The 60,268-nt window shown below is 41.2% G+C and overlaps 2 protein-coding genes across 3 annotated transcripts; one reads left to right on the top strand and one right to left on the bottom strand.

The window, feature by feature from the left end:
• The first annotated feature begins 11,781 nt into the window (after positions 1-11,781).
• On the top strand, positions 11,782-22,951 carry rida.S (reactive intermediate imine deaminase A homolog S homeolog). Its single transcript, XM_018223876.2, has 6 exons — positions 11,782-11,958; positions 16,558-16,663; positions 17,862-17,916; positions 20,760-20,828; positions 21,404-21,459; positions 22,696-22,951. The coding sequence occupies exons 1-6, from the start codon at positions 11,894-11,896 to the stop codon at positions 22,762-22,764; spliced, it is 420 nt and encodes a 139-aa protein (XP_018079365.1). The 5' UTR covers positions 11,782-11,893; the 3' UTR covers positions 22,765-22,951.
• Positions 22,952-24,555: 1,604 nt separating this feature from the next.
• On the bottom strand, positions 24,556-45,849 carry grp5l.S (glutamate-rich protein 5-like [provisional] S homeolog). Of its 2 annotated transcripts, none has more exons than XM_018223877.2 (4): positions 45,505-45,849; positions 29,636-29,911; positions 27,141-27,254; positions 24,556-25,634 (listed from the first exon to the last, which is right to left on the bottom strand). In XM_018223877.2, the coding sequence occupies exons 1-4, from the start codon at positions 45,593-45,595 to the stop codon at positions 25,612-25,614; spliced, it is 504 nt and encodes a 167-aa protein (XP_018079366.1). In that variant the 5' UTR covers positions 45,596-45,849; the 3' UTR covers positions 24,556-25,611. The 2 variants fall into 2 exon arrangements, with proteins under 2 accessions (XP_018079366.1, XP_018079367.1); XM_018223878.2 differs by having other exon boundaries at positions 27,098-27,254.
• Between the last annotated feature and the right edge of the window lie 14,419 nt (positions 45,850-60,268).

Below are 60,268 nucleotides of genomic sequence, written 5' to 3' on the forward strand. Positions count from 1 at the left end.
AACACTGCCAATGTAGGACCTGTACCCACGACTATATGCACTTTGAGTGCCTCTGGTTCCAAAGCGGAATATTCAGATGCAGAGAGTGAAGGGTTGGACTGGGACACCCGGGAAAAAACACTGTGGGACTCTCCAACCCAGACCGCTAATGGCGGTATTCCGCCGAATCTTTCATCCCTTTTTATTCCCATCTAAAAGTAATTACTGCAGAAAGCAGGATCTGTTCGTGCCCTGCTATTCCCTACAAGGCTGGTTCTGACTGCAAGCACCATTGAAACAATAGAATAGTCAGCTCCAATTCCAAAATTTAACTCAAGATAAACATTTTTTTTTTTTGGATATTTATGACTATCACTTGCTTTTTCTTTTTTGAGCCGCAGCAATCGAGTTATTTGGCACAAAGGCCCAGCAGTTTAATACATATATGCCAAGTAAGGTGGCAGGTGATGTTGAGAGTTGTAATTAGGGATGCACTGAATCCAGGATTCGGTTCGGGATTCGGCCTTTTTCAGCAGGATTCGGATTCGGCCGAATCCGTCTGCCTGGCCGAACCGAATCCGAATTTGTATATGCAAATTAGGGGTGGGGAGGGAAATTAACTGCATTTTTGTCACAAAACAAAGTAAAAAATATTTTCCCCTTCCCACCCCTAATTTATTAGGATTTGGATTAGGTTCAGTATTTGGCCAAATCTTTTGCGAAGGATTCGGGGGTTCGGCCGAATCCAAAATAGTGTATTTGGTGCATCCCTAGTTGTAATTAAGGGCATCCACTTGCATATTCTTATAAAACTACAATATACCCGTCTGTATAATTTATAAATAACTGTAGGAACAAATTGAGTTACTGTTTGTGCAACATTGTAGACAGTCATTAGAGTTACACAAGCTAATCCATAACAGAATATACGGCTATATCAGAAGAATACACAAACTGAGTGGGGATCTATTTATTATAGTGAGAGAAAACTGTGGAACAGTCACTTTGCTTATGCAAGTCTGGGAAGGAATATAATGTGTGTGCAAAGGATTCCCTTGTTTTTCCTATATATACTGTTCAGCACAATTTAGCTTCACCCAGGTCTAATGTACAGGGTACAAATCCCTCCCTGTAGCAGAGTAAATGCTACACACAGACCACCCAGGCCTGATTAGCCTCAGCTGCTCAATTAACAAGCCTTAAAGGAGAAACAAACCCCTTATTAAAAAAAAAACCATACCCCCTACCCAACATAGACCACCTCCCTCCTCCCCCAGCTTAGCTGCTCCACCGGGCAAATGTCCCTAACTTTTTACTTACCCCATGGTGCAGATTCAGGCATCGGCAGCCATATTCTGGGTCTTTGTGTCTTCTTCCGGTGCTTCGGAAATTTCCTTAAATTTCAGCACATGAACAGTTGTCGCGAGGCGGGAAATTGCTCCAACTGTGCATGAGCTGCCACGCCAGTCTCATTCTCAGATTACTGAAAACCCGGAAGATGGGAGGGGGTCTATGTGGGGTAGGGTTTTTTTAATAAGGGGTTTGTTTCTACTTTGAAGCCTGGCTGGTCAGTCTAAGGGCTCTTACACATGAGCGTTCTGACCTGCGCTCCCCTGCGTTCCGTTTTTTGGCGTTCAGCCGCAGGGGAGCGCAGGAATAGACGCAAGTCATTATTTGAAATGGGGCTGTACTCACTCAGGCGCGTGTAGGCGCCGAACGCAGGTTTCATACGCAACATGCTGCATTTTTCCTGCGTTCGGCGCCTACATGCGCCTGAGTGGGTACAGCCCCATTTCAAATAATGACTTGCGTCTATTCCTGCGCTCCCCTGCGGCTGAACGCCAAAAAACGGAACGCAGGGGAGCGCAGGTCAGAACTCTCATGTGTGAGAGAGGTGTCTTTAAACCCAACATACAGAAGTCTATGAGCCTGTACACACACAGTTGCCTGTATAGAGGTCGGTAATGTTGCTGCCATTGGTGTTACCAGAGAACTGTTATTGCTGCTGAAAGCTATTTTTGTTGTGCTGATCTGTTCTGACACTTACTCTGTGGGAGCTGCCATACTACAGCAACAGGAATGTTGCTGCGGTGCGTTATTAATTTTGATATTCCTAGTTATAAGCAAATGAGTTTTCAAAGATATAAGAAATCCTGCAATAGACAAAATAAAAGAAAGAAAAGTTTGAAGGAGAACTAACCCTCCACTTGCTCCATACCAGAGACTGTAGCATATTTCATGCAATTCTAACACCTCCTAAAAGCTTGGGACAGGTTAAAGGAGAACTAAACCCCCTGAGATGCCACAGCCCCCCTTCAACTGCCCTCTGCACCTAACTACATCTCATCCCTTGTTTCTCTATATGTTCCTGCCCGAAACCTCCGCTCCTCTCAGAGCAACCGCTTGGTTGTACCCCCCACTACTACTGCTGTTTCCCATATCAAACCCTTCTCTCTTGTGACTCCTTACATTTGGAATGTCATTCCTGAATCTCTCAGGAGAGAATCCTCCTTCAGTGTTTTTAAAACAAAACTCAAAGACTCCCTCTGGGAGCACCTGGATAACACCTGAACTGGCACTTATATAACAGTGTAACAAACTGTAACCCACAGCACCTTAATACCCCTCTGAATTGTGTCTGTATGTTACCCTCCCATTTAGACTGTAAGCCCTATGGGGTAGGGTCCTCTAGCCTTTTGTTTCCTTGACACTGATCACTTAATCTGTATTGTAATTATATTTTTTATATTTATGTGAATTGTATTTTAAAGGAGAAGGAAAGCTATGAAGGCATTTTATTGCCAATAGATTAGCTGCAATAGCGCAAGCTAGAATGCTATATTTATTATGTAGAATGTTTTACCATACCTGAGTAAAAAGCTCTAGAAACTCTCTGTATGTTTAGGATAGGAGCTGCAGTATTAACATGGTGTGACATCACTTCCTGCCTGAGTCTCTCCCTGCTCTGGGCTCAGATTACAGTAGAGAAGGGAGGGGGGTAGAGGAGCAAACTGAGCATGCTCTTGCCCAGGGCAATGAGGTTTAAGCTGAAAGAAGGAAGTCAGATACAGAAGCCCATGTGTACACAATAGAATGAAAGAAATGCTGTGTTTCTTTTGACAGGGGACTCAGAGCAGCACTACTTTGGGGGTTTACTGGTATATTTAGATGGACCTTTCTGATAAGGCTTACTTACAGTAGTTTTAAACTTTCCTTCTCCTTTAATTTCAATGACCCCTTGTTTGTTACTACTAATTTATTGTTTTGCTGTACAGTGTTTTGCCCTCGAGGAGCGCTTTACAAATAAAAATATACATACATACATGCATACATGCATTCATACAATATAATAAACATGCATGAACTAAATGAACATCTGCAAATTCAGTTGATCAAATTACCATCATATCACCTGCCATGTAATGTGCTGTCGTTTAACAAGAGCTAGAAAGTTAGGTAACCCTATCACATACATATATGAATAATAAGAAATTCTAAGCTTGCCTTATGAAGAGGAGCAGCATGCAAAGCTTCAGTCAGTACACAGTGAGAGAGAGGGCCATCAGCCAATATTGAACAAGTTCCAACGTCAGATCGCTAGGAGGAGAGAAGAAAGCTGATGTTATGTAAGGAATAGGATATACTCAAATACATATCATGCATTATGTGCTATAAAAAGACCCTGCTGCAATCAATATAGAACGCCTGATTCAGTGTTGTCTGGTTTCCCTGCGTCTGTTATCAAATTGTTGGAAATGCTTGTTTACAACCACCTGGTTCAGCATCTCACTCTTAACTTTACTCTTGATTCCCTGCAATCTGGCTTCCGTCCAACACACTAATCAGAAACTGCACTCACCATAGTAACCAATGATGTTCTGGTAAAGTGGTAAAGTCTAAAGGCCATTATTCCATCCTTACTCTTCTAGATCTCTTTGCAGCCTTTGACATAGTTCTTCAATTTGCATTCATGACTCTGCACTTTCTTTAACTCTACCTCCACCTCATTCCTGCTCTCTGTTGGAGATGTTCAAAGCTCTGCTGGCCTCACTCTGTACTACTTCACTAGAAAACACATGCAGACATCTGGACTTCAGTATCACTTTTATGCTGAGGACACTCAAATCTGCCTACTCCTGATCTTTCCCAATTTACAGACCGTCTTTCTGCTACATCCTCCAAAATGTCACAGTGCCACCTGAAATGGATTTATGGATTTTCTTTAAAACAGAATTCACTCAAAGCCAATAACATCACCTTTCAATCAACCACACTCTGCCTAGGAATTTAAGACTCCCAAATGAAGCCTTTCCCTATATCTCAGTTCTGATGTCAATGCACAACCATTCATACAACCTATGTTCTGGTCTCATCAAATCATCCATTCCCAACTCCTGGGCTTTTCTCTTGAACTCTCTGCCTCAACCTTCAGGCTCCCATCTTACTTATAAACACTACCTAAAGACCCACCTGTTTAGTGAACCATATACAATGTATCCTGACATCCACTTATCATAAATCCCTAATTGCTTTTATTGTTTTCACAAAAGTGTTATGGTTGATGATCTGCCAATTCACCGGTAATGCTCAAGTAAATAACTCTGCTTTAGGGCTTATTTCCTTCATGTGCCACTGCCAATTCAGACCAGCAGAGATAATGGAATGTGCTACAGGTGTAATGCATACTTTATTCTGATGGCTGTATGCTTTGATATCCATTAATATGGATCCAAGGAATCCCTAGTCCCATCAACAATAATTTTTTTCACTGCCTTCTCTCGATTCTTATCTTGTAGTTTCCTCTTTTTGGTGGTAGTTTTTAGAGCAGTTTGTAGTTTCTCCGGTTGTGGGATGAGAATGGAATCTGGCTTGCACACAGCATTGTCGGGAGTTTCCTCACACGGACAAACGTGTCTTAATTCTCGCAGTATGTCCTATTAAAGACGGATGGATATGAAGTTTGTTCCACTTTTGTAACAGACATTGCACGCTTACACAAATAAACAAAAAAAAGCTGCACAATAATAAAAAACTTAAATCAATACTAGTAACTCAGCCTTAGCCAAAGTCCAGATCTGTACTGCAGCAGAAAAAACTACCGCTGTAATTTAAACAACTAAATTTAATTTTTATTTGGGCAAAGTCTAGATGCAAGGAAAAAAGGAAATTAAGCACAGTATCTTTGATGTGACTCAATGTATATATATAGTGAATAAAGTACCCCCTTTTGTAAAATATAGGGATATTATAAGTCACCAAGGAGTTTCATGACCATATAAAAACACGAGGCCGAAGGCCGAGTGTTTTTATACAGGTCATGGAACTCCGAGGTAACTTCTAATATCCTCATATTTTACAACTGGGGGTACTTTATTTATTATAATACACATATTTCAATGAGTCATGTGACAGAAATGACATCAAAACTCACCGTTTATAACTGATGACATCAGAACTCACCGTTTATAAGGATATAATTTACAGGATATTCATGGCTTTTGTGTATTATATAAAAATCACTTTATTTAACTTTTAAAAACATGAAAAGGTGTGGAGTTACTTTAAAGTTATGAATTGTTAATCACTTACCTGTTTGAGTGAAGGGCGACACCAAATCCACAACTTTTATCAGATGGAGAAACTAGGACACAAACTGGTTTCCAGACAAATGTAACAGGACCGAGTGCTTCTTTGGGGTATTTATCAGCTCTATAAAGGACCAATGATCCTTGACATTTACCAGAGAGACAGAAGTCAGCAGCCAAAGATGGGCCTGAAGATAAAAATTATGGTCCACATCTGGGCTACAGAGAGAAAAATCATATACTTGCCCCCCTAGTCGGGCAAAGCGTTTTATTTGCTGGGAGACTGCCACAGTTTAGTTTCCTAGTGGTCCTTGGGTGCTTGGATTTGTACTTAAATTACTGCAGATTGATAAGAAGTATTACTATCAGTATGCATTTTTACGGGCACATATTAACCCATATCCACAATCCTTTTTGAAGCTCACTCTGCAATAGTTGTCATCTAACAGTCAGGAATTAGCCCCATTGTTATCGGTGTATGAGCACCATCTTTTCCTACTGTACCGGTTATCCTGCAGTCAAATTCTCTTCCCAGAGACTATTACCCCACTGCTACCATAGGCACCATCTCTCCCTACTATACCTGCTATCCCACAGTCACACTCCCTTCCCAGAGACTATTATCCCACTGTTTACTACTATGAGCACATCTCTCTACTATACCTGCTATCCCACACCTGCTATCCCACAGCCTACTCCCTTCCCAGAGACTCCAACCCTATACGCACTGTCTCATCCCTGTTACTATAGGCACATCAATCACGCATACTCGTTGACTATCCACTACTATTATCCCACACACCCTGTATTATCAAACTGTTTCCACCTCCATAAGATGCATCTCCCTCTGCTACTTTATCCAGAGACCTATTATCCGCCCCTGTTACAATACTTACTACCTTGCGCCAGAGACTATTCACTAACACCTGTTCTATAGGCTACATACTCTTAACCTACTTACCCTCGGGCTATTGCCGACAGCCACACTCCCTTTCCAGCAGATCTATTATCCCAATGTTACATACCTGGTTAGCGTCAATCATTACTCACCTCTACTATTCCCTCTGCCTAACTACAGCCATACTCCCCTTCCCGAGTAAGATTCATATATCCCAGTTCTTACTATTAGCGAACCATCTCTCCCTACTATACCTGCCTATCCATGAGTCACACTCCCTTCCCAGAGATTATTATCCCACTGTTACTATAGGCACCATCTCTCCCTACTATACCTGCTATCCCACAGTCACACTCCATTCCCAGAGACTATTATCCCACTGTTACTATAGGCACCATCTCTCCCTACTATACCTGCTATCCCACAGTCACACTCCCTTCCCAGAGACTATTATCCCCACAGCTACTATAGGAACCATCTCTCCCTAGTATATCTGCTATCCCACAGCCACAGTCCCTTCCCTGAGACTATTATCCCACTGCTACTATAGGCACCATCTCTCCCTACTATACCTGCTATCCCACAACCACAGTCCTTTCACAGAGACTATTATCCCACAGCTACTATAGGCACCATCTCTCCCTACTATACCTGCTGTCCCACGGCCACAGTCCCTTCCCAGAGATAATTATCCCACTGCTACTATAGGCACCATCTCTCCCACAGCCACAGACCCTTCCAAGAGAGTATTATCTCTAAGAGGCTATTAACCAAATCCTGTTCTTTATTCAGAACAACATACCACCCAGGTAGCATAGGTACAACTTGCTGCCCCTCACTTCCCCTCTTTTGACTCTACTATCTAGCATCACAAATACATTATTTACACTGGTGCTTTGGCCCTTATGCCTACAACCTTAATAACCCTTTACAGGTGTCATTGTGGCATCCTTAGAGGGTCTATGCAATTTAACTTACTGACACATCAAAGATTCCCCGCCACTTTCGACCACACGCTCTGTTTTGGGAAAAATAATAAAGAGTAGTACTTCACACCTACAACTAGCACTCACAGTATTCCATGAAAGTCACCACTGCTTGCCCACCAAATCCATCTCTAATAACATGCCTTCAGCAATTCAATACAGGACTTGTTACCAGTGTCTGTGCTTGTGAGTCTTGATAGAGCTTTCAGCAGAGCAGTGGGGTATGATACATTACTGCAAGTGATTAATTGTTTTAATGTATTTAATAAAATAACGATTTTATGACCCAAGCTGCCTGGTGCTCCGTGAAATCTGCAGTTTTGACATCACATAATCATGGCAGCGCAGTACTTACTGACTAGCACCCTGGGTCAGAGCACTTTTCAGGTTAGCAATTATATTCAATATAAAATTATATTCACTGGGGCAGGGGTATTTGGCACCCCCCTAGTGAATATATAATTTTACTTGTCCTTTAACATATATTGGAACATTAAAGCATTAAAATGACTCTAACTTAAGGAAGTCTGGGTTGGCAAATGACCTGACACACTGGATTGGCCCTGCTTCCAATATGGATGATTAACCTTGATATGATTAAGGCAAAGGTCAATTATACACACAGAATTATTCCAGAATCTGCACACGCAGACGATCACACAGTCCAGATGAAAACTGTTTGAACTATACACAAAAATCTGTGCCCAGCAAAACATGGAACGGAATCAGAATTGATAAGATTCATTAGGATAAGGATTTTTTATATGCAATTCATTTTAGACAATCTGTACCCGATTTATTTTGCGCTGATTTAAACACAAGTAATAGCAACAGGATGCCCTTCTAGGCTGGTCATACACAAACTTTGGCATTGTTTCACCGAGTTGCTAAGAGAGATGATGGTGGGGGTTAATTTTAAGTGACATTCAGACTAAGATTTGGGGAGAATGTCCATTTGTAACCCAAGATAAAGCTGAAAGTTCAGGTTGAAGGATGGTTAGAGCTGTTCTTATTTGTTAAGCTAAGGGGGCCCCTGACCAAAGGTTGGACCTTTGAGGAAGCCTTGATAAGTAAGGCAGGAAGAGGAAACGATTTGTCGCTGAGTGACTAATCTCCCGAAATAGCAGGGTGTGTCTCTGCCATAAAGGTCCAACAATCACTGCTTAAAGCTCACCATAGAAGCGCAGATATAAGTGTACATGGTTTTGTATGACTTTCAGAACATGTGGCGATGTATAATTGTCCTGGTAATTTTCATACCGTGGCGATCGGATGTTTAGTCAAATGGACAGTCTGACATTAATCCTGCAGTTTGAAACGGAATGTTTTCGATAGTGGCATTAAAATGTACGAACAATATCAGAACTTTCGCCACACAACGCATAAAATCTGAACATGTATGGGCAGCTTTAGGATTAGTAACTACTAGGGATGCACCGAATCCAGTATTCGGTACGGGATTCGGCGAGGATTCAGCCTTTTTCAGCAGGATTCGGCCGAACTGAATCCGAATTCTAATTTGCATATGCAAATTAGTGGCGGGGAGGGAAATCACGTGACTTTTTGTCACAAAACAAGGAAGTAAAAAATGTTTTCCCCTTCCAACCCCTAATTTGCAAATTAGGATTCGGATTTGGTTCGGTATTCGGCCGAATCTTTTGCGAAGGATTCGGGGGCTCGGCCGAATCCAAAATTGTGGATTTGGTGCATCCCTAGTAAGAACTCCTTCACCAGGGGTTCTGCTGCAGCATGCAACCTTTGTCTGCCTTCAGCATGGATTTAATGGCTGTTTGGGAGCATGCACTCAATATAAAATACTCCCATGGAATTATCATCTAGTGCAGTGGTCCCCAACCAGTAGTAGCTCGCGAGCAACATGTTACTCCCCAACCCCTTGGATGTTGCTCTCAGTGGCCTCAAAGCAGGTGCTTATTTTTGAATTCCAGGCTTGGAGACAAGTGTTGGTTGCATAAAAACCAGGTGTACTGCCAAACAGAGACTCCTGCTACCAGTTCCGGTAGGTGCTACCAAACAGCTAATAACATCCCTTAGTTGACATCCCCATGGACTTTTTGATGCTTGTGCTGTTCCCCAACTCTTTTTTACATTTTAATGTGGATCACGAGTAAAAAAAGGTTGGGGACCCCTGATCTAGTGCATGGATGTAATGGCTGTTTGTGAGCATGTGCTCGATATAAAATACTACCATGTAATTATTATCATCTAGTGTGTGTGTCCCTTTTTGAGGCAGGGGCCACAAATGCAACCCTGAAACCTTGCATGATACCCATCCCTGCAGTAAATGTGGACCTGTCACCAATAAAAAATGTATAATAAAAGTCCTTTTCAAATTAAGCATGAAATCCAAATTTTATTTTCTATTCATAGCTGTTGTAAACTCATTTAAAAATCTCAGCTGTCAATCAAATATTGCCTGTCCCTCCTCTATACCTTAGGCATAGAGGCGGGGCAGGCAATTACTTTCACTTTCCATTCAGCACTTCCTAGATGTCACTGCTCTCCCCACATTCCCCCTTTCTCTTCACAGTTTAATTGTGTAGCCAGAGCATGGGGATGGACATCAGGTCTCCCATTCTGGTGAACAAACAAGATTCTGAGATGATACAAGACTTGTCTTAATAAGTGTCCACAAAATGGCTCCTGCCTGCTTGCTATATAATAGGACATCCCAGACTGAAGGAAACAAAATTTAGATAATTTATACAGCGCAATTGAAGTTCATTTTGCTTGACTAACGTGATAAAATAGGATTTGGAATATTTTGGGTGACGGGTCCCCTTTAAAGGAAAGCTCAATGGTGGCTACAGCAAACGAGAATATACAGCTGAATATTTGAGTCTGCAACTCTAAATTAAAAAAAAAATCACTTGTTAGTAGGGTTGCCACCTTTTACTAGATTTTTTACTGGCTGGTGGGGGCGGTATCAAAAGGGGTGGAGTGTGATGTCAAAAGGGGCAGGATATGACACAAAAGGGGACGGGTCGTGACATAAAAGGGGGCTGGCCACGACACGGAGAGCTTAAGACGGAGGACAAAAGCTAAATTGACGGGATTGGGGGCAGGCCGAGGGGTCTTTTTGAAGGGTATTACAAATTTACCGGCAGCTACATTGCCGGTAAATTCGTAATACCGGCCCCGGCCTTGGCAGGTGTTTTACCAGCTAGGCCGGTAAAATACCGGCTGGGTGGCAACCCTACTTGTTAGCCGCAGTTTCATACCTACCAACTGTCCTGTTTTTAGAGGAACAGTCCCAACTTTTGGCAGCTCAACCTGCAGTCCCTCATTTGTACTGGAAAGTCCCGATTTTCTCTGTAATGAACAGCCAGAAAAAGAAACAAAGTTTCTAACTTAATTGGCTTTTGGCAGAGTCCAGAACAGCCACAACAGAAGATAAGATACTTTTGTAACAATTTCAAGATAAGCAAATAAGTAATTGTAACAATATAGAAAAGTTAGACTCACAGCTTAAAGGGAAATTCACCTTCCTTAGCAAAACTGTAACCATACCTCCCAACTGTCCCTTTTTCGAAGGGACAGTCCCTCTTTCAACAGCTCAACCTGCAGTCCCTCGTTTGTACTGGAAAGTCCCTATTTTCTCTGCACTGAACAGCCAGAAAAAGAAACAAAGTTTCTCACTTAATTGGCTTTTAGCAGAAAGACCAGAACATCTAACAGGTGCAAATAAGATACTTTGTAACAATTTTGAGACACAAAAAAAAAACAGTTTAGATAAGGAGAAATATTTTCAAAATTTCATAACCTGCCGAATTTTGTAAAATGAACATGGTAATCAGGGGGTGTGGCCACAGAAAGGGGCGTGGTAAAAATGTCGCTGTTCTACGTGCAAAAAATGTTTCCGTCCCTCTTTTTTACTTCCAAAATGTTGGGGGGTATGCTATAATAACTGAAAAAAATTAAAAAAAAACAAATATGTTCAAACTTTCATAACCTGCCAAATTTTGTAAAAGGAACATGGTAATTACGGGGTGTGGTCACAAAAATGGGCGTGGTCAAATAAATTCACCCTGTGCGCCAACTTTTTGTTGGGAGGTATGGCTTACATTTCTCATTAACAGGTTGTGTTCATGAGACAGGGGTATCTTACAGCATTTTACCTATAGAAACTGAGAGATGAACACACGACACCTGAATGAAATAGTTAGCCGATACTTCTCATGTATTGTAAACCTGCGCCTGTTCCCGGGCATTACACGCGGGCAGGAAATGCGTCTCAAGCCTCGGTCTGGGGTTATAATACACCCACTCTGATTGGTAAGAGTGATACGTTTATTTCGGGGCGTGTCCAGCTTGACAGCGCTTGTGAGTTTTGCGCATGCGTTAATGAGTCCACCCATGTGGAGCTTGGTGTTTAGCTGGAGGAGCCTTTAGTTGTGTCAGTCAAGCGCTAGGGCTGTAGGATCATCATGGCTTCAATCGTCAGGAGGATCATCAGCACTGCCAGAGCTCCTGCCGCTATCGGACCTTACAGGTAGCCTCATGCTGATGCTCATTCCCAGTCTACAAGACTAGATTTGCCAAATGATACTTCTCTCCGGGAACAGCTTCTTTCCTTTAATGATTTGTATGAAAGTATCTGTAGCCACGGAATACACAAGAGCAATTCATTTTTGAGAGAGAGCGTGAGAGTTGTAGTTCAGTAGCATAGACTGACAGCCATTTAAAGGGGTGGTTCGCCTTTAAGTTCACTTTTAGTATGTTTTAGATTTGTTCTAGATATAATTCTAAGCAACTTTTTAATTGGTCTTCATTATTTATTTTGTGTAGTTTTTAATGATTTTCTTTCAGCTTTCTTTCAGCTTTCAAATGGGGGGTCACTGACCCTCTTCTAAAAACAAATGCTCTTTAAGGCTAAACTTTTATTGTTATTGCTACTTTTTATTAACCGTCTTTCTATTCAGGCCTCTCCTACTCATATTCCAGTCTCTCATTCTAATCAATGCATGGTTGCTAGGGTAATTTGGACCCTAGCAACCAGATTGCTGAACTAACAGACTGCAAAATAAAAAGCTAAATATCTCAAAAACCACACATAATAAAAATGTAAACCAAATTCAAATTGTCTCACAATATCACTCTCTTCATCTTACTAAAAATTAACTCAAAGGTGAACAACCTCTTTAATATCAGCTTCATCATACTGAAATAAGACATTTTCTAAATTTAAAGGGGTGGTTCACCTGTAAGTTAACTTTTGGTATGTTATAGAGTGGCTAATTCTAAGCAACTTTTCATTTGGTCTTCATTATTTATTTTGTGTAGTTTTTAAATGATCTGCCTTTTCCTCTGAACTCTTTCTAGCTTTTAAATGGGGGTCGCTGACCCTTATCTAAAAATGAATGCTCTGTAACTTTTATTGCTACTTTTTATTAATCGTCTTTCTATTCAGGCCTCTCCTACTCAATATACTACTGATACAGTCTCTTATTCAAATCAATGCATGGTTGCTAGGGTAAATTGGACCCTAGCAACCGGATTGCTGAACTGGCAGTCTGCAAAATTAAAAACTAAATATCTCAAAAGCCACACATAATAAAAAATGTAAACCAATTGCAAATTGTTTAAGAATATCACGCTCTACATAAGGGCTGCCATCAGGGGGGGACGGGGGGACAAGTGTCCCGGGCATGAAGGGGGGCCCGGCAGTGCTGCATTTTTGAAAGAGCTGGGCCCCCCTTACGAGCGCCGAAGCCTGCATCCATCTGCGAAGTCCCGAACAGCCGAGATGCGGAAGTGCCGAACAGCAGAAGGACCCGAAGCCACAAAAACAGCCAAACTCTCGAAGCGGCGAAAAGACCCAAAGTTACGAAAATAGCCGAAGTCCCGAAGCTGCGAAAAGACCTGAAGTCACGAAAACAGCCGAAATTGAAGACCTGAAGCGTCGAAAAACCCAAAGTCACGAAAACAGCCGAAATTTAAGTCCTACAGCAGTGAAAAGACCCAAAGTCACGAAAGGAGGTGAAGTCCTGAAGCCACGAGTTCAATTCTACTGAACACAAATTTGTGTTTATTTTTTTTTTTTTTAATCCCCTGGCCACCAATGTATTATTTTAATATTCTATAGGCCCTGCCACCAATGTTTTTATAAAAAATATTTTTTTGGGTCCCCAATTTTTTTTAACTCCTAAGGGGGGCCCTGACGCCAATGTTGTTTTAAAAAAAATTTTTTGGGGCACCAATTTTTTTTAACTTGTAAGGGGGACCCTGGCGCCAATGTTGTTTTAAAAAATATTTTTTGGGGCCCCAATTTTTTTTTTAACTTGTAAGGGGGGCCCTGGCGGCAATGTTTTTTTTTTTTAACTTATAAGGGGGCCCTGACCATCAATAGCTTTTTATAACTTGTGTGTGTGGGGGGGGTTACTTTTTTAGCGCTGATGTCTGTGTGGTCTTTTAACTGTGATGTGGAGTGGGTAAGATCTGAGGTGGCGCTTTGGCGACAGTGTGGGTGGGGCCCAGGGGGAACCAAAAATTTTGTTGTACGGATCCCGTTATTTCTAATGGCGGCCCTGTCTACATCATATTAACAGTTAACTCAAAGGTGAACAACCCCTTTAATATAGTAAATATTCTGAACTGTTTTTGAAATAAACAAGTTACTCTGCACTCTCCTCCTCTGATCATTTGTTTCTTTTCATTCTGTCTTCATGCTGGAGTTGGTTGTCAGATTTTGAATGACAGTTGAATCCAATAAATCTTTTAGGGGGGCGGGAATCCTTTAGCCAAAAAGACTGGTTAGACATCAGTCTATCAAAATACACATAAATCCTGTTTATATGCAGGATTTGTACCAAAGTAAGTTATTTTGTTTGTGCTGAAGTCAGTTATCTGAGTGAGCTCTAATATATCTGATAGGAAATGAAGCCCCCCCTAAATGATACATTGGATCTGTCAATGAAAATCTGACACTGAACTGCTGCATGAAGACAGAATGAAGAGAAACAGATGTTGAGAGAGGAATAGTGAAGACAAACTTGATTATTTAAAAAATGATACAGAATTTTTAATTGATTATATTTAGAAAGTTTTTTATTTCAGTATGACGAAGCTTTTATAAAATTAAAATTTTTGCGATAGTTCCCCTCTAAGTAAATCCAACAGGATTGTTTTGGCACCGGTATGGATTCATGAAGCTTCGTTATCATCAAGTACTGTTTTATTATTACAGAGGGAAAAGGGAATAATGTTAAAAAGAAAAAAAAATTGAATTTGCTTAAAATGCACTCTGTGGGAGATGGGCTTCTGGATAAAAGGCTTCTGGATAAGGAATCCTATATTATGTCAGCGTTTTATGCATGTGTTCTGTGAATGCATTATTGTTGTTGTAGTTCCATAATTGCTCTTGGAATGGGTTAGTGAAACCTAGTTCTCAGTGGCCCCCATTAAAGCACACGCTTCAGCACTCGTTTAATGTTCAGAGATGTTTCTGTGGGTTGCAGTTCTGCTGGAGCTCTAACTGCTGTTATAGCGCTAGGTAGCTGGTGTCTTTATATTAACTAGGAGTTGTGTAATCACATATTCCATGCAGTGGTGTAACTAGATGTTACTGGGCCCCACAGCAAATTATTTTTCAGGCCCCCAAAATGTCTAGAGATTGACCTGTTTTACCAACATTTATTGAAATTGTGTTGAATTAGGGCCTCATGGGGCCCCTATACCTTTTGGGCCCCCCAGCAGCCGCATGATCTGCTTCCTCTGTAGTTACGACCCCTTATTCTGTGCATGATCAAAATGCCCAATGGCATTTCAGTTGGGTAACACTAAAGTCTTCTGACTGAATATATAAAAACACAGGGGGTGTTGTCCTCTTCATCCAATCAGATCTGAGCCTGACTGGGCCCTCCCGCTGGTATTCTATAGATGTGTTTGCTGGCATGTTTTAAAAACTGCCAAAATATATAACTGCAGGGTTATTGAATTCTAAAAATAACAATCCCTGCATTTTCATCTACCAGAAATGCCATGAATCTGATTTATGTTAATATCGAATAGTTGAATAGTCGAACGATTTTTAGTTCGAATCCTTCGATTCGAAGGTCGAACTAGCCCATTCGATAGCCCAAAAAACACTTTGAAATTCGAAGTTTTTTTACTTCGAATCCTTCATTTGAAGCTAGTGAATCGGCCCCTAAATGTTGCAAAATTGTAACAGTTTAGAATCTGCACCTGAATTACTGAGCTGCCAGACTCGAACACCAGAGACAGGGACTTTCAACTTTAAACTTGGATTTTGTAAAAATGGTAAAAAATAAAGAATGAAAAGTAATTGAAAAAAGTATTTATTTCTGGGGAACAATCTGAAAACTGAACTGAAAAAGTGTTTGGAAGGTGAACAACCCCATTAAATGTGCTTGTTCAACACACACTCCTTGCTCTTCCAACTTGGTACCAGGTCTGCACTGGGGCTCAAAATAGGCCCTGGCATTTCAAGAAACGGGGGCCCAACCAGTTCCCCAGCAGCCCAATAAATAGTGACTGTCTATGGCATCTTACAGCAGCCCCTCTGGCATTTGTCAGAACTCCCAGTCCGGCCCTGCTTTATACTGCTGCCTGCCTTCTGTCCCAAATTGTGCGCTGTCCATTGGTCTTGGAAAATTGAGTGAAATGGCACTATGCATCAATCATTTTGTATGGTAAGTAAATGACCCCTGTTATCCCCAATGAGGCTGGAAACCGTTAGTGCAGTTTTCTCTTTGCGGGGAGAAACAAAATGTTACTTGTTCCGTTGTCCTAAATCATCTTTTCACAGCAGACCTATGAATGCCATCTGCAGCTTGGCAGTGGAGAAAATGCCTTTCTGCTTCCTTCCACCCTGTCTTCAGTAGGCAGCATTCACATGTCCGTGTACACATGGGGCAGATTTTGGTGTGAAAATATAGGCTTTTGTGTTTTTATGCCAAAATCAGACAGTAAATCGCACACACCGATAAGAGAAGACACGACATGTGCCACTAGCTAAGATTTCTCCAAGTTTCCATGTTTCTGTATTTCACAAGTTTATTTTGCCTTAGGGTAACTTATTTCACTGTGTTTTTCACTAGAGCAATTACCTGGATTTTATTCTGTTTTTCAGCCAAGCTGTGGTGGTGGATAAGACCGTGTATGTGTCTGGGCAGTTGGGCATGGACCTGTCAAGTGGGCAGCTTGTTGCAGGAGGAGTCAAGAATGAAGCCAAACAAGTAAGGGAAAGGCAGACAACTGCTAACTTACTTACCAGTGAGCACTGAAAATGATTAATAATACAATACAGTAGAACCCCCATTTTACGTTTTTCAGGGGACCAGAAAAAAAAAGGTGTAAAATCAGGGAAATGTATTATGCATAATATATAGGTGGGACCATAAAACAACAATGTAAAATGAGCGGGAAACTTCAAATCAGGGGATGTAAAATGGGGGTTTAACTGTATATCAAATCCAGTTCTGTTAAATGATAAAGTTGCTAGAGAAGTGAGTAACGAAGGAGCAGCATGTAGTATAGGACAATGTATATCCCCCAATCGCTTCTAATATATGCATGGCTGACAACTGAAGCAATACTGCATACACAGAGACAGGCCTTCGGGTACAAATCCAGGGCCCATGGTGCATTCTGGGCAAAAAAAGGTGACACTTTGCACTTTTGTACAGTTTTGCAAGTTAAAAAGACACAGCACAGTGTAACCTTCACCAGTGTAGTCTGTTAAACATGTCGACTGGTGGGGAAGAGGTTGCTGGAATAAAAATGTGCAGAATAAATAAACATTTGATTTTACAGTATAACTATTTCATGGCATAATCATTGCATTGTGATTTTATTAAATGCAAAGGGAGTGAATAATTCGTATGTGCAAAAGTGTTACTAAAAGTATGGATTTAGTACAGGGCAACTCAGGCCTGGACTGGGAGTCAAAATAGGCCCTGCCATTCCAAGTACGCAGAGGCCCAAACAGCCTCCTACCAGCCCAAACAGCCCTCAACCAGCCCACTCTATGGTAACTTTCTATGGAACCATACAGCAGCCCTTCTGGCATTTGCCAGAACCCACAGATTGCCAGTCCGGGCTTGGGGCAACGTGTAGGTTCTTATGAAATGTTAGTGAATTCTCAGACAACCTTTGGGTCTGGTTACCAGTAGCTTTGCTAGGGAAAACTTATCATGCAGGGTACGGAAATACTACAAAGGGTTATCGCATGTGTCTGTCTCTAATATAATCTCTAATTTATCACTTATATATAATAATAATAATAATGTAAAATATAATATGATCTCTTATCTAATCTGATATAAAACTAAGGCTGAGGTTGGAAATTCATCATTGTGACCTTTGGAATGGTTCTTCTGATTTCTACATCAGCTATTAACTGTGATTTCCCTTCCCTCGTACATGTTTTTTCAGGCCTTGGTGAATATGGGAGAGATTCTGAAAGCTTCAGGGTGTGATTACAGCAATGGTAAACTGCTTTAGCTTTCCATTCAATTCAAATACTAACCAATAGATTCTTGTTATGCGCGTGGCCTCAGTATGGCAGCTTCCGCGTCACTTCGTAGCTCACACCCCTGGGAGTGGCGTATATACAGGTGCGTTTTTTTGTCTGTTTGATTGAAATATCATTATCATGTTTTAGGCAACTAAAACTTATTGATATCACTCAGACCTGGCTTTATTCTAAAGGTGGCCATACATGTAGAGATACGCTCGTTTGGTGATTTTGCCAAACAAACGGATCTCTCCCTATGTGTTCACATTGAGGTGGGCGATATCGGGCTAATCAGGTCATGGGCCCTAGGGCCCAACGATCGGACCATAATGCTGCCAATACAGGCGGTCAGATTGCGAGGCCGCATCTACGAACAGATGCGGCTGCGTTCCGACGGGATTTTTAACCCAACCTGATCAGCCAGATATCGATCGCGGAAGCCCGCCGGAGGGCCCCACACACGGGCCAATAAGTTGCCGAATCGGTCTGTCGTCCGCTTTTATCGGCCCGTGTATGGCCACCTTAAGGCTTGTGCCAGACTTTGTGGATCTCTGTCTGTGGAGAAATGCAGGCCGAGAATCCCCTCCTTCGCTGCTGCTCCATGTGCCAAAACACTTTATCTGCCTGAACCCAAGCCGAGGTAATGTATTTAGGTGCAGACACGGAGGATTTTGGCGCAAAATCTCTTGTTTCACCACAGAAAGCCATTGTGTCTGTCTGCACCTGAGGCAGTGTATTTGGGGGCAGGCACATCGAGCAGCAGCGGAGGAGGTCTTCAGACCAAGATCCACAACGTCTGGCACTAGACTATGGGGCTGACCTCCATTAAAGGAGAAGGAAATTCCCTGGGCGCAAAAACCCTCCCCTGTGTTGCCCCCCCCTCCTCCCCCCTGGCCTACCTGTCAAGCCGGGCAAATGCCCCTAACTTGTTACTCACCCCTCTGCGCAGGTCCTGTCCACGGAGTACACAGGCGCCATCTTTTCCCAAGCGGTCTTCTTCCTGCTTTGACCGGCGTTTTTGGCGCATGCGCAGAAGGAGCACTTACCTGTACGGATCTACTGCGCATGCGCCAAAAGTCACAAAGTTTTCCGATTTCACTTCGTGACATTCAGCGCATGCGCAGTAGATCCGTACCGGTAAATGCTCCTACTGCGCATGCGGAGAAGATGGCGCCTGTGAACTCCGTGGACATACCTGCGCAGAGAGGTGAGTAACAAGTTAGGGGCATTTGCCCGGGGGGACAGGTAGGCCAGGGTGGAGGAGGGAGGGGGGCAACACAGGGGAGGGGGGAGGGATTTTTGCGCCCAGGGGGTTTCCTTCTCCTTTAAGGACAGCGAGTATGTGCTTCTATTGGTACTTTTGTGCGCACCTTACTTGAAATGGAGGATAAAGCACCAAGGGAAACCATGGGGTAAATCGTGGGGGTTCTATATGAATATTTTAGACCAAGTTGTCCGATTATCTTCCCATGTATGAGGCCCTCCGACAGGGCTACCCAACCGATGTCTGGCCAAAAATTGGTTAGATTTCAATCAGGCAGGTTTGATTTTCACTTCGAATCGAGGACTGAATATTGATGCTGTCCTCCCTTATTCCGGTCCTTAGAGCTCAACGATTGGATTAGCCCAATACTGCCCACCTTTGATGGACATATCGGGGGAAAGATCCCTTCATTTGTCGACCTTGCCAAAGATTGGATCTTATAATGTATGGCCACCTTAATTTAAACTGCATAAAAGATGACATACACTGGGTAATACTATGCATTATCTTTCTGATAAGCCCTCAGGCCAAACAGATATTTACTAGGGATGCACTGAATCCATGATACGGTTCAGGGGTTCTGCCTTTTTCAGCAGGATTCGGCCGAATCCTTCAGTCCGGGCAATCCGAATCCTAATTTGCATATACAAATTAGGGACGGGGAGGGAAATCGCGTGACTTTGTGTCACAAAACAAGGAAGTAAAAAATGTTTTCCCCTTCCCATCCCTAATTTGCATATGCAAATTAGGACTCGGTTTGGTATTCATCCGAATCTCTGGCGAAGGATTCGGGGTTCGGCCGAATCCTAAATAGTGGATTCGGTGTATCCCTAATATTTACATTGCAAGTGGCCATAAATGGTATGACTGCCTTCTTGTTCTGTCCAGTTGGGCTGCCAGCTCATAAAATTGGAACCACAGGGAGCAAAGAGATGCAGCTGCTATTCTACAATTGCTTATCTTTCATTGCATTAGGACAGGGATCCCCAACCTTTTGAACCCATGAGCAACATTCAGAAGTAAAAGGAGTTGGGGAGCAACGCTAGTATGAAAAATGTTCTTGGGGTGCCATATAAGTACTGTGATTGGTCATTTGGTAGAACTTATGTGGATTGTCAACCTATATTGAGGCTCTGTATGGTTTTTATAGAACCAAACTTGCCTCCAAGCCTGGAATTCAAAAATAAGCTCCTACTTTGAGGCCACTGGGAGCAACATCCATGGGGTTGGAGAGCAACATGTTGCTCGCGAGCTACTGGTTGGGGATCACTGCATTAGGAGATGAACTTTTGAAATGTCTGATCGACCGATATCCATAGTACAAAGCTATTGGTCAGGATGTTGCACCAATATGCACACGTATAGTTGCTCTTGAAGTTGGATTGTCATTGTGATTAAAAATCCACCAGAATATGAAGTTCAATAAACCATTTCTGGGCATTTAATACTCCATGTAATGTTCCAACATCTGTGAAGCTGGATCAGTGTATTTAATGTGATGTATTTTATTGGCTGCAATTATTCTTCATTGATTCAAACTCTTTAATTTCAGTCGTGAAAACAACCGTTTTACTGGCTGACATCAATGACTTTAATGATGTTAATGATGTTTACAAGCAATGTAAGTACTGACAAGGGTTGCACTGTATTTTAAATATTGCTGGGCCTACACACTGCTATGCATACAACCCACAATCCTGCTTGCATACATAACCCCCATACATATTCGTGTGGGTATGAGCAACCTGATTGGTTCTGCCTGTGGAAATTAAGATATATGAGGATTATTTACTAATATAGGGGTCTAATTGTACCAGTGCAATTGTTGGACTGCGGCACCGGGGAAAAAAACCTTGTGGGCACTGCCCTTTACCAGCCCTGGTGACCCAGCCCACCTGGAGCAAAGTCTCTCCCCCGTTCGGACACGGTAGTGGCAAATTAAGGGGGACTCGGGTGCCAATATCATCCCATGTCATTTGCTTTGATCAGTCTACTACAAGTTAAAAAAAAATGAAAGCACCGATCTAATTGTAGCGACTGTGTTGGTAAATCAGCTCTTTGTGTATTTAAAAGTTGATCACACCTTGTACTGTCATAATATTTTATACAGATACAGAAATTGTTCTTCATTATGAATTTTAACTGAAACGAAAAACATTTCTCTAAAAGTTCTAATTTGATGTATTTTGGTTTCAGTTTTCCAATGTAATTACCCAGCAAGAGCAGCGTTTCAGGTTGCTGCATTGCCAAGGGTAAGTACTTTTTTTATTTATTTTTTTTTTGGATGAAATGAAAAGTTAGAGTCACACGCTGCTTGCATTTACTGGTTTTTTTTTTTTGGTGGGGGGGCCATGCTTAAATAAATTGTAAGTATACCTCACAAATATGTCACCAGTGGAAGTGGAATATCTGGAAGTTACTGGGCCCCACAGCAGTATCATTTTATCTGTGGATTCTGGCAAATGCCACCGGTGTTGCTGTAAAATGCCATAGGCAGTGACTATTTGTTGGGCTGTTTGGGGGCTCTTTGGGCCTCTCTGCTCTTGAAATGCCGGGTCCTATTTTAAATGCCCAGTCCAGGTGAGGGCAGGACAGTATGCCAACAGCGTAGTATTTACATTTAGAGGTTTAAGCTTGTAGTACAGAGAAAAGCATGTTGCTTAGCAATGAACTGTTCCTGAACAAACTCAAGGCAGGGAAAGAGTTTAAAGGAACAGTTCAGTATAAAAATAAAATAAGTAAATACTGTAGATAGGCTGTGCATAATAAAAAATGTTTCTAATATGGTTAGTTAGCCAAAAATGTAATGTATAAAGGCTGGAGTGACTGGATGTAGAACAGAACAGAACACTACTTCCTGCTTTGCAACTCTCTTGGTTTCCATTGATTGGTTACCAGGCAGTAACCAATCAGTTACTTGAGGGGGGCCACATGGGACATAACTGTTGCTTTTGAATCTGAGCTGAATGCTGAGGAACAATTGCAAACTCACTGACCCGTTATGTCCCTTGTGGCCCCCTTCAAGTCACTGACTAACTCGGATTTAGAGAGCTGAAAAGCAGGAAGTAGGATTCTGTCTATTATGTTAGACATCCAGTCACTCCAGCCTTAATATATTACAGTTGTGGCTAACTAACTTTTTTTATTTGCACTGCCTATCTATTTACCCAGTTTTTATTTTTATACTGAACTGTTCCTTTAAGGCTGCTGTTAATAAGGGACATTTAGACAAATGATTTAGGTATTCTTACCATACCAGATTAAATAAGCTTTCCCCAAACTGCACTTGGCACTTGCTACACAAGACTCCCCTAGCAGAATATAACAGTGGGATGGGTGTGCTGCCAGTTTCAGTTGCATAAACCTAATTGCATGCACATATAATATTTACTTTATTTTTCGCTTGTATGTGTGTACATGTCTGGGCGCAGAAACTTTTTTTTTAAGGTTAGTTTTTCTTTACTTATTTTGTTCCTGTCTTTTAATAGGGTGGAAGAGTAGAGATTGAAGCCATCGCAGTCCTGGGACCGATAACAGAAATTTCCCCGGCATTATAAGTGACTCCCGCGGCTTTCATCTAGTTATTCCATAGCATTTAGTAGAAACCTATTTTTCCCTCTACATTTTCTAATGGTACACTGTACAGGCCTTAAACTACCTGTGAGATGTTTTCTGATTCTGTAGGGCACCACTAAGGGCATTTTGCTACTACTGTATTTATAATAAAATAAAATAAAAGAGTAATCTATGTTCTTACATGCCTCTTTGCGCTGACTAGGTTTCCTTCCCCTTTAAAAGAAAATGCTTTACACATTTATCTTTATTGCTAATTTTTATTACTCATCTTTCTATTCGGGCCCTCTCCTATTTATATTCCAGTGTATTATTCAGATTGATGCATGGTTGCTAGGGTACCTTGGACCCAAGCAACCAGATTGCTTAAAATGCAAATTAAAGAACTGCTGAATAAAAAGCTAAATAACTCAAAAACCACAAATAATAAAAATTGCAAATTTCCTCAGAATATCACTCTCTACACCATACTAAAAGTTAACTCGAAAGTGAACCACCCTTCAAATGAATGGAATAAATATGCACTTGGTGAATGGGGTCAGCAACACAACGTCCTGGTTCCTAGATTTTCCATTTAGTGGAGGTGTCAAATTCCAATCTTGGGTTGTGATACAGAATTCATGCCATTACAAAATCGGAAAAAAAAAATGTAAAAAGAAAATGTTGATACAGAGTTTGCACTTCTGCGCAGCAATCTTATAATAGAGAGATTAATCATACAGCACTGGAAAGGCCTGTGCCAGAAAATTAAACCTATTTGTACAGTCCCTCTAGTGATCAAAAGCCACAATTGCAGACATAAAAAAAAAAGTTCGTTGCATTTTAAGGACATTTTAAGCAAAACTGAATACATGTAATTTATATAGGCATTGTGTATTATACACATTTACTGGCCATACATGGGCTGACATTTGCTGCTACTCAACCTGTTCTGTATGAGACCAAAACAACTGCAACTCCTGATTGGGCAGATATCGTTCGGAAATACTGGAAAATCCAATGGTGTGAGGACGACACGCAGCACTTTCCTAGTGGTCTGCAGAGGACTGTTATATATTATGTTTTTTGGCTAATTGGCAAAATGATTAGATCAGTCAAATTTGAACAACCACATGGGTGGTCAAGCAGAGATCCCAACATGTCATACCAGGGTTAATGAAACCCTAATTAACATTTTTATGATTATTACATTCTTCCAGCATCCTCTGGAAAACGCATCTCATGTGACTTGGTATTCTGTAGGTATAATTAATGCTTAGTTAATATGTATAACGTCAAGATAACTGAAGCTTGTGCACTAAGATGGTCCAACCACTGCAGGAAGTTGTAGTTTAACTCCAGCTGCTGTGGGCTGAACCGGATGTTCATATAAAAACACACATAAGAATCAGTTATTCCTGGTGAGATAAACTGTCTATATGGGGGTCATAAACACTATGCAACTTTGCTACTGGGTAGCAACCCATGGCAACCAATTAGAAATTTGCTTTCAGTGTTCAAAATGAAGTTAGCTGCAAAAAAAAGCTAATCACTTATTAGTTGCTATGAAGTACTGCCCAGGTGCTAATTTGCCCAGTGTTGATAAATAGACTCCAGTGAATTCAGACCTTGTCTAAAAATCCAAAAAACGTTCGTCAATTAATGACCAGATGACTTTATCTCTGCCGAGTAACTTTATTCTAAGCTGAGTACCATCACAAGATGTTCCCTTTCCTACTAAATTTGTTTTCAGCAGACTGCAGCTAAATGACTGAAATGAACAGCAGGTGGCAAAGTTGTTTCAAATGTATTATATTCTCCATTATCCGAAAGCTAGAAAAAAATAGCAATTGTGCTTAGAAGGGTTCTCAGAGCAGTTTTACATTAATTTGTTTTGAAGGTTTACATTTTCTTTTAAACGTTAATTAAAAAAAACACACTTTTGTAAATCATAATCATTGGCATAGTGGGGAAGGGAATTAGAAGAGTAATTAATTAGTAATGATAATGAGCCACAACCCATGTACCAGGCCTCCAGAAAAATATTCATTAGGCCCACCAACAAAACAAATTTAAGGAAAAGAAATTTAAGGAAAGTAAGAGAAAATGGGAAACCGAGAACTAAGACAAAAGGATGAAGTATATTCACTAAAGTGGGGGCAGTGGTGTAAGTCTGTCTACAGCCTCATTTTACATTGCAGGCCATTAATACTCAGTGATTAGTGGTAACTGGGGGTAAATTGGTGCAAGGGGTCCTATTAATCTATTGCCTCTTTCACTGGCTGTTAATAGTTCTAGGATTTTATGACGCCAATAATCTCTACACAATGCCATAAAAACTATTCAGCTTTTTTTCCATGTAACAATAAGGAGCGAGAGATTGACCTCCATCAACCATGGACACACCATGTAATGATGTATAGAAAAGAAAAGCACAAAAAGGGCCCTATTTATTTACGAAGTGAAGCGCCATTCTGTTATATGCAGGCTGAATATATTGGGGCCCTGAAAGACAATCCATTTATTTACAACCACACAGATTACAAACTAGGCCCAACCCGTTAAATCATTTTTTGTGTTACCAAGCAAGAAATACAGAGAAGCAGGCATCACACATGATTGTTCCATATGTTCAAAAAAAGATACCCCGTATACAGTTCACAGATAAGGCACAACATTGTAGTGCAGCAGCAGCAGTTCACTTGCTGAAGTCTTGGCAATGTGGCTTTGAAAGGACAGTTGAGACTTGCCATGTCACCCAATGCATCCATTTCTCCAGTGCGAACCAACCCGAAGCAAAAGTAGAGTCCTCTGTCCCATCATCTGCTGGGTGTCTCAAATTTGCAAAAGCTTCACTCTTCTACATTGCTCTCAGCTAGGATATGGAGAAGAACGGGAGGTTAATCATAAATATATACATATTGCAAACAACATCGTTCCAGAACTTTGTGTCCCTCTCTCAAAGTATCAGGCAACAGACATTAAACAGTATGATGAGTGCGTGGGATATCATCAATTGACTTTGTCTGTAGGCAACAAACATTAGTGTCATACTTTACGTTATGCCAGAGGATTCTCGTCACTTATCCTGGGTTAAGGTATCTTCCTGGCACTAAGTTGCACTCAAACTTAATTTAATTTAAACGTGCATAGAGGTTTTTTTTAAAAAAAATATATATATTTGCCTTTTTCTTATGCCTCTTTTTAGGTTTCAAATAGTGGTCAAAAAACAAATGCTCTGTAAGCTACACATTTATTGCTATTGCTACTTTTTATTACTCATCTTTCTATTCAGGTTCTCTTCTAATAATATTCCAGTCTCTTATTCAAATCATTGCATGGTTGCTTGGGTAATTTGGACCCTAGCAACCAGATTGCTGAAACTGCAAATTGAGGAGCTGCTGAGTAACTCAAAAACCAAAAATAATTAAAAAAAAAAAAAAATGGAAAAAATTGCAAATTGCCTCAAGAAGATATCACTTTCTACATCATACTAAGGGGCAGATTTACATATGGTCGAATATCGAGGGTTTTATCGAAGTCGATGGCTTTACCGCAATTAGTTTGATCGAGCGATCGACCGAAAAATCTTCGATCAAACGATTAAATCCTTTGAAACGTTCGATTCGAAGGATTTTAATCCATCGATCAAACGATTTTTCTTCGACCAAAAAAAGCTTGCAAAGCCTATGGGGACCTTCCCCATAGTCTAACATTGACCCCCATTTAAAAGACTCAGAAGACGAAGGCAAATAATTCAAAAACTGTAGAAAAAATGAAAGCCAACTGAAAAGTTGCTTACAATTGGCAGTTCTGTAATATACTATATGTTAACATAAAGGGGTGGTTCACTTTTATATTAACATTAAGTATGTTATATAGTATAACATTTAGGTATGTTATAGGGTGATGACAAAGTTTCTCTATGGCCCTGGCCAAGTATCTAGTGGATACTGCAAGCAGCTTTACTAATGATACCTATGGGTAGTGCCTTTCAGAAAGCCAACCTACTACATGCCGATTAAATTAAACTACATGTCTTTTGCTTGCCTGACAAAAAAACAAACACCAGGCTTTTATTTGGCCATCTGTATTATGGCTCCATTATCAAGAATATAAAAATGAGACTTCAAGTGGAACTACGTGACCTTCCCATGAATGCTCTTCTATACAAAGTAATTATAGAAGCCGCCCATTGTACAAAGAACTCTGTTCACCTGCAGAACATCGAGCGTATGTGTAAGTGTTGTGTATCTCTTTACTTCACTCCTAACCAAGGCAACAGAAGACTCCTAGTGACAGATCTGCTCATTAGGTGCCCTACAATGTTTGTGTCACCTGAGTGATAATGAGGAGGTCATTCACTCTGCAATCAACATACTAATCTCTGGTTCTGCTTCGTCCAGCAGGTGTCCTGTTTCTTCCTCCTTTGTCTCTGCCTCCTCACTTGGTATCTCTTCCAGCGTCTTGACTTCCTCGGAGTCTTCAATCTCACCTGGACACAGTCACCATGGAAATAAAAGCAGCAATACTTGTAATTCTGCCTCCCGGAAAACTCATCAAGCTAATGTACTGCAAGGGAAACAAGCTGATCATGTTGGTAGTCAAGTAACTCAAGTAAAACCCCCAACTGTTTATGACTTGATAGCTTACTTATGTATGCACCTTGCTGCAGTTACAAATGGTTTACAGGACACTGGTGGACAGAGATTAGGGCAATGGCAGACTGGGGCAAATTTTGGGCATTTTGCCTGCCACTTTCTTCCACCAATAAATAGCCTGTTCTAAAGGAAAGTGAACTTCACTAGGGGTATCAAATTGTTAGGCACCCTGTGAATACATTTGCTTACCTGTTACCCAAGGCCTATACTCCTTCATTAAAAATGCACTAGTCCCCGGTAATTTCTCTGAGCACCACCATCTTGACTGTTTTTCCAATAGATCTCTTACAGCACAAATGCACACAATCATGTGTTCTCATGTATACCTTGCACCAGTCCAAGACCAGTACATGTGCACTATAGTAAATAGTCTGCAAATACTTGAAGTGGACACGTAGGGGCAGATTTTATCAAGGGTCGAATTTCGAGGGTTAAAAAAACAAAGTAAAATCCGAATTCGAAGGATTTTAGCGCAAATGCTTCAATCGAACGATCGAATAAAAATCGTTCGATCGAACGATAAAATCCTTCCACTCGTACGATTCGAACGATTTTAAGCGATTGATCGAAGGATTTTTATTCGACCAAAATAAATCTTAGAAAAGTGCTGGGGAAGGCTAACATTGAACCTCGGTAGGTTTAATCTGGCAAAGTATGAAGTCGAAGTATTTTTTAAGAGACAGTACTTCGATTATCGAATGGTCGAAAAGTTGAACGATTTTTACTTCGAATCATTCCATTCGATTGAATTTGACCAATTCGATGGTCGAACTACCCAAAAAATTACTTTGAAATTCGAATATTTTTTTATTCGAATTATTCACTCGATCTTAGTAAATCTGCCCGTGCTATTATGTCCAAGGAAGCGAAATAAAGTCCTAGACATGAGCCCACCCTAAAACAAATGTGGCATACTCCTCAAATTGGTTTAAAAAAAATCGTTAACACAAAAATCTTTAATAGTTTGAACCTTTGAAGGCAATCTCGCTTTAAAATATGAAAACTTTGATGACTTTCCGGCATACAGGATATGATGTCACTGACATAAGATTGAGGAGCATGTAGCCTCATTTGATCAGTTCGCCAGGGCTAAGATGGCGAAGAAAACTCAAACGCAAAAGAGGTAACGTTCTATAAAATTCGCACTTTAGGGAATTTGCGGAGTAACGATATTTCACCTGAGCGAACATTTACCTGGCGATAGATGCAAAACTGCGCTAGCGACGGTGTCTTTTGCTAGTGAACTGTCCACTACGCCTGTTAGTAAATTTGCGATGTCCCTGCAGGCCAGATTTCTGGCGAATTTTCGCTAATGATGGCCACTTCGCCATTAAGTAAATCTGCCCCCTTGTGTGACATTGCCCTTATGATTGGAGCAGGACTTAAGCCCTGTAGCTGTACAGGTTGTATTGAAGTTAAAAGTTCTTTTTCAATGCAGAAAACTAGAAATTGTGGCTTATCAGCACTGGCAGGAGACAGAGGCACTGATTTTCTAGCATAGATGCTAAATTGCACCATGTGCAGTAATACATAGCGTGGCTTGGACTGGACCGCTGGGGCACCAGAAAAAAACACTGTGGGCCCTGGTCTTGTTGGGTCCCACAGGCCCAGGTACATGAGCAAGTAGTGGAGTGCAGGAATACAGTGGTGATCATTGGTTCTTGTGGCAGTGGTAATCATGGGGGCGGGGGGTGGCGGTGTGCCAGAGTAGTGGGCCCTTATCTGGTGGAATGGGGCGATGGGCCCTTAGCTCAAGTTTTATGGTGCCCCCCCCTCCCCCAGTCTGACACTGTCCATAGCAACTAATCAGCATTAGTCCTCATCAGTCTAGTACGCATTAGAAAATGAAAGCAAACAACTGATTGGTGGCTATGGATAATTGCACTGGTGCAATCCAGCACCTATGTTTATAAATCATCTCCCAGATCCAAAAGCTCTGTTAAATGTGAATGTTAAACTTTTTGTGTATGGCAAAGCTATAGGAAATGTAACGTCAGTGTCATGTTATACAAGAAAAAACAAACCTGAAGTGTCAAACACAATAATTCTATGCCATTTATAAATACAGACTATGAGCAAAGGGTTTTTTTTTTACTGGAGCTGCTGTTATAGGGCTGCCACACCAAATATCAAAGCCTATGCCCCTCAGACCATCCAGATATTGCTAAACCACAGCTAATGCAACAGTAACAATAATACAATTACAGTGTATTACCATCAGCCATTGCATCCTCCTCATTTGGCTGGACTTCTGTAGGTTGCTCTGCATCTTCTACTTTATCTTCTGGTTCCCCTGTGGTACCATTCTCCTCTTCAGTTGGCTCTAGGCTTTCTGGTGCCTCTAACTCTACAGTGTCTATGGCTTCCACTTCATCCTCCACAGGGAGCTCTTCATTTATCGATGCTTCATTCTCTGTTAATGGTTCCAGTTTGGTCTGGTCAGGGATCGTTTCAATGTCATCGGCAATCTGATCGCTTATATCTGAAGAGGCTGAAAGGGCAAAAAAACAATCACATTTATATATTGTAGCTTTAAATTATAGGTTTGTGGGGCTGAAAGCAAATGGAAGGGGCAGTAAGCATGAAGGCCACTTGGGATGAGATTTTGGATCAATGCTACATTCTTGTCCTACTTTTTTCCTGAAAGGACGGCCTGAATGTCAATTAGAGTGAGATGTTGGGTGAGTATTTTGCCGATATTCTTCACATGATAGCTATTTGATTAATACTAGATGTAGGGTTACTTTGGCCAACAAACGGTGCCCTGCAATAGTGTTGACTATTGGCAGCAATGGACACAGGAAGTGTGGTGTTTCCCTAGCAACAAGCAAGTGTTGTTGGGTAATGGCTGCTCACAACATTCTCCAGTCACCATGTGTGGTGGTGCATTTTCAACGAAAACCCAATTTACTGGGTTTATACCGATCATGGGATTATATTCTAACTACAAGAGCCTCTCATGTTAAAGATTAATAGGAGGTGAATAGTTTGTTTGTTATACAAGTTACATAGCTACTCCTCATGATGTAATCACTGACAAATGATAAAACATTAACAGAATCCTAAATTCTCCATGTCCTAAATAAATGACCTATAAAGTACCAAAATAGCAACTCAAATTACAGGTGCATGGGAATGAGTTTATGAATGCCATGGCTGAAGCCAAAACAAATAAACTTTGGAACATGTTATATATTTTGGAATACACTTCTTGTAGTAGAAGTATGAAGTACATTGGTCAGTTATTTCATTATCCATAAATGTTAAGATACTGTATTCAGCTAAATATCCCTGATATTATTTTAATTAATTAAATGAATTAATCTGCGCATGATGGCATATTTTCTCTCCTTGACCCATTAGTTTTGTAGACAAAACATTCCTCTGTCCCCAGAGTGCTTTTTTTTATATTAGGTTCTAGTCCCCCTTTGTAGCACAGTATTTCAGTTTCCAAACCTTGGGTCGTGAATAACCCACAAATCATGCAAAGGTATTATTGATTCCCACTGTAATCTGTGAGAGCAACTGTATTACTTTACCAAAGCTAATATTCAGTCTGGTCGCCTACAGAAGGTCACAGATAAATTAAACAGACTAGGAACTCCAACTAAGAAGTGCAGAATAGGGGGAAGGAGCCTTGACTGGAGCTTGTAAGGGGCAGGCTAGATGAGGTGTAGTTTGGATGGATATCTGGGGGAACACATTAAATAGTAGTTAAAGTGGACCTGTCATCCAGACACAAAAATCTGTATAATAAAAGTTCTTTTCCAATTAAACATGAAATCCAATTTCTATTTTTTATTAAAGCTCATTTAAAAATCTCAGCTGTCAATCAAATATTGTCTATAGAGGCGGAGCAGACAATTACTTTTACTTTCCATTTAGCACTTCCTAGATGTCACTGCTCTCCCAATATTTCATCGTTCTTTTAACCATTTAATTGTGTAACCAGTACATGGGGATGGTAATCAGGTCCCCCATTCTGGTGCACAAACAAGATTCTGAGATGATACAAGGCTTGTCTTAATAACAGTGTCCACAAAATGGCGCCTGCCTGCTTGTTATAATTCTGAATTCCCAGACTGAAGGAAACAAGATTCAAATAATTTATATAGTGTAATTAAGGTTAATTTTGCTTGACTAATGTGATAAAATAAAATTTTGAATACATTTTTTGGGTGACGGGTCCCCTTTAATGAAAGAGAGACCAGTCTGCAGGATGCTGATCAGGGAGTTGATATTTGTAAAGACAGAGAAAAGTAAGAATTCAGCAGTGAAAGTGACATAAAGAGGTGGTATGCGGGAAAGCAGTCTGGCAACTTGAAGCTGCACAGTCGAAGAATATCCAGGCAAGTAATTAAAAATCAAAGAATAAATATAAACAGTTTGTATGGTTTTGAGAATAAATAAATCATTCATTGGCTTAGTTTTCATGACAAAAAAGTAGAGAAAGAAGGAGTATGTGATGCAACACATTTTGGAAGTATCAGGTTTTTTTTATAGAACCCTGTAGAATAGTTTTTATAAATAGAACATATTAAGCCATGCTCCAAACCATCCTGGATGTTCCCAGTTATGCTCAGGCAAATTCCCATGCCACCAAAAACCCCATCCATTTTTTTTAGCACGTGCCACACTGTTGGGGTCCACCATCCATGATTCTGGAACAGCTCCTAAAAAACAGCACAGTTGGGAAAACATTCATGATGGTGTTTAATCTTCCAGTGATCCAATTAATACCGATCCAGAGGAATGCAAAAGGTAAAAAAAAGTAAATAAATAAATCCCTAGCAGGCAGCTTTTGGAAATCTCCTAGGGTCATTCCCATATGAAATCCCTCACTGTATCTATTTAAATATTTGTGTGAGGGTTGCCAGCTTAGATTTTTTAATAACAAGCAGCGTGTATTTTTTTACTTTAGTTTTCCTTAATAGTTAAATGATTTCACACTGATCAGTAAGAAATGTGTCGTGAGTAGAAAGGCAGCACCCAGGCACCAGAGGCATCTAAGTTTAATCATACAGAAAGTCCCCAGGCACCCAGTCATGAGCAGAGATAAGCATAATAGTTCATTCCACTTGTTCATATCAATCTACAGATGATTGCCTCATTAAAGCTGACAGACTGTCGCTCACACCCTCATACAGATTCCTACATTCACTACTTTTTATTGTTGATGGTTTTCTCATTGAAGAGTGAAACAGCCCATCTGTGAGAATTATGAGCAGGCTGTTATTTGTATTACTCTTCATAGTAGTTCTTCGGCACAGAGATAATACATAATACACATTCATCTCTGCCCCAGGGGAGCTTGCACTCTAAGATCATATCATGTACACACTATGGTCAACTTTACCAGTAGCCAGTTAACCTGCCTGTATGTTTTTGGAGTGTGGGAGAAAACATGCTCAAACATGATAAAACTTACAAACTCTTTTGAGATCGTGCCCTGGAATTAAACCTAGGAACCCACAACTGAAAATGCAGCAATGTTAACCTTTGCACCACCCTGCTGCCCATTTCCATCCTATATAATGAGGTCCACTTTGTGCAGGCCATGTTTATACTTCAAACCACCACGACATAGAACACATACCTCCCAACATTTGGAAAATAGAAAGAGGGACAAAAACATTTGCTGCGCATAGCGTGACAAATTATTTTTTGGACCACGCCCATTTTATTACCACATCCCTAAATACCACCTCTTTTTTTATCAGGTTATGGAAAGTTTGAACACATTTCTGGGGGTTTTAGGGTTCAGGTTTTATGTGTTGTAACTAATGAAGGTGATTTGCCCTTTAAGCTGCTAGTCATAGTTTCCCCAAGAGACCTGCTTATCTTAAATATTTAAAAATATTTCTTTGCTTATCTTAAATTGTTACAAATGTATCTAAGTGCACCTGCCATTCTGGGCTCTTTGCCAAAAGCCTCAGTTTTAGAAACTTTGTATCTTTTTCTGGCTGTTCAGTGCAGGAGATCAAAGAGAATATCGGGACATTTCAAAAACAATCCGGTACTGCGGGATGAGCTGTCAAAATCGGGACTGTCCCGTGAAAAATGGGACATGAGAACATCTTGCAATTACCACTATACATAGCAGTGGCTGTAAGACTTTTTCATTTTAAACCAAACCCTGGTTACAGATACAGGGAAACGCCAGTATATTGGCCATTGTTCTAAGAATATCTAGGACAGGAAATCCGAAATCTAAGCCTAACTGACCTGCAACCTGAGCTTTTTAGAATGGTGACACTATCAACAAAAAGTTGAATTTGCGACTCAAATGTTTATACAAACAATGATTAGCGAAGAAAAGCCATTTTGAGTAAAAAATATTTACTTAAATTCTGAAAATTCACTGGTGTGCTTCCTTTGAGAAAATAACAAAAAGTTTTTCTCCTTTCCATCAGAAATCAGAAGTTCAGTAATGCTTTGTGGCTGAGATCTAAGCTATCTGTAAAACAGAACATATAGTCGTCAGTGACCAGAGATCATATGTGAAGCCCATGCTGTTCATTCCCCGTAGGTGTGTGCAGAGGGACAGATGCTGATGCAAGAAATGATCAAGGATCAGCTGTTACCCAGAAGAAAAAAAGAAACATAATTTTAGCTCTTTCAATTGACAGTGACTCAGTACACAGCTACCATTTTGCTGGCATCTGCTTTCCTCTGCAGTGCAACACAAATGTTTTCATGAATTCATTCTACCCTGCAGGTCTGTACCCAGATACCAATGATTGATACATTTTTTCTTTCATTTAGCACTGGGGTGTGACCCACAGATCATAATAAACAAATTAAAAAAATGGGAAAAAAACTACATCCCAGTAAAAACAAAATCACATACATCTGTTGGATGTTCATCTTTAAGTTAACTTTTAATATATTACAGAATGGCCAGTTCTAAGCAACTTTTCAATTGGTCTTCAATATTTATTTTTTTTAATAATTTTTTAAAGGGGACCTGAAATAATTCAAAATTCTTATCTATTGTGTTTGTTAAGCAAAATAAACTTTACTTACACTATAAAAATTATTTAAATCTTTGCTGCAGTCAGCCTTTGAATTCACCACCACAGCAAGCAGGCAGCAGCCATTTTGTGGACACTCTTATTAACACAAGCACTGTAACACCTCAAAATCTTGTTTATGCACCAGAATGGGGGACTTGATGTCCATGGTTTTGCATTGGCTACACAATTATAGACCGTGAGCAGGGAGGGAGAATGTGGGGAGTGCAGCGACATGTAGGAAATGCAGAATGAAACTAAAAGTAATTGTTTGCTCCACCTCTAAGGAGGGGCAGGCAATATATGATTGACAGCTGAAATCTTTAAATGCATTTATAACAAGTATGGATGTTTTAATGAAAAAATGAATTTGGGTTTCATGTATAATCTGGAAAGGACGTCTATTATACAACCTTTTATGTCTGGGTGACTGGTCCACTTTAATTACTTGCTTGCTTCTGAAGCGTTTTTGTTTGTCCCCAGGCCGGAGCTCCTTGCAGCAGAAAACTGCACTGGCCCGAGGGTTCATCAAGCGAGCACCTTGGAGCGAACCTCTTCCTGCTTCTTCTTTCAGCTCGCAGCTGCGCATGCGCAGTAGAATTAAAAGTTGACTTTAATTTAACGAAAAAGCCAGTTATACCATTCTACTGCGCTGGGAAATTTGAAGAAAGTGAAGAAGACGATCGCTCAGTGGTGCTCGCTGGCAGAACCCAGGGCTGGTGCAGTTTTCTGCTGATAGGAGAAGTAAATACAACCACCAAAAAACTTTTGGTACCCCCAAGTATAAATTACTCCTTCTCCTATAAAGAGGATCTACACCCAAAAATGGCTTGTAATTTATGAGAGAAAATAGAATTCCCAGAAACATTCCAATAAATAAAGTTAATTATAAATGCAATTGCTATTGAAAACAGTGTGTGTATCTCTTTTTCTGTTTTCTGGTCCTGACTCTTGAAACAGCGCAGCAGAAGTGAGGTCTGTCATTAGCCTGGCTATAATCAGGAGAGCAGTAAATATAAACAGACACACCAATACTGATTTTAATAGCATTTACATTTGCAAACAATTTTAAAACCAATGAAAATGTTTCATATGGTGTAATAGGAAGTTAGTATTACACTGTTTAATACCATTTACACCTATCACAGCTTTATATACATATGAAGAACAATTACACTGTGAGTTGAGGTGATGCTTAGCTCTTCACAGCTCTACTATATACTGTATTTCCCTTGATCTCTTATGTGGTTATTAATAAACCGCATAATGCATGTCTCGATGTCGATATTCGACCATCGAAGTTAAATCCTTCGACTTCGAATATCGAAGTCGAAGGATTTACCGCACTTCGTTCGATCGAACGATCGAAGGAAAAATCGTTAAATCGTTAAATCCTTTGCATCGAACGATTGAATGGATTTTAATCCATCGATCGAACGTTTTTCCTTCGATCAGAAAATACTTAGAAAGCCTATGGGGAAGGTCCCCATAGGCTAACATTGGTGCTTGGTAGGTTTTAGGCGGCGAAGTAGGTGGTCAAAGTTTTTTTAAAGAGACAGCACTTCGACTATCGAATGGTCGAATAGTCGAACGATCTTTAGTTCGAATCGTTGGATTCGAAGTTGTAGTCGAAGGTCGAAGTAGCCAAAAAAATACTTCGAAATTCGAAGTATTTTTCATTCTAATCCTTCACTCGAGCTAAGTAAATGTGCCCCTATATGTATTACTAATAATGAGGCCTTTTATAAGCAATTCTTCATGAGCCCAATGGCCCAGAAGTAGCTAAACTGTGAGTGATGCACAACCCTTGCACTGGGGTAAATACATTACAATCCCATATAATATAATAATAATTGTGTTTCTACAGGACTTTAATGTAATAATTAAATTGGCCAATCATCGTGACTTTAGATTGTTCTGTTTACAATTCTAGACAAGCAAGACATTTAAAGGGGTTATGATATACCTTTACATTAACTTTTAGTAGGTAAATAAGTAATATTAACTTTTAGTATGTAATGAGTGATATTTTGAGACAATTTTCAATTTGTTTTCATTTTTTATTTGTGGGGTTTGAGTTATTTAGCTTTTTATTCAGCAGCTCTCCAGTTTGCAATTTCAGCAATATTGTTGCTAGGGTCCAAACAGTGGTGTAACTAGAAGTTACTGGGCCCCAGAGCAAATTAATTTTAGGGCCCCCATCATAACCAGGGGTGTCCTTTTTTACCAATATATACTGAAATTGCTCATTATTTGGGGCCTCATGGGGCCCCTATAGCTCCTGCCCCACCTGCATCCATAGGGTCTGCTTCCTCTGTATTTACGCCCTTGGGTTCAAATGACCCTAGCAACCATGCTTTGATTTGAATAAGGGACTGGAATATGAACAGGAGTGGACCTGACTAGAAAGATGAGTAATACAAAGTAAAAAAAATAATAAATGTGTAGCCTTAAAAAGCATTTGTTTTTAGATGGGGGTCAGTTACCCCCATTTTGAAAGCTGGAGAAGAAAAAGGCAAATACTGTAAAAAAAAAAAATTATAATATAAAATGTTGCTTAGAATTGACCATTATATAACATACTAAAAATGTAACTTAAAGGTGAACCACCACATTAAACAAGGCAATGGCGAGCAAACAATATGTAGTGTCCTTCTGGGGCTTCCTGTCCCTTTGTTTTTTCCCAATTAGTTGTAACGCAGCCACAGAAAAATTATACGGCAGTGCCCCATAAGCCTATAGATAAGGGGCTGACAAACAAGAGATAGGGCACCATTAAGGTTGTCAGCTGTCCTGAATGGCCTGTCTTATAAAGACAACGCTTAATACCAATATTATTAAGAGAAAATACTTCTACTTCTCTAGTAGGTCGACCAATGTAGGAGACGAACTACACCTTGGAATGATAAAGTAAGATGGACTAGAAAGTTCCCGACTGACAAGCCCGGACAGGCAATCTGTGGGTTCTGGCAAATGCCAGAGGGGCTGCTATAAGGTCCCATAGAAAGTCAGTATTTAGTGGGCTGATGGGGGCTGTTTGGGCCTCTATGTGGGCTGATTGGGCCTCTGTGTACCTGAAATGCCAGGGCCTATTTTAATTCTCAGTCCGGACCTGCCGACTGTATTAAATGGATTGTAACACATCTTAATTACAGGATATAAATGCTCTAGCGCTTTCTGGTTAGAACAAGATTCCCTTCCCTGCCTGCCATGCTGCTGAATGGTCCTAGCACTGCGTGGGAATGTGGACATTAGGGGGCGATTTTGATCACTGTAATTTACTTTAAAATGACTGCAAAGTCCATTGTGTCGCATCCAAAACGCACAGAAAAAAACAAAGGACAAAGACTCCAACTGGGCTCCAATTTAACAATGCTAATAAACATTTCATTTTAATAGGGATACACTAAATCCAGGATTCGGTATTTGGCCAGGATTCAGACTTTTTCGACAAGATTCAGTTGAATCTCTAACCTCCGAAAATTCGCCAGCGACGGATTTGCTCACAGTGCAACACTTCGCCAGGCATAGATTCGCCAGGACAACGCTAATTTACTAAAATCCAAAGCTGCGTTTAGGCGACGAACGCTGGCGAAGTTGCGCTACCGTTACTGCGCAAGCGAAGTTGTGCTAGCCTTGCCTAATTTGCATATAGCGGGAAGTTAAAGTTGAATGGACGTATATGTTGCAGCAAATACATTACACTACACAAGCCCGGGAAACCTTAATAAAATAAAATAAAGTTGTTTTAATGCCCTACACATGTGCCCAGTGTATAGTTTATGTGCCATAACTTGTAGTGGGGAAGCAGGTTACCCCAAAAAAATGGCACGCTCTTTTGCAGCCTATCACCCTGAAAAAAGGAAATGACTATAGCGTCTTTTGGGACTTAGAAATTTTTTTTTACTATTTTTTGAGGAACTCCTATCTACTCTATCGCACTTCGCCTGATCTGAGGTGGTGAAGGCAAGTCTGGTGCAAGAGGTAACGTTCAGTAAAATCCACATCTTAGTAAATTTACGTAGTTACTTCCATTCGCCAGAACGCAAATTCGCCTGGCGTTAGGGAGCGAAGTACCACTAGAGTCTATCTCCTTCGCTAGCGAAGTTACTCCAGCGACCGCTAGTAAATCGGCGACGTTCCGAAATGACGTCACGCTGGCAAGTTTTCGCCAGCATTAGTCACTTTGCCGTTTAGTAAATTTGCCCCTATTGTGCCTGGCTGCACCAAATCTTTAAAATCATGTGATTTTTCATCACACAAACAAGGAAGTAAAAAAAAAAAACGCAGTTCTCTTTCACCTTCCCTGTCATTCCAGCAAATTAGAATTCGGATTTAGTTTGGTATTCAGACAAATCTTTCACGAAGGATTCGGGGTTCACTTGAATCAGAAAATAGTGGATTCAGTGCATCCCTACTTTTTTTTATACTTTTCTATAAAAAGCAGCGGGTACCAAAATCCAGGGATTTGACCCATGTACAACTGCCCTAAAACAGACAGTTTATCATCACTTGCACCATTTGTACCAGGGTTAATGGCAGCCAATTTAATTTCTGCTTTCACTGTTCTACCCGCAGATGAAAAAAATTCTAATTGTGGACATTTAAACTAACTTTCCTGTTACATGACAGTCCTTTTGCTTACATCAGCAGAGCTCAACCAGGGACACACCAGCCATGAGTCAAGTTGAGAGAGGAAGATGATAAGGGTGTGGGCGGCATCACAGGAATAACAAAAAGTCGTATAATACCTACAAGAGATCACTATTATCACCATTACTGCAGATTGGCTATTCTTCATGAACAATCACAGCCCAAGGCATACACTTGCTTGGAAATTATAGTCACATAACTGCTCTTCACATCACACCACAAAACACTCATGTCCCATTACTTTCAGTTCATTTAATGTTCAGCATTGTATAAAAGGTTCGTGTGAAGTGTATCACTGAGTTCATTTCATGTGTTTATCACATGCACATTAAAAAAACAAAGTTACATGCCATAAGCACACTGAAACATATACGGTACGTCAATATCTCAGGCTGCTGTACCCTTGGTTACAATGGCAGGCACTTCTGTAAATAATTACTCCTGCAGTCTACTTATTCAGTACAATTCAGTTACCAGTTCAAGATGTAAACTAAATATTTTAAAACCTTCAGCCACCATCTCAATTATTCAGGTCCCCAGATCCTCATTCTAAATGCTCTGTATAACATTTCAGATGTGATTTAAATGATGCTTCTGGTTGCTGCTGCAAATGCTGCTGGGTTTTGAACTGTTTGTCCTGCTGAAAAAAGTTATAATGCCAATAATGCCACTGCTCTGCATCTTGCAGGCCCATGGCCCTGAGCACAAATGATGACTGCTTTAGTCAGATTTTGACAAGACCCAACTGAGACCGAGTCGGCAGCTTCTTGGCCCGTGTATGGGGCCCCCGACGGGCTTCCCTGATCGAGATCTGGCCGAAAGTCGGCCAGATCTCGATTGGATGGGACTAAAAATCCCGTTGGCTCGCAGCCGCATCTGTTCGTTGATGCAGCCCCGCGATCCGACCGCCCGTTCACCATTCAGTAGGATCCAATCGTTGGGCCCTAGGGCCCACGATCGGATCAGCCCGATATTGCCCACCTCAAGGTGGGCATATCGGAGAGAGATCCGCTCGTTTGGCGACATCGCCAAACGAGCAGATCTCTCCGTGAATGGCCACCTTAAGAGTCATACACAATTACATCCTTTGATGCTTAGTTGGATTATAAGGAATTGTCCAATCAGCTAGTGTGTGTTATTAAATAATAAGCAGGACTGCCGTCAGAAATCTATGAGCCCTATACTGCTAAGTTAATAGTGGCGCCCTCCCTCAAAGGGCTCTAGTTATTAGCCTATTGGTCACCTGGGCCCACTTGGGTCTGGCCCTGCCAACAAGTACAGAATCTATTCTGGGCTCTCTGCCAAAAGCCAATTAAGTTTTAGAAACTTTGTATCTTTTTCTGGCTGTCCAGTGCAGGAGATCAAAGAGAAAGTTGGGACATTTCAGTAACAAACTTGGGACTGCAGGTTGAGCTGTCAAAATTAGGACTGTCCTGCGAAAAATGGGACAGTTGGGAGGTATGGTTACCATATTACTCTATTAGCATTATTATAAAAGCAAATACATGGTATGGTAGCACTGTTGCCTTACAGTGATAGGTTCATGCTTTATGTTGGGGGTTTGTACTTCTGTCAGTGTCTGTGTGGGGTTTTTCCAAACTCTAAAAATCTACCGGTAGGTTATTTGGCTCAGCATGAGCTCAGGGCCTACAAAATATACTACAGGAGTTAACAGCTATGCACATATTTGCTCTGTAAATTCTTTTTTGTTTACAGAGCTGGCAATTTTCCTCTGGAGAGAGCAAAAAGCAGTGTTACTAGGCTCACTGACTCAGCATCACTTTACTACCAGCCCCAATTAATTGTTTAACTCATCATGGGGTTCAGATTAACACTGGAAATAAAAGGAAAGAGGATTATGTACATTTCTGAGCTGTATGAAAGTCATGAGTCCGGTGCAAGGGTTTATTATCAGACCTCTAACTGATAGAAAAAGATTTTTGTTCATTTAAAACAACTTGCACGTACATGAAATGACACAATGTTATGCCATTAAAATTCTATTAGCATTACTTTCAAAACCGTTGCATGCACAGGGTTATCTAAAAAAGGGATCCCTTCATTATATCACTTTAATAAGCCACAATGCAAACAGTTTTCAGATAATATGATTTTGTTTAGTTGTGGTTGCACTAAAAGTTGGTACACAGTGCCTACAGGCTCACAGAGAATAGTGTGCAACTAAAATTGAGCTTAAAACCAAGTCAGCAGTTTTTTTGGCACATTTCTGGGAGAAAACCGATGGCCTAAACCCTAACCAATCAATATCAGTCGGAATATTGGATAGGTTTCTACATCTTTTTGTACATAGGCCTGTATTAGGAGCTGCCTGATTTGGCCCAGCACACAGGGTCACCAAATCGTGCACTGTTATTAATGTAACATTAAATTAAAGGTTAACTTTCCCTTTAAAATGGACAGCCTGGGTCACCACAGGAACATGCCACTGGCAGCACAGTCTCAGGACTGAACTATTGATTTTCTTTTATTTGACTAGTCAGGGGACTTTAACCTTATCAACTACAAATGTCTACATGATGTTTACATTTCCAACATTCTCATAGCTTGGCAGCAATATAAGATCAGATCTAGGCAATTCTATGTTATGCTATAAAGTCTCTACTGTGTCTCTACTGTGTAGGGAGTAACTTGATTTTGTATTAAAGTAGGCTGGTTGGACATCCCAAGGAAGGCGCTGACAACTATACTTATAGGGGCTGTTCACCTTTAAATTAACTTGTATTATGATTCAGAGATTGAGACAAGTTGCACTTGGTTTTCATTTTTTATTATTTGCATTTTTTGAATTATTTAGCTTTTTATTTAGCAGCTCTCCAGTTTGCAATTTCGGCAATCTGGTTGCCAGCATCCAAATTCCCCTAGCAACCATGCATTGATTTGAATAAGAGACTGGAATATGAATAGGAGAGGGTCTGAATTGAAAGAGGAATAATAAAAAAAGCAGCAATATCAATAAATGTGTAGCCTTACAGAGTATTTGTTGTTTAGAAGGGGTCTATGGTCTACATTTAACAAGAGTCATAAGTAGAAAGCAAATAATTCCAAAATTATACAAAAGGGAAAAAAATGATGTTTGCTTAGAATTAGCCATTTTATAACATATTAAAAGTTAACTGAAAGGTGAACCAAACCTTTAAAAACAATGCCATACAAGTGCTTCATGCATTGAATGTGTATCAGATTCGCCTTAGTACTGGGTGCTCTCTGAGCACTGAACACAATATTATATAAGCATTAGTATTAATATTATAAGAGAAGTGTCAGAGAGATATTGTGCCCAGGTCAGGTAGTACCAGTCAGGGAGACAGCTCTCAGGCACACTGTGACTGCACATCTATTATGAGCTTGCTGAATAAAATGATTTTGTTATTGCAGACCTGACCTAATCTTTTGCTGCTGGGATACCTTTTAACTACATATAAGTGGAGCCATGACTATTATATGAGTACTCTGCTAATCCACTCATTACATCCATGGATAGGGAAACAGGTTTGTCAGCGAGGAGAGTTGCTGTGGGGATGGCCGTTTGTACAATTAGATGATATGAAACCTTTTAGATTCCCAGTTTGATGTCTCATAAATAAACCTCATGGTTTTCATGCTCTCAATATTTAATGTCTGGGTCCACTTTGGGTGCATTTACTATAATCAGTGTTGGACTGGGTCGGCGGGACACCGGGAAAAAAAACTGGTGGGCTCCGGCCCTCACAGGCCCCACCGGCCCAGACCTGGTTCCCCCAGTCCAAGGCCGACTATTATATCAAGGCAGATTTCAGGAACCCAGTGCTGCATGGACAGTTAAAGTTTACAGGGGGAACCAGTACTGGGTGCATGGTGCCAATTCAGATAGCACCCATAAACCATGAAAAATTCTAAGCCTAGGCTACATGCACCCAGTACAGGAAAGATGGCACACTTATGGCTGAATTCCATGTGAGATTTTCACGGCGACAAATCGAAGGCAAGTCGGATGTTGTACCAGGCGTCAAAATATAATGGGACTGAACGCAAAGTCGCAGGTAAAAACTACACAATAAGTCTGTCGGATAAAGACCCTGCTTTCTGCGTTCACATCCGACAGTCATGTCGTGTCGGATGGAATGTAGTTTTTACCTGCGACTTTTCATTCAGTCCCATTATATTTTGACACCAGCAACTACATCCGACTTGTCACCTGTGTTTTGTCGCCACAAAACAATCCAACGAAAATCGCCCGTGGAGTTCAGCCCTTCAGTCAGCTCCCTATACATAGAAACCAGGTGCACTGAGCTGAATATAAAGAGCAGGAGACCAATAGGAATCTAGGTGGAACTTTACAGTAATGTTCCCTCTAATTTCTTGTACTCGTTGTGTACAGTGTCTGAGCAAGTGATGAATGACATTTACATGCAGAATATACTCTGTGTGTGTCACAATTTGCTCAAACAAGCCCACAGCTTACAGAGGACATGACTTTTCTATCTTTCACCAATATGTTTTACCATTGCCACCAGGACTCTCTTTTTTTTAATGTAGCCCAAGACTTTGGGGGAGGGGGGTTATTTAAATCAGGGGTGTCCAGCCCCGGTCCCTCCATCTTTGAGGAACAACAATTCCAGCCAGATCCTGAAAGCCCCGTGTTGAGTGTCATAAAGTTTGTAGTGTAAAGGTGGTAGGGTTGCCACCTGGCCGGTATTTTACAGGCCTGGCCGGTAAAAATGATGGTTGATCCCAATGTATTTATAGGGAAAAAGATAAATATAGGAAGGCCGGTATTTTTTTCCAGAAAAGGTGGCAACCCTAAAAGGTGGCCACACAGATTTACAGGTATGGGACCTATTATCCACAATGCTTGAGACCTGGGGTTTCTGGATAACGTGTCTTTCCATAATTTGACTCTTTATACGTTAAGTCTTCTATGAAAATAGTTTAAATATTTAGTAAACCCAATAGGCTGGTTTTGCCTCCAATAAGTATTCATTATATATATCACTGTTATTGCAGAGAAAAAGAAAATTATTTTTAAAAATTAGGATTATTTGGTTAAAATGGGGGTTTCTGCATAACGCGTCTTTCTCTAATTTGGATCTTTATACCTTAAAAGACCAGTAACATAAAAAACATATATTTAAAAAATAGTTTCTACTTAATGGACCAGTAACATAAATTTTTTAAAAAATATTTTTTTTCTTTTTAACGGAAAAAAAAACACCAACACAGTTTGCAAAGCTTTTATTTATAAATTACTTACTGATTCACTGCTTGCGCTCCACTTCAGAAACAGCGACAAGGCGGTGATCCATCATGCAGTGCTCGATTTCTCCTCCTTGCCTTCTATAGGAGATAGCCAGGGAGGAGAAATTGAGTGCCGCACAATTGGAGAATCGGTGAGTTATGTCTTAATAAAGACATTGCGAATTTAAAGTTAAAAGTGTCTTGGTGTTTTTTTTTTCGTTAAGTAGAAACAAATCTTTATACATTTTTTTAATGTCACTGGTCCTTTAAGTCTACTAGAAAAAAAGTTGAAATATTTAATAAAGCCAATAGGCTAGTTTTGCCTCCAATAAGTACTGATTATACATATATCACTGTTTAATTATTGCAGAGAAAAAGAAAAGAAATTTTTAAAAATTAGGATTATTTGGATAAAATTACGGCCTTCCCGTAATTCTGAGCTTTCCCGGATAATGGGTTTCCATATAACGAATCCCATACCTGTATCATATAAAACTTATTGCAAGTTTGGCAGAAGCCAACCGATATCAACAAAACACTTGGATATCCTCCATCGACCAAGATGGAAAATTAGAATTGACGTTTTCCCCCCAAAAAACTTTGATTTTTCAAAGTCCACCAACTGACTCCAAATAGGTTATAGGACCCCCATAGGCTAAAACAGCAATTCGGCAGGTTTTAAATGGCGAGTGGTCGAAGTAGAATTTCTAAAGAGACAGTACATGATAAATTTCAAAATTTGCAATTTTGAAGTGTTTTCAAATTCGAATCTAATTTGGACTATTGTTGAAGTACACAAAAAATAGCTCGAAATTGGAATTTTTTTCATTCGAAAATTCACCTCCACCTTTCATAAATCTGCCCCTTTAATGTTTGTAATGAAAATGGGAACAATGGAAAATGTGACCAATGGTTATAGGAAATATTATAATTGTTATGTCTCTTAATAACAAGAGACAAAGGGGCTGGTGCCAATATAATCTGCACAACACACATAACAACTGCAATATATAATCTTTTTATTTTTAGCAAGTGAATTTTGAGCCCAATGCCCATGTGATGCCTCTGTAACTGCCCTGGTACCCCCCATGCTAGTTGCTCTCAGTACTGGGGTGCTGCTACTCCTTTAATAGTGAGTTATTATGGGAACAAGGACAATTTGCTGCAAGAAGAGATCACTCACCGCTTTTCTTGGGTCCATTGGTTTCCAGGGACTTTGCTGGTGGTCTGTTCCCCCCCTGAGGCTGAGTCTGAGTACTACTCGAACAGCCCATCGCTCTCACAGCGCCCCTCTGTGCAAAGCGACGGAATCGGCCGATAATTAGCGCAGTTCTGGAACTTCGGACGGCAGAGGAGCCTTCACATCCCAGTACTACCAAGTGCCCACTGGTCTATTAAGCGCTGCCCCTCGGAGTTGCAGTGAAGTTGGAGAGAGAAATGAATGTTTACTGTCACACAGCGGTTGCCATAAGAACAGCAGCCGAGATGCGAGTCCTGCAGCTGCCGGGGCTGCCCGTGTAATACTGAGCTGCGCTTCCACTACTGAGCGAGGATGGGAAGTGGCCGCAATGCGCATGCTCAATCTGTCCCCGGGCTGCCGCTATTTCTTTCATCTTTATTGATAGAGCTGCAAGTTGTGGGCTGCTGCTTCTGCTGCGATAATGGATTTATTGCAATACATGAAAATCCTGTCACATTAGGGAAGCGTCACCATCATCCACAACTGATTCTGCCAGCTCCTTTGGATTAAAGGCCATTTACCTACTTCTCCAGTGATTTACCTACTTCTCTAGGGATTTACCCACGGCCACGTCTCCAGTGATTTACCCACTTCTCTAGGGATTTACCCACTTCTCTAGGGATTTACCCACTTCTCTAGTGATTTACCTACTTCTCTAGTGATTTACCCACTTCTTTATTGATTTACCCACTTCTCCAGTGATTTACCCACTTCTCCAGTGATTTACCCACTTCTCCAGTGATTTACCCACTTCTCTAGTGATTTACCTACTTCTCCAGTGATTTACCCACTTCTCTAGGGATTCACCCACTTCTCTAGGGATTTACCCACGTCTCCAGTGATTTACCCACTTCTCTAGGGATTCACCCACTTCTCTAGGGATTTACCCACGTCTCCAGTGATTTACCCACTTATCTAGTGATTTACCCACTTCTCTAATGATTTACCTACTTCTCTAGTGATTTACCCACTTCTCTAGTGATTTACCCACTTATCTAGTGATTTACCCACTTCTCTAATGATTTACCTACTTCTCTAATGATTTACCTACTTCTCTAGTGATTTACCCACTTCTTTATTGATTTACCCATTTCTCCAGTGATTTACCCACTTCTCCAGTGATTTACCCACTTCTCTAGTGATTAGAGATGGCGCGAACTGTTCGCCGGCGAACTTGTTCGCGCGAACATCGGGTGTTCGCGCTCGCCGGAAGTTCGCGAACGTCGCGCGACGTTCGCCATTTTGGGTTCGCCATTGTTGGCGCTTTTTTTTGCCCTCTCACCCCAGACCAGCAGGTACATGGCAGCCAATCAGGAAGCTCTCCCCTGGACCACTCCCCTTCCCTATAAAAACCGAAGCCCTGCAGCGTTTTTTCACTCTGCCTGTGTGTGCTGAAGAGATAGTGTAGGGAGAGAGCTGCTGCCTGTTAGTGATTTCAGGGACAGTTGAAAGTTTGCTGGCTAGTAATCGTTTTGATACTGCTCTGTTATTGGAGGGACAGAAGTCTGCAGGGGTTTGAGGGACATTTAAGCTTAGGTAGCTTTGCTGGCTAGTAATCTACCTTCTACTGCAGTGCTCTGTATGTAGCTGCAGTGGGCAGCTGTCCTGCTTCTGATCTCATCTGCTGACTGCTGCAATAACAGTAGTCCTTGTAAGGACTGCTTTTATTTATTTTTTTGTTGTTTTACTACTACTACTACTACTACTATAAGAGCCCAGTGCTATTAGTCTAGCAGTGTTGGGGAGTGGGACTGGTGTGCTAATCTGCTGCTCCTAGTAGTTCAGCAGCACCAACTTTAATTTTTTTTTTTTAATATTCATTTTTTTTTATTTTACTACCGCTGTAGTAGTGTATAAGTTGACCTTTTAGGCATTATTTGCCCTGTAGGCATTTTTTGCCCAGTGTGTTATTCAACCAACTGCCATCTAGCTGTGTGACCTTGTTCACATTCTGTCTAAATATCCATAATATTACCGTCTCCAGAAAAAACACCGGAGTGACTTTTTTCAAGCAGCCATAATATATTTTACGTAATCCGTATCCATCGCTGTAGTAGTGTATAAGTTGACCTTTTAGGCATTATTTGCCCTGTAGGCATTTTTTGCCCAGTGTGTTATTCAACCAACTGCCATCTAGCTGTGTGACCTTGTTCACATTCTGTCTAAATATCCATAATATTACCGTCTCCAGAAAAAACACCGGAGTGACTTTTTTCAAGCAGCCATAATATATTTTACGTAATCCGTATCCATCGCTGTAGTAGTGTATAAGTTGACCTTTTAGGCATTATTTGCCCTGTAGGCATTTTTTGCCCAGTGTGTTATTCAACCAACTGCCATCTAGCTGTGTGACCTTGTTCACATTCTGTCTAAATATCCATAATATTACCGTCTCCAGAAAAAAGACCGGAGTGACTTTTTTCAAGCAGCCATAATAAATTTTACGAGATCCGTATCCACCGCTGTAGTAGTGTATACGTTGATCTTGTGGGCAGTATTTGCACAGTGTTTTCTTCAAACCGCCATCTAGCTGTGTGACCTTGTTCACATTTTGTCTAAATATTGATAATATTATCGTCTCTAGAAAAACCACTTGAGTTACTTTTTTTCAAGCAGCATTCATATATTTTACGTAATCCGTATCCACCGCTGTAGTAGTGTATACGTTGATCTTGTAGGCATTATTTGCACACTGTTTTCTTCAAACTGCCATCTAGCTGTGTGTATTATCGTTTCCAGAAAAACCAACTGAGTTTTTGTTGTTGTTGTTTTTTAAAAATAATGCCAGGCAAAGGCAGGCCGCCACGCAGAGGCCGTGCTAGGGGCCGTGCTGCTATGCAATCCTGTGGCCCTAGCAAATTGCCCAGTTTTAAAAAGCCAATGACCCTGAACTCCCAAAATGCTGAAGAGGTAGTTGACTGGCTTACACAGCACACCCCATCCTCTACCGTTTCTAACTTTACCACAACATCCTCCTCATCCTCCACTGCTATGGCCACCCCACGTAACACTTCCTCCACCACCGGTGCCCCTTCTTCACTGGAGTCAGAGGAGTTATTTTCCCATGAGTTTCTTGAACTGAGTAATGCGCAACCATTATTGCCAGAAGAAGATGAAGGAGATGAGGACGTTACACCAGATTTAATTCTGGCAGAGAACACGACAGAGATGGACATAATGAGTGATGAGGAGGAGGTCCCCGCTGCTGCTTCCTTCTGTGATGTGTCAGAAGAAATTGATGCATCTGAGGAGAATGATGATGAGGAGATTGATGTTTTGTGGGTGCCTAGTAGAAGAGAGCAAGAGGAGGGTAGTTCAGATGGAGAGACGGAGAGTCAGAGAGGCAGTAGGAGAATAAGACTTAGAAGAAGCAGGGAGGACAGCCCGCAGGGATCAGTAGGGCAACAACATGTATCGGCACCTGTGTTCAGCCGGCCAACGCACCCGCCATTGCCGCCAATGCCGCCAACTTCTACTGTTACCGCCAGATCGCACACTTCCAAAAAGTCAGCAGTGTGGGATTTTTTTAATGTGTGTGCCTCTGACAAAAGCATTGTAATTTGCAATGAGTGCAGTCAGAAACTGAGCCTTGGTAAGCCCAACAGCCACATAGGTACAACTTCTATGCGAAGGCACATGAGCGGCAAGCACAAAGCACTTTGGGAGCAACACCTCAAAGGCAACAGGCAAACTAAAAGCCACACTCCTTCTGGTCCAGCATCTTACTGCTCTACCTCTGCTCTCCTTGACCCGTCTGAACCACCCTCCACTCCGCCTTCCACCTTGACCACCTGTTCCCATTCCCAGTCATCTGCCACCAGCCAAGTTTCTGTGAAGGCCATGTTTGAGCGTAAGAAGCCAATGTCTGACTGTTACCCCCTTGCCCGGCGTCTGACAGCTGGCTTGTCTGCACTCTTAGCCCGCCAGCTTTTACCATACCAGCTGGTGGACTCTGAGGCCTTCCGCAAATTTGTAGCAATTGGGACACCGCAGTGGAAGGTACCCAGCCGCAATTTTTTTGCTAAAAAGGGAATACCACACCTGTACCAACATGTGCAGAGCCAAGTTACCGCATCTCTGTCACTTAGTGTTGGGCCAAAGGTCCATATGACTACTGACGCATGGTCCTCCAAGCATGGTCAGGGCAGGTATGTCACCTACACTGCCCACTGGGTGAACTTGGTAATGGCTGGGAAGCAGGGAATGGGTAGCTCAACAACAACAGTGGAGTTGGTGTCACCGCCACGGATTGCACGCGGTTCTGCCACCACCTCTACTCCTCCATCGCTCTCTACCTCGTCTTCTTCCTCTTCTTCTTCTTACTCTGCTGCTGGGTCCTCCTTCTCCTCCTCCACACCTGTGCACCCCCAGCTCCCCCTAGGCTATTCAACGTGCCAGGTACGCCGTTGTCACGCTGTCTTGGGGATGACGTGCCTGGAAAGCAAAAACCATACCGGATCTGTACTCCTGTCATCTCTGCAGTCACAGGCCGATCGGTGGCTGACCCCACACCAACTGCAGATCGGAAAAGTGGTGTGTGACAATGGAAGCAATCTGTTGGCAGCGTTGAGACTGGGCAATTTAACACATGTGCCCTGCATGGCACATGTGTTAAATTTAATAGTCCAACGTTTTGTCTCCAAGTACCCAGGATTCCAGGACGTTCTCACCCAGTCCAGAAAGGTGTCGGCCCATTTCAGACGTTCCTACACAGCCATGGCACGCCTTGCTGACATTCAGCAGCGCTACAACATGCCAGTCAGGCGTTTGATTTCTGACAGCCAGACTCGCTGGAATTCAACGCTCCTTATGTTGGAACGTCTGCTGCAACAACAAAGGGCCGTCAACGAGTACCTTTTTGAACTGGGTGGTAGGACTGGATCTGCAGAGCTGGGGATTTTTTTCCCCCGTTACTGGGTGCTTATGCGCGATGCCTGCAGGCTCATGCGACCTTTTGAAGAGGTGACAAATATGGTCAGTCGCACCGAAGGCACCATCAGCGACCTAATACCCTTCGCTTTCTTCCTGGAGCGTGCCGTGCGACGAGTGACAGATGAGGCTGTAGACCAGCGTGACGAGGAGCTGGAAGCGCACGATTTCTGGTCGGAATCACCAGAACGAACCCAGGCACCTGCTGCAACGCAGGGAGAGGTGCCAGAAGTGGAGTCAGAGGAGGAAGGTGGCTTTGTGGAGGAGGAGGAGGAGGACCAACAGGAGCAGGCTTCCCAGGGGGCTAGTGGTGACCTTTTGGGGACCCCTGGTCTTGTACGTGGCTGGGGGGAGGAGACCGTGGATGATGCAGTCCTTGATAATGAGGAAGCGGAGATGGATAGCTCTGCATCCAACCTTGTGAGAATGGGGTCTTTCATGCTGTCATGCCTGTTGAAGGACCCCCGTATCAAGAGGCTTAAGGAGAAGGACCTGTACTGGGTCGCAACGCTACTAGACCCTCGGTACAAGCATAAAGTGTCAGAAATGTTACCAACATACCACAAGTCCGAAAAGATGCGGCATTTACAAACCAGCCTGCAAAACATGTTGTACAATGCTTTTAAGGGTGATGTCACTTCAGGAACTCATCAACATTCCAGGGGCAGAGGTGCCAGTAATCCTGCCACGAGCACACCTGCAAGGACAAAGCCCTTTGGCCAGTCTGTAACGTCAGACATGCAAATGTTTTTCTGTCCAAGGCAGCGCCACAACCCTTCTGGATCCACCCTCAAAGAACGCCTCGACCGGCAGGTAGCGGACTACCTGGCATTAACTGCAGATATCGACACTCTGAGGAGCGATGAACCCCTGGACTACTGGGTGCGCAGGCTTGATCTGTGGCCAGAGCTGTCACAATTTGCCATGAACCTCTTGTCTTGCCCAGCCTCAAGTGTGCTCTCAGAAAGGACCTTCAGTGCAGCAGGAGGGATTGTAACTGAGAAGAGAACTCGCCTAGGTCACAAAAGTGTCGATTACCTGACCTTTATTAAAATGAATGAGGGGTGGATCTCGGAGGGTTACTGCACGCCGGAAGACTTGTTCTGACTTCTATGCAGCTGTCCTTCTCTTCAAGCCTCATGACTCCACACACAGCTGTCCTTTAGCGTCCTCCTCCCTCCGCCACCGTTACAAACTAGGGTGCAAACCCTACTGGTTTAATTTTTTCTGGCCTCTGTGCTTCAGTGGCTGCAACCAAAAAAACTGGGCAAACAATGGCTACAAGGTCAACGTATGGCAAAAAATGACTATTTTCAGCATTTATATGGCATATTTTTTCTGGCAACTGTGCTTCAGTGGCTGCGTCCAAAAAAAATGCATATTTTCTGCATTTATATGGCATAATTTTTCTGGCCTCTGTGCTTCAGTGGCTGCAACCAAATAAATGCATATTTTCTGCATTTATATGGCATAATTTTTCTGGCCTCTGTGCTTCAGTGGCTGCAACCAAAAAAATGCATATTTTCAGCATTTATATGGCATAATTTTTCTGGCCTCTGTGCTTCAGTGGCTGCAACCAAAAAAATTTATATTTTCAGCATTTATATGGCATAATTTTTCTGGCAACTGTGCTTCAGTGGCTGCGACCAAAAAAATGCATATTTTCTGCATTTATATGGCATAATTTTTCTGGCCTCTGTGCTTCAGTGGCTGCAACCAAAAAAATTTATATTTTCAGCATTTATATGGCATAATTTTTCTGGCCTCTGTGCTTCAGTGGCTGCAACCAAAAAAATTTATATTTTCAGCATTTATATGGCATAATTTTTCTGGCAACTGTGCTTCAGTGGCTGCGACCAAAAAATGACTATTTTCAGCATTTATATGGCATATTTTTTCTGGCCTCTGTGCTTCAGTGGCTGCGGCCAAAAAAACTGGGCAAACAATGCCTACAAGGTCAACGACGTTGACCTTGTAGGCATTGTTTGCCCAGTTTTTTTGGCCGCAGCCACTGAAGCACAGAGGCCAGAAAAAATATGCCATATAAATGCTGAAAATAGTCATTTTTTGCCATACGTTGACTCAACGTATATGGCAAAAAATTACTATTTTCAGCATTTATATGGCATATTTTTTCTGGCAACTGTGCTTCAGTGGCTGCGACCAAAAAAACTGGGCAAACAATGCCTACAAGGTCAACGTATGGCAAAAAATGACTATTTTCAGCATTTATATGGCATATTTTTTCTGGCAACTGTGCTTCAGTGGCTGCAACCAAAAAAACTGGGCAAACAATGTCTACAAGGTCAACGTATGGCGAAAAATTACTATTTTCAGCATTTATATGGCATATTTTTTCTGGCAACTGTGCTTCAGTGGCTGCGACCAAAAAAACTGGGCAAACAATGCCTACAAGGTCAACGTATGGCAAAAAATGACTATTTTCAGCATTTATATGGCATATTTTTTCTGGCAACTGTGCTTCAGTGGCTGCAACCAAAAAAACTGGGCAAACAATGTCTACAAGGTCAACGTATGGCGAAAAATGACTATTTTCAGCATTTATATGGCATATTTTTTCTGGCAACTGTGCTTCAGTGGCTGCGTCCAAAAAAACTGGGCAAACAATGCCTACAAGGTCAACGTATGGCAGTTGTTTAAAGAGAACAGTAGATTACTAGCCAGCAAAGCTACCTAAGCTAAAATGTCCCTCAAATCCCTGCAGACTTCTGTCCCTCCAATACAGAGCAGTATCAAGCAGATTACTAGCCAGCAAACTTACTATCATCTGTCCCTGAAATCACTAACAGCTCTCCCCCTACACTATCTCTTCCAAGCACACACAGGCAGATTTTTCAGATACATTTTTGCCCTTGATCCCCCTCTGGCATGCCACTGTCCAGGTCGTTGCACCCTTTAAACAACTTTAAAATCATTTTTCTGGCCAGAAATATCTTTTTTAGATGTTAAAGTTCGCCTTCCCATTGAAGTCTATGGGGTTCGCGAACCGTTCGCGAACCGCTCGCATTTTTGCGCAAGTTCGCGAATATGTTCGCGAACTTTTTTTCCGACGTTCGCTACATCCCTACTAGTGATTTACCCACTTCTCTAGTGATATTTCCAGTTCTCCAGTGATTTACCCACTTCTCTAGTGATTTACCCACTTCTCTAGTGATTTACGCACTTCTCCAGTGATTTACCCATGTCTCCAGTGATTTACCTACTTCTCTAGTGATTTACCTACTTCTCCAGTGATTTACCTGCTTCTCCAGTGATTTACGTACTTCTCTAGGGATTTACCCACTTCTCCAGTGATTTACCCACTTCTCTAGTGATTTACCCACTTCTCTAGTGATTTACCTACTTCTCTGGTGATTTACCTATTTCTCTAGTGATTTACCTACTTCTCTAGAGATTTACCTACTTCTCTGGTGATTTACCTACTTCTCCAGTGATTTAACCCACGTCTCCAGTGATTTACCTACTTCTCCAGTGATTTACGTACTTCTCCAGTGATTTACGTACTTCTCTAGGGATTTACCCACTTCTCCAGTGATTTACCCACTTCTCTAGTGATTTACCCACTTCTCTAGTGATTTACCTACTTCTCTAGAGATGTACCTACTTCTCTGGTGATTTACCTATTTCTCTAGTGATTTACCTACTTCTCTAGAGATTTACCTACTTCTCTGGTGATTTACCTACTTCTCTAGTGATTTACCTACTTCTCTGGTGATTTACCTATTTCTCTAGTGATTTACCTACTTCTCTAGAGATGTATTTACTTCTCTAGTGATTTACCTACTTCTCTAGTAATGTCCTTGATTTATCACATGATCTTGTACATCCTGCATCTTATCTGCCTGTGTATGGGTCTTCCAATGGGCCTTCCCAACTGATATCTGGCCAAAAATAGGCCAGATATCGATAGGGCAGGTTTGATTTTTCCCACACTCGAGGGCCACATCAGCTTGTTGATGTCTTCCTACTCTAGGGTTGCCACCTGGCCGGTAAAAATGTTGATTCCAATGTTATTTATAGGGAAAAACCAATAAAATACAGGAAGGTCTGCATTTTATTCCAATCGGCGCCCATTCCCATTGCTGTAATCTGATCATTTGGCCCCAGGGCGGAATGATCAAATTAGCCCAGTATTGCCTTGCGTTTGGTGGGCATATCGGGAGAAAGATCTGCTCATTTGGCAGATCTTATAGTGTATGGCATTGGCCACCTTAATTTGCGGAGGGTTAAGGTGGTCACACACACATAAATCGCCAAATGAGTGGATCACTCCCCGATATGTCCACATTGAGGTGGGCGATATCTGGCTGATCTGATAGGGCCCAACAATCAAATCATAATGTAGGCAATACAGGAGGTCGGATTGCAGGGCCGCATCAACGAACAGATGCGGCCGCGATCCGACTGGATTTTTACCCCTGACCGATCGACATCTGCCTGACTTTCGGCCAGATAGCGATCGGGGAAGCCTGTTGGAGGGCCCACACATGGTTCAATATGCTGCCGACATGGTATTTGTATGGCCAGCTTTAGACATGTGCCTGCTGTTTCTGATAATCTTCACTGCTAACCTAAAGGTGGCCATACACAGCGATCCGCTCGTTTGGTGATTTTGCCAAACAAGCACATCTCTCCCCGATAAGCACACCTTCAAGATGGGCGATATCAGGATGATCCGATCATGGGCCCTAGGGCCTAAAGATGGGATCATAATGAAAGCAATACAGCGGTGGGATTGCGGTACAGCATCAAAAACAGATGCAGTCCTCGATCCAACTGGATTTTTACCCTGCACGATCAACATCAGCCGACTCTCGCCCAGATATGTATCGAAGAAGCCCGTTGGAGGGCCCCACAAACGGGCCAATAAGCTGTCGACAGCTTTTATCACCCCGTGTATGGCCACCTTTACTACTCTGCATCCATCTAGATCCCAGCTGATCCAACCTCTCTTTTAAACTGGAAAAAAACTGGAATACATATAACTTTATAAATAAAATTATAAATGATAGCGAATCACAATTTCTTGCTTACCTAGATCCGTAGATTTGACTCCAGACAGGGCTGATATTCAAGAAGTTTGTATGTACAGGCAGGTTAATTGGGTTCTGATAAAACTAACCATGGTATGTGAATGGGACATTAGATTGTAAGCTCCACTGGGACGAGGACAGATGTACTGTATAATCTCCATAGATGCTGTGGAATATGTTAGTGCTCTATAAAGGATAATATATTTAAGCTTGGGTGCCCTTATACAAATTGGTAACTGTTTGTGATTTCCTTCCCACTGTCAATGTTCTGCTCTAAGGAAAGACTTAGAAGGTAAAACATGCCTGGTAATTGCACAGGGCCAGACATTAAGTATGCAGGAATGAGAAGATTATATGGGCTAAAGTATTTTCGGTTAGGGAGTAGGGACTGTATCTAACAACAATTCTCTGCTAATAACTGCCTGACTAACCTTGACGTTATTTGCTGCATCATAAGGACTGGCCTCCTGGAACCTGAAACAGAGTGGTTTCCATTGTGCAGGGAACATTCTAGGGTTCAGGGCAGTAGCAGTAGAGTGATTTATTCAATATATTTTTCTTTGGGGGACCTGTGCCCCCTAATGCAAACAAGGCACATGCCTCTTCAGTCTGCCCATAGGTAATATCTAAACTGAAAGTTAGGTTGTACAAATGTTAAACTGCGAATGTGGTTACTGATATATAGGGAAAACTATTAAGAAAGTAACTACCAGATTGGGAGAACATAGGAGTACCATAAATATATATGAACATTATGCACAGAAACATAAAGGTTCTTTTGAGGGGAGAAGAGTGATAGGGGCAGATTTTTCAAAGGTTGAAGTGAAAATTCGAATTAAAGAAATTCGAATTTTGAGCTAATTTTTGTGTACTTCGACTTGGGAATAGTCCAAATTCGATTTGAATTTGATAAAAAATTGAAAATTCGAATTTCAAAATCTATCATGTACTGTCTCTTTAAAAATTTGACTTCAACCATTCGCCATCTTAAACCTGGCGAAATTGCTGTTTTAGCCTATGGGGGACCTCCTAGAACCTATTTGGAGTCATTTGGTGGACTTTGAAAAATCAAAGTTTTTGTTTTTGGAAAAACTTTGGATCGTACGATTTGAATGCGTTATTACTTTGATTCGTACGGTTCAAATTCAATCGAAACCGGACCTATTCAATCTAAAACGGACCTATTTGGCTAAAAAAAATGTATATATCATTTCGGTTGGTCTTTTTGAATTTCAAAGTTTTTCAAATTTGAAATTCGACCCTTGATAAATCTGCCCCATAGTGTTAGCAGGTACATCTAAAATGATGAACATGGAGAGATGAACAAATGCTCTGTAAGGCTACAAATTAATAGTTATTGCTACTTTTTATTACTTCTCTTTCTATTCAGGCCTCTCCTATTCATATTCCAGTCTCTTATTCAAATGAATGCATGGTTGCTAGGGTAATCTGGACCCTAGCAACCATATTGCTGTAACTGCAAACTGGAGAGCTGCTGAATTAAAAGCTAAATAACTCAAAAACCACAAATAATAAAAAATGAAAACCAATTGCACATTGTCTCAGAATATCACTCCCTACATCATACTAAAAATTAACAACCCCTGAATGAAAACCACTGAACTGAAAAGGGAAATTATTGAGAATTTAGCACGTTTATTTGAATGATATATTATCTCATTGTGGTATATATTTGTTGCTAACTGGTCCCTGGCAGTGTTGGATTCTCTAACACACTGTATCACCCCTTCCTTTATTATTTTAGTGGAAGGAACAGGCACCTCTACATCATGTACTGTGCGCCCAAAGATTTTTCACTTTCACAATTCACACTACCAAGTGGGATTATCTCAAATAAACACATTTTACATTCAGCACGTCTCTACATCTACAGAAGATCTACATTCCCATTGTGCAAATTTGGTCAATCAGATATATTTTCCAGCCTTCCAGCAAGGGATAAAATGGTGCATGAACCCGTGAAAATAAGTTGAGCTTGTTATCCTATCTGTTATCAGACAAAATCACCTGTCACTTCTCATAACAAGAGCAGACAGAAAATGTGAGAAGAGATTAGGGCGTTTGAAATCCTTGGGCCATTCCTGTGTATTTATCCATTAGCAGAACAATTGATCTGAAGCATGAACTGTAAGCAAGCATAATTTGTAATGTGATGATTAATGTGCCTGACCAACACCCTGTAAATGCCTACAAAAATTTACATACACTCTTTACAGGGATTTCTTTATAGTTTAATTGTACATTGCTAGCAGGAGCAGGTATACAGTGGTACAACTAGAAATGATTGGGTCTCACAGCAAGTGTTTTTAATGGGCCTGCTTAAAGAGATTTTGTCACGGGAAAACATTTCTTTTTTTTTTCAAAATGCATCAGCTAATAGTGCTGCTCCAGCAGAATTCTGCACTGAAATCCATTTTATAAAAGAGCAAATGTTTTTTTTTTATATTTAATTTTAAAATCTGACATGGGGCTAGACATATTGTAAGTTTCCCAGGTGCCCCTATCCATGTGACTTGTGCTCTGATAAACTTCAGTCACACTTTACTGCTGCAGTAGGAGTGATATCACCCCTCCCTTTCCCTCTCAGCAGAACAATGTGAAGGTAACCAGATACCGCTCCTTTGTAGATATAAGAACAGCACTCAACAGTAAAAATCCACTGAAAGCAGTTCTACCATGAAGTGCTGACTCTTTCTAAAGCACAGTATGAGGCAAAATGACCTGAGATAGCTGCCTACACACCAATATTACAACTAAATATATATACTTTTTGGTTCAGGAATAAAATTTTATATTGTAGAGTGAAGTAGTTGCAGTGTAAACAACTACACCATAAAAATCATGACAGTATCCTTTTAAATTTGTGAGAAATGAACTGTCCCTTTATGCAGGCAGCCCCTTTCGTTTGGACATCTAAGGGTGTCCTTAGTAGAACTTTTAATAACCTCACTTGGAGTGAAAGATAGGTTTAGGATATTTAGGTAAGCAACCATACACCCCAACAAGGAGCTTGGTGGGGTCAGTAGCCCTGTTGTGATCATACCACCAGTATAGGAACACAAGTTGGTGAGCTCAGGGGCAGGAGATTTTCTGGGGAGTGAGCTACCACCAGAGAGTGGCTTATCAACTTTATGATCATAACTTTGCAACTAAAAAACCCCTGTTTTGTAAACACATGCACTTGCATTTATACTGAATTGCTTATGAGACGGGACCAGGGAATGTGCATTAAAAAGTAGCAATTCCATTATACTTAAATATACTTTAACTTATCCTTTTGAGTGCTCCCACAACCCACCGTTTTTGTATATTACCACCAGAGAGTGTCTGTACCCAGGAGCTGATCTCCATTGTAATATCGCTTATGCCAAGTTAAGATCTGCCTGTCTTGCTACTACCTCTGGTAAGGAATTTAACAGAAGCAATATTGACTGTGTTATAACCAACTGAGAGGATATCTGAGCTTGATGTGAATTTTTGCCAGTTGCCTTGAGATCTGTTGCATTCAGGGGATGCCTGCCATTGGTCTATAAAAAGTTTAGTTGTCTGAAGAAATCCCTGGACTCTAGTTATTGGTGAAGAGCCTGAGGTAATATCCCAATGTGCTGGAAGTTGATGTGAGTTGTACCTAGTCTAAGAGGTGTCCTGTATACTGGCAGCAGCATACACACTAGTACCCCTTACTACTTAGTTTGTCCACCTTCTTGTTAAAAGGTGGCAAAACTAAGGGGTATGCGTTTGCACAGTTCTAGTTTATATATGCAGTAAACAATAACAGTGGATTCCACACAGAGACACTAAAACAATTCTAGCTGCACATTTGTATACAAATGGCAGCCCAAATTGTGAAAAGAAATATACAGGTATTTGTGGGAACTCGGAAGACTGGAAGATAAATAGAAGAGGGATTGAAAAAAAAAACAGTAATATAGAAATATAATTCTGCTTTCTAGTTGCTTATCCAGAGGCAAGTGTCCTGTGTATTCTATGTACTTGCATAGATACACTTATTTATGTACCCCTATTTCCCTGCCTGTTTACATGATAAAGGACAAGTAATATTAACATGCTTTACACCAGGGGTGTCCAACTCCAACCTGTGGCCCAGCTTGAAGGAGAGAGAAAAGAAAGAGAAGGGGGAAAAATAAAGAAATTAAGAAATAAATGTATGGACATACAGAGAAAAAGAGTGAAGAGTGAAATAACACTTTGTGCTCTCTAAGTCCAGACACATTAACCACCTCAGTCTGTCGTCATGTTAGGAACAGGCTTACTATGCTAGGTTGTAACAATGTGGTGACCTATGGAGTAGGGAGGATGGGGGACTCTGCCCATTGTCCAGTTAGTAATAATAATAAGTCTTTTTAACATCCAGGAGTCCCATATTCCATTGAATAGCTCCATCTGGTTATCCAACTGGTATTATACTGTAGTTCCTTTCTGTGTATTTTCTTTACTTTTACAAATCAAAAGTGTTTGTGTATTTCATGTGTGGCCCCAAACAATTTTTCTTTTTCCAATGTGGCCCAGAGAAGAAGCCAAAAGGTTGGACACCCCTGGTTTACATGTTTCCCAGAATTTATTAGGTGCCTGAATAGTGGTGCCTAAGCACTGCAACAGTTTTTACATTATGTTTACTTGGTGGCCCTCTAGTGGCAATATTTTATAAGCAGAATGATTTTCTTAACTATTCGCCCCAACAA

The sequence above is a fragment of the Xenopus laevis genome, chromosome 6S (assembly GCF_017654675.1).
Source record: "Xenopus laevis strain J_2021 chromosome 6S, Xenopus_laevis_v10.1, whole genome shotgun sequence".
In the NCBI taxonomy this organism is placed as follows: domain Eukaryota; kingdom Metazoa; phylum Chordata; class Amphibia; order Anura; family Pipidae; genus Xenopus; species Xenopus laevis.

Coding starts and splice junctions, on each gene's coding strand:
- grp5l.S (XM_018223877.2), bottom strand. CDS start 45,595: ATGGGCTGTTCGAGTAGTACTCAGACTCAGCCTCAGGGGGGGAACAGA. Junction 29,912..45,504: donor CAATGGACCCAAGAAAAGCG/GTGAGTGATCTC, acceptor TTGCCCTTTCAG/CCTCTTCAGATATAAGCGAT. Junction 25,635..27,140: donor CGAAGCAGAACCAGAGATTA/GTATGTTGATTG, acceptor TCCATATCCTAG/CTGAGAGCAATGTAGAAGAG.
- rida.S (XM_018223876.2), top strand. CDS start 11,894: ATGGCTTCAATCGTCAGGAGGATCATCAGCACTGCCAGAGCTCCTGCC. Junction 11,959..16,557: donor GCCGCTATCGGACCTTACAG/GTAGCCTCATGC, acceptor TCTGTTTTTCAG/CCAAGCTGTGGTGGTGGATA. Junction 21,460..22,695: donor AGGTTGCTGCATTGCCAAGG/GTAAGTACTTTT, acceptor GTCTTTTAATAG/GGTGGAAGAGTAGAGATTGA.